Raw genomic sequence first — 72,089 nt, forward strand, 5'->3', positions numbered from 1 at the left:
ATTAGATTATAGGTGAGATTGGGTTATAGGTGAGATTAGATTATAGGTGCTGAGAAGCACAACTATGAAGGAAAAGAAAGAGCAACACACCCACCTCTCAGAGGTCCTCTTGAAGTTCTAATGGAAAAGATGACGTCTTACTTGAAAGGCAAACAATAATATCCTTATATTACAACCCCTTTTCATATCGTGATCTTGTTCTCTGATGAGTCCGTACCTTGAGGAAGGATATGTCATCACCTGTGTCCATGGCCTCCACCGTCACCTCAATGGCCTCAGCTAGAGAGTTGATCTGGTCTGTTGTTCTGTCTATCCTGTCCCTCATCCTCTGGGTCTTCTCCTGCTCCTCTTCCTTCAGAGCAGAGATCACAGCAGCTTCCTCGTCCCGGAGGAACTGGTGCAGCTTCTCAAACTGCTGCTGCACCAGGCGCTCAGTCTGCTGTGCCTGGCTCTGCAGGGGTAAACGGGAATAGGGGACGACAGGATAAAGAAGGAATGAAAGAAGGAGATACAGGAGATGGAGGGAGTATCAGAATCCGAGTGACCTCATCTCTACCAATACTTTAGCAGTTTATCAAGCGGGATTAGGAGTAGCTCAGGAAATGATATTAATGATAATGTATTCTACTGGATCTACTGTCTGATATCAATGATAATGTACTTCTACTGGATATATAGTCTGATATCAATGATAATGTACTTCTACTGGATCTACTGTCTGATATTAATGATAATGTACTTCTACTGGATCTACTGCATGATATTAATAATGTACTTCTACTGGATCTACTGTATGATATTAATAATGTACTTCTACTGGATCTACTGTCTGATATCAGTGATAATGTACTACTACTAGATATATAGTCTGATATCAATGATAATGTACTTCTTCTGGATCTACTGTCTGATATCAATGATAATGTACTACTACTAGATATATAGTCTGATATGAATGATAATGTACTTCTACTGGATATATTGTCTGATATCAATGATAATGTACTTTGACTGGATCTACTGTTTCAACATCAATCCCAGTTATTGTGCTATTACCATTTCACAGTGCTGATGAAAGTATATTTGATCAATGGAGTGACACACAACTAGTCCCATTCAAAGCCAGAAATGATCCATCGTTCTGTCTATCGGATGGATCTGACGCCTTTTGACCCCTCCTAACCTTGATGTGTTCAGCTGACTCCTCACAGGTCTGTTTGACAGTGTTCAGAGCCTCCAGCTTCTCCTGTAGAGGTCTCAGGGCAGACGTCAGCTCCCTCTGGGGTCAGAGGTCAGTTGTTAGAGAGAGGTCAGGGGTAAGTCAACATACACATATGTTTGTCTCCATCCTACTTGGTTAGGGTTTCTAACAACCACGTCAGATCAGTTGTACTGTAGGGGAGAGTGGGGTAAGTTGAGCCAAAGGGGTAAGTTGAGCCAACCTTGTTTCTAGGAAATGATACAAAAATGCTTGGTTTCATGATGTTTGTATCTAAACCAAAGTAGATAATAATAAGATTGTTCTATACATCAGTTGGTGTCTCTATTAGCTTCAATATGAGGTCTTAAACCTAGCCTGAAAGTGCATCCTTCTAGCTGTGTGGGCTAATATAGTCAAAATGTTTTCCTTGTGGTGAATTGAACCAATGGTTGAGCCAATGGCAAGTTGAGCAAATTGAAGTGTTTTCTTCCCAGGCAAAATCCAAGGCATTATATCTGGTATATGAGGTAACAACAGGGCCTGGTCTGTGTTAAAGTGTTTTCAAAAGTTCAAAGTGTTTGTTAGGCGTTAAGCCTGAGTTCAAAGATGCTTAAAAATATATAGTTTTAAAGTGCTTGTGATTTGGGAAATAAAAATTGACATGTTTTTAACAAGGTAGTGGTAATATTTAATTCATTTCAGAAATGTGTAGGCGGCTTAACTTACCCTGTCCCGGGTTCAAACTTACCTCATACGTGGGATAAGGTGTGCCAAGAGACCACTTTTTTTTGGACAAGCTATATTTTCAAAACTGTAGTGTTTACATGAATTCTGATATTGTACGTGGAGCCATGTTGGTTGGGAGTGTTGGGATGGTGTGCGGCTGGGCTGTACTTCCCCCGAGGAGCAGTTGTAGCTACGTCACAACTGGCCACTGAACTATTGCAGCTCTGCGTTTGTGGACTCTGAATTCCGCTTTCGTCTCTGAGTATCTGCGTAGATAGTCAGTCACAACAGTCTCACCTTGCAGTCGTGCACAGCCTCCTCCGTGGGACAACACTCGTGGTCGTCGTGCTCCTCGCTCTGACACTCCACACACACCATCTCCTTGTCCTCCACACAATACAATGTCAGCCTCTCCCCATGCAGAGGACACAGCTCCCTGCCCCCGTCCTCTACCCCTCCATCCCTGGCCCGCCGCGGCTGCCCTTGGAACAGGGAATCCAGCAGTCTCTTCAGGACGCAGTCCAGCAGGTCTCTGCCGTAGCAGACCGTACAGCCCCCCTGGCCCAGCTCGCCCTCACACAGCCCCAGGCAGGCCTCACACAGGCTGTGGCCACACGGCAGGACCAGGGGCCCTGGTCCCTGACAGCCCGGGCACACAGCCTCTTCCCTGGGGAGAGAGGGCTCATCACCCCTTTGCTGCTCAGACGCCATGGAAACAGATTGATCTCTCCTTGATCACTCTTGATCACTGGATCTTTGATAGGTGCCTCTTGCTACAGTATTATGGTCTGTTGCTCTGCTACTCTCTGCAGCAGCTTGGTTAATGTTTAATGCGTAGCAATGATTACACAATCAGTGGTGCTGTTTGGTCACAACAGGAAACCCCCCTGGTGGCTATTTATAGTCAGGTGTTACTGATTTTAGATAGACGGACAGACAGCTCTCAGTGGCTAGTCTCTGAAACCCGACCCTTAAACAGAAATGTCAAAATGTTTCAACTACGTATTCATCATTTCCAGCAACACCCCAACATCAACATCTGGGTTAACGGTGTGTTTCTATGTTTTCTAGTAAACAAGATAGAGGAAGATACTGTGCATTCGGAAAGTTTTCAGACTTTTTTCCACATTTTGTTACGTTACAGTTTTATTCCAAAATGGATTAAATAACAAAATATCTTCATAAATCTACACACAATACCCCCATAATGACAAAGTGAAAATAGGTTTTTAGAAATGTATTAAAAACATAAATACAGTGGGGCAAAAAAGTATTTAGTCAGCCACCAATTGTGCAAGTTCGCCCACTTAAAAAGATGAGAGAGGCCTGTAATTTTCATCATAGGTACACTTCAACTATGACAGACAAAATGAGAAAAAAAATCCAGAGATCACATTGTAGAATTTTTAATGAATTTATTTGCAAATTATGGTGGAAAATAAGTATTTGGTCAATAACAAAAGATTCTCAATACTTTGTTATATACCCTTTGTTGGCAATGACACAGGTCAAACGTTTTCTGTAAGTCTTCACAAGGTTTTCACACACTGTTGCTGGTATTTTGGCCCATTCCTCCATGCAGATCTCCTCTAGAGCAGTGATGTTTTGGGGCTGTCACTGGGCAACACGGGCTTTCAACTCCCTCCAAAGATTTTCTATGGGGTTGAGATCTGGAGACTGGCTAGGCCACTCCAGGACCTTGAAATGCTTCTTACGAAACCACTCCTTCGTTGCCCGGGTGGTGTGTTTGGGATCATTGTCATGCTGAAAGACCCAGCCACGTTTCATCTTCAATGCCCTTGCTGATGGAAGGAGGTTTTCACTCAAAATCTCACGATACATGGCCCCATTCATTCTTTCCTTTACACGGATCAGTCGCCCTGGTCCCTTTGCAGAAAAGCAGCCCCTAAGCATGATGTTTCCACCCCCATGCTTCACAGTAGGTATGGTGTTCTTTGGATGCAACTCGGCATTCTTTGTTCTCCAAACACGACGAGTTGAGTTTTTACCAAAAAGTTCTATTTTGGTTTCATCTGACCATATGACATTCTCCCAATCCTCTTCTGGATCATCCAAATGCTCTCTAGCAAACTTCAGACGGGCCTGGACATGTACTGGCTTAAGCAGGGGGACACGTCTGGCACTGTAGGATTTGAGTCCCTGGCGGCGTAGTGTGTTACTGATGGTAGGCTTTGTTACTTTGGTCCCAGCTCTCTGCAGGTCATTCACTAGGTCCCCCCGTGTGGTTCTGGGATTTTTGCTCACCGTTCTTGTGATCATTTTGACCCCACGGGGTGAGATCTTGCGTGGAGACCCAGATTGAGGGAGATTATCAGTGGTCTTGTATGTCTTCCATTTCCTAATAATTGCTCCCACAGTTGATTTCTTCAAACCAAGCTGCTTACCGATTGCAGATTCAGTCTTCCCAGCCTGGTGCAGGTCTACAATTTTGTTTCTGGTGTCCTTTGACAGATCTTTGGTCTTGGCCATAGTGGAGTTTGGAGTGTGACTGTTTGAGGTTGTGGACAGGTGTCTTTTATACTGATAACAAGTTCAAACAGGTGCCATTAATACAGGTAACGAGTGGAGGACAGAGGAGCCTCTTAAAGAAGAAGTTACAGGTCTGTGAGAGCCAGAAATCTTGCTTGTTTGTAGGTGACCAAATACTTATTTTCCACCATAATTTGCAAATAAATTCATTAAAAATCCTACAATGTGATTTTCTGGAGAAAAAAAATCTAATTTTGTCTGTCATAGTTGACGTGTACCTATGATGAAAATTACAGGCCTCTCATCTTTTTAAGTGGGAGAACTTGCACAATTGGTGGCTGACTAAATACTTTTTTGCCCCACTGTACCTTATTTACATAAGTATTCAGACCCTTTGCTATGAGAATCGAATTTGAGCTCAGGTGCCTCCTGTTTCCATTGATTGGAGTCCACATGCAGTAAATTCAATTGATTGGACATGATTTGGAAAGGTACACACCTGTCTATATAAGGTCCCATAGTTGACAGTGCATGTCAGAGCAAACACCAAGCCATGAGGTTGAAGGAATTGTCCATATAGCTCCGAGACAGGATTGTGTCATGGCACAGATCTGGGGAAGGGTACCAAAACATTTCTGCAGCATTGAAGGTCCCCAAGAACACAGTGGCTTCCATCATTCTCAAATGGAAGAAGTTTGGAACCACCAAGACTCTTCCTAGAGCTGGCTGGCCGGCCAAACTGACCAATCGGGAGAAGAGCCTTGGTCAGGGAGGTAACCAAGAACCTGATGGTCACTCTGACAAAGCTCCAGACTTCCCCTGTGGAGATGGAAGAACCTACCAGAAGGACAACCATCTCTGCAGCACAACACCAATCAGGCCTTTATGGAAGAGTGGCCATACGGAAGCCACTGCTCAGTAAAAGGAACATGAAAGCCCACTTGGAGTTTGCCAAAAGGCACCTAAAGGACTCTCAGACTATGAGAAACAAGATTCTTTGGCCTGATGAAACCAAGATTGAACTCTTTGGCCTGAATGCCAAGCTTCACATCTGGAGGAAACCTGGCACCATCCCTATGGTGAAGCATGGTGGTGGCAGCATCATGCTGTGGGGATGTTTTTCAGTGGCAGGGACTGGGAGACTAGTCAGGCTCGAGGGAAAGACGAACGGAGAAAAGTACAGAGAGATCCTTGATGAAAACTGCAACAAACTGCAGCAAACACTCAAACTGGACAGTTTTATCTCAATCTCTTCATTCAAAGACTCAATCATGGACACTCTTAATGACAGTTGTGGCTGCTTTGCGTGATATATTGTTGTCTCTACCTTCTTGCCCTTTGTGCTGTTGTCTGTGCCCAATAATGTTTGTACCATGTTTTGTGCTGCTACCATGCTGTGCTGCTGCCATGTTGGTTTCTACCATGTTGTGTTGTCATGTGTTGCTGCCATGCTGTGTTGTCGTCTTAGGTCTCTCTTTATGTAGTGTTGTGTTGTCTCTCTTGTCGTGATGTGTGTTTTGTCCTATATTTCTATTGAATTTATTTTTATTTTTAATCCTACTCCCCACAGGAGGCCTTTTGCCTTTTGGTAGGCCGTCACTGTAAATAATAATTTTTTCTTAACTGACTTGCCTAGTTAAATAAAGGTTACATTTTAAGAAGATATTAACTTAGAGATGTCTCTCTAGACATCCAGGTTGCCTTCCACAATGTTCCAATGTTCTGACATAAAGGGAACTTTCTAAAATGTTCAACAGCACCATCTCAACATCTGGGTAAACGGTGTGTTTCTATGTTTTGTAGTATAGAAGATAGAGGAAGATAAGTTTCCAATGACATCATCAGTGTGCATGATGTGATTTTAAGCAGTTTCCTGCTAAATCGCCTACCTATCCTACCTGTCTACCAATTGGTTGATGATGCCATTGGAAACACTTACAGTGGATTTGGAAAGTATTCAGACCCCTTGACTTTTCGCACACTTTTATTACATTACAGCCTTATTTTAAATAGTTTTTTTTCCTAATCAAAATACACACAATATCCCATAATGACGAAGCACAAACAGGGTTTTGTTTTGAAATATCACATTTACATAAGCATTCAGACCCTTTACTCAGTACTTTGTTGAAGCACCTTTGGCAGAGATTACAGCCTCGAGTCTCCTTGGGTATGACGCTATAAGCTTGGCACACCTGTTTTCGGGGAGTTTCTCCCATTCTTCTCTGCAGATCTTCAACAGCTCTGTCAGGTTGGATGGGGAGTGTTGCTGCAAAGCTATTTTCAGGTTTCTCCAGAGATGTTCAATCAGATTCAAGTCCGGGCTCTGGCTGGGCCACTCAAGGACATTCAGAGACTTGTCCCGAAGCCACTCCTGCGTTGTCTTGTCTGTGTGCTCAGGGCCATTGTTTTGTTGGAAGGTGAACCTTCACCCCAGTCTGAGGTGCTGAGTGCTCTGGAGCAGGTTTTAATTTATTATATTTTTTATTTAACCTTTATTTAACTAGGCAAGTCAGTTAAGTATAAATTCTTATTTACAATGACAGCCTAGGAACAGTGGGTTAACTGCCTTGTTCAGGAGCAGAGCGATAGTTTTTTACCTTGTCAGATTTGGGTTTCAATCCAGCAATCTTTCAGTAACTGGCCCAACACTCTAACCACTAGGCTATCTGTCTCCCCAGTATCCACCACTGTGTTGATGAGAGTGTTTGGGTTTAGATATGTGCTCTGCAACAAATCTCTACCCAAGCTTTCCCTTGTAAACTGCCAATGACACTGTAACTGAATCATGTAACACTGGCAAATACCTGATACATTCGACAATTTATTGGAGGGAAATCTCTTATTAAAAAAGAGTAAAAAGACAGATCAGAGCAGAGGCTTCTGGTTCACATGCTAGCACAGTACTCATCAGGGCTATGTTTATTCAATCTCAAAATAACAATGCACTCACACTGCTAAAAAAATAGCTTAAAAAAGAAAATCACATGAACAATTCAGATGAAAAGTACTTAATTTATGTTCTAATACATTCAGTAGGCCGACCTACATTCACTGTTCATTGAAATGTTTCTGTATTTATTTATGTTCCAGTACATGTTTCAGCTGACGTACACTGAGTGGACAAAACATTAGGAACACCTTCCTGATATTGAGTTGTACCCCCCCTTTTGCCCTCAGAACAGCATCAAATTGTCAGGGCATGGACTCTACAAAGTGTCGAAAGCGTTCCACAGGGATGCTGGCCCATTTTACACTTTAGCAGAAGCTCTTATCCAGAGCGACTTGAGTTAAGTGCCTCGACAGATTTGTTCCCCTAGTCTCCTAGGGGATTCAAACCAGTGACCTTTCAGTTACTGGCCCAACGCTCTTAAGCACTAGGCTACCTACAGTACCACCCTATGCTTCCCCCAGTTGTTCTCAAGTTGGCTGGATGTCCTTTGGGTGGTGGACCATTCTTGATATACACAGGAAACTGTTGAGCATGAGAACCCCAGCAGCGTTGCAGTTCTTGACACAAACCGGTGCACCTGGAACAGGGTAGGCATTATGGGCAGGACCTAGGGCGGCTGGCCCGCCCTACCTACCTCCTTGCCCGTCCAAATAAATATAGAAATATTTAACATTTATTTGACCAAGACGCGCGCCGACAAAAAGACGCATCAATCTCAGATAAAGCATTCGAGCGAGCGAAAAAGCGTCCATCTGTCTCGGTACGTGATGCTGTCTAGACAAAAGGAGTATGGCATGTAGTACTTTTTCCTGCCAGATAGCATCAGATAGATGGTCTCCCCCTAAGGAAACAGAGGGGCGCTGTTTCTCTCGCTAGTTTCAGCATAGAGGATTAGGCGAAGCGAGAGCTCTCACTCTCGCCAAAATATATCCTGAATTAACCCAATGCGTTTCTATGGGTATGATATGTAGACCTAAGCTTGTAGCCTGCATTCCCACCTTTGGGACAACTCACATTGTTAGGACGAAGACATCAGCATCTCGTCATTATATATATTTATTCTCTGGTTTCAGCCACTTGCGAATTAGAAAGGAAAGTTAGCTGGTGCACAGTGCACTGTTCAGATGCTGGCTTCCGCTAAAGTAACTGATGTTTTGCCAACATTATAGAATTACTCCTGTCTAAATAAAATAATTCAAAATACTTTACCAGAGAGCTTAACTTAGCATCATAAGCGGCAGGTAGCCTAGTGGTTAGAGCGTTGGGCCAGTAACCAGCAGGTAGCCTAGTGGTTAGAGCGTTGGACCAGTAACCAGCAGGTAGCCTAGTGGTTAGAGTGTTGGGCCAGTAACCAGCAGGTAGCCTAGTGGTTAGAGCGTTGGGCCAGTAACCAGCAGGTAGCCTAGTGGTTAGAGCGTTGGGCCAGTAACCAGCAGGTAGCCTAGTGGTTAGAGCGTTGGGCCAGTAACCAGCAGGTAGCCTAGTGGTTAGAGTGTTGGGCCAGTAACCAGCAGGTAGCCTAGTGGTTAGAGCGTTGGGCCAGTAACCAGCAGGTAGCCTAGTGGTTAGAGCGTTGGGCCAGTAACCAGCAGGTAGCCTAGTGGTTAGAGTGTTGGGCCAGTAACCAGCAGGTAGCCTAGTGGTTAGAGCGTTGGGCCAGTAACCAGCAGGTAGCCTAGTGGTTAGAGCGTTGGGCCAGTAACCAGCAGGTAGCCTAGTGGTTAGAGCGTTGGACTAGTAACCAGCAGGTAGCCTAGTGGTTAGAGCGTTGGACCCGTAACCAGCAGGTAGCCTAGTGGTTAGAGCGTTGGGCCAGTAACCAGCAGGTAGCCTAGTGGTTAGAGCATTGGACCCGTAACCAGCAGGTAGCCTAGTGGTTAGAGCGTTGGGCCAGTAACCAGCAGGTAGCCTAGTGGTTAGAGCGTTGGGCCAGTAACCAGCAGGTAGCCTAGTGGTTAGAGCGTTGGGCCAGTAACCAGCAGGTAGCCTAGTGGTTAGAGCGTTTGGCCAGTAACTGAAAAGTTGCTAGATCGAATCCCTGAGCTGACAAGGTAAAAATCTGTCATTCTGCCCCTGAACAAGGCAGTTAAATAATGTGTCTCGACACTAATTTAAAACGTTGCAACAAGAAGGGGAGGGGTGTGTGGCGAAGATATGGGCGTCTCTCTCCAGAATGTTCTCCTTGCTGTCTCCTGACAATTCTTGCACTTTCATTGTTGTGAATTGTTTGCTCTTCGATTGTTTGTTTTGTTCAATTCTCCATTATATATGTAACCAGTAGGCATAGTAGATGTACCGTTCATCCCGTCATTTGGTTACATTCATTTCTGTTAACTTCTTACATCTACACGTTCCGCTAGCGGAACGTCTGCTCCAATATCCAATGATGGGCGGGGCGCGAAATTCAAACTCCTCTAAATCCGAAAACTTACACTTTTCAAACATATGACTATGTTACAGCTATTTAAAGACAAGACTCTCCTTTATCTAACCAAACTGTCCGATTTCAAAAAGGCTTTACAGCGAAAGCAAAACATTAGATTATGTCAGCAGAGTACCCAGCCAGGAATAATCACACAGCCATTTTTCAAGCTAGCATATCATGTCACATAAACCCAAACCATATCTAAATGCAGCACTAACCTTTGATGATCTTCATCAGATGACACACCTAGGACATTGTGTTATACAATACATGCATGTCTGTTCAATCAAGTTCATATTTATATCAAAAACCAGCTTTTTACATTAGCATGTGACGTTCAGAACTAGCATTCCCACCGAACACTTCCGGTGATTTTACTAAATTACTCACGATAAACGTTCACAAAAAGCATAACAATTATTTTAAGAATTATAGATACAGAACTCCTCTATGCACTCGATATGTCCGATTTTAAAATAGCTTTTCGGATGAAGCACATTTTGCAATAATGTAAGTACATAGCCCGGCGTTACAGGGCTAGCTATTTAGACACCCACCCAGTGTAGCCTTCACCAAAATCACATTTCCTATAAGAAAAATGTTCTTACCTTGCTTGTTCTTCATCAGAATACACTGCCAGGACTTCTACTTCAATAACAAATGTAGGTTTGGTCCCAAATAATCCATCGTTATATCCAAACAGCGACGTTTTGTTCGTGCGTTCTAGACACTATCCCAACGCTAAATCTCGGCCACGAGCATGACGCAAAATATGACAAAAAATTTCGAAATATTCCATTACCGTACTTCGAAGCATGTCAACCGCTGTTTAAAACCAATATTTATGCAATTTATCTCGTAGAGAAGCGATAATATTCCGACCGGGAATCTGCCTGTCTGTAAACTGAGGAAAAAACCAAAAGCCGGGGGCGGGGCGTGTCACGCGCCTAAGGCTTAGTCCATTGACTGACCACTCAGCATTTGCTCTCGTGTGCTTCAGCCAGGGCTTTGAATGACATCATTCCTGTTTTTCCCGGGCTGTGAGACTCCATTGTTGACGTGAGAAGTGTCACGTAAGAGCAGAGATCCTTTGTAAACGACAGAGATAATAAAGAAGGGCAAGAAATGTTCAGACAGGGTACTTCCTGAACAGAAGCATCTCAGGTTTTTGCCTGCCATAGGAGTTCTGTTATACTCACAGACACCATTCAAACAGTTTCAGAAACTTTGGAGTGTTTTCTCTCCAAAGCTAATAATTATATGCATATTCCAGTTTCTGGGCAGGACTAATAATCAGATTAAATCGGGTACGTTTTTTATCCAGCCGTGAAATTACTGCCCCCTAGATGTAACAGGTTAATGCATGTATTACAATCATTTACCGTTCTCCTTCCCGGAGTGGAAACGTTGTTTTCAGAGTTCACAACCTGATACACGTGTGAGAAACAACAAGTACCGGTCCATCTGAGAGAGCAGTGAGCATGTATGTGGTTTTTCTGTCCTGATAACGTTGAGTCATGGCTCAAGTCTAGACAGATAGAAAGGGAGGCTGAGTAGAGAGATTCATGAGAACCTGCATTTTCATCAGGATATTTCACTGTATTATTTGTCGGTTTTAGGCCTATGTATTTTACAGTTTTAAGGTGTTCTTAACGTTTCATATACTCAGTGTATGTTTATACAGTAAAATCCTAAACAGTTTCTCTATGTCTGATCCATAGAGAAGACATGGAGGTCAGGGGTTAGTCCTGGGGGGTGTCCAGGGTCTCCAGCGTCAGCCACAGCCCCCCCTCGGCCCTGAGCACCAGCTGGGGTAGCCTCCTCACCTCCACCCCCCCAGGGGTCAAACGGAACCTCCTCAAGGTCAACGCCACCACCACACGCAGCTCCGCCATGGCAAACTTCTGACCTATACAGTTCCTATAGCACAGAATGATCGATGACTGTTAATACTGTATCATCATAGCCTGGTCTCCGGATCTGTTTGTACTGTCATGTCAGCACAAACGGATCAGGGAACAGGTTCTAAACATTAGGCTATGTTATGCCTGGGCTGTGATGATAATGTGTATAAAGATAATGTAAAATAGAATCCATACCTAGGTCCTGAAGAGAAGGGTATGAAGGCATGGGATGAACGGTCCTTTGAGTTCTCAGGGTCAAAGCGCATGGGGTTGTAGACCTGGAGAGAAGAAGAGTGAAATGCCATCAGACTAAAGTGAGCCTGTCAGCGTCACTGTGACAGAATATTAGGAGCTAGTCAGAGCCCTGAGTGTAGATGTAGTAAACTGTACTAACGTCTGGGTCAGGCCAGATCTCAGGGTTGTGATGGGTCCCATAGATGCTCACCAGACAGATGCTTCCTGAGGTGGAAAGAGACATTAGACATTAGTATTAGCAAAGCACATGCTCCGCCTACCTGAGGATCTGTCTTCTTCAGCTATTTCCTGTGTTTACGTTGCCTTTCCGTTTAGTCTATAAGAACGCCAAAGCTTCGTCAGGGATTTAACGCACCGTCTCCACACATACAGTACCAGTCAAAAGTTTGGATACACCTACTCATTCCAGGGTTTTTCTCTTTGCTTATTTGAGCTGTTCTTGCCATAATATGGACTTGGTCTTTTACCAAATAGGGCTATCTTCTGTATACCACCCCTACCTTGTCACAACACAACTGATTGGCTCAAACGCATTAAGAAGGAAAGAAATTCCACAAATTCACTTTTAACAAGGCACACCTGTTAATTGAAATGCATTCCAGGTGACTACCTCATGAAGCTGGTTGAGAGAATGCCAAGCGTGTGCAAAACTGTCATCAAGGCAAAGGGTGGCAACTTTGAAGAAACTCATAAAATATATTTGGATTTGTTTAACACTTTTTTGGTTACTACATGATTCCATATGTGTTATTTCATCGTTTTGATGTCTTCACTATTATTCTACAATGTAGAAAATTGTAAAAATAAAGAAAAACCCTTGAATGAGTAGGTGTGTCCAAACTTTTGAAATGTGACCTATTTGTATGTCACAAGAAAGAGAATAGATTTTGTGGAATTTTAAAAAGTTACAATTTAATATAGTTGAAATGTTTACAAATTAGATCCGCTGAAATGAAAGCAACTTCTGAAAATGAACACTCGTATTGTTAAAGTAAAGCATGTTTAGATAGGTGTAATCTAGACCCACGAGTGTTGATTTCTAATCAGAGTGTATACTGCTTTTGACACATTTGTTGAATTATGCAACAGAACTTGACAACAACAGTAATTCATGAGGCAGTCTAGACGGAGCAGGTAGGGTGGACGGAGCAGGTAGGGTAGACGGAGCAGCTAGGGTAGACGGAGCAGCTAGGGTAGACGGAGCAGGTGGGGTAGCCGGAGCAGCTAGGGTAGACGGAGCAGGTGGGGTAGACGGAGCAGGTAGGGTAAACGGAGCAGGTAGTGTGGACGGAGCAGGTAGGATCGACGGAGCAGCTAGGGTAGACGGAGCAGGTAGGGTAGACGGAGCAGCTAGGGTAGACGGAGCAGCTAGGGTAGACGGAGCAGGTGGGGTAGCCGGAGCAGCTAGGGTAGACGGAGCAGGTGGGGTAGACGGAGCAGGTAGGGTAAACGGAGCAGGTAGGATAGACGGAGCAGGTAGGATAGACGGAGCAGCTAGGGTAGACGGAGCAGGTAGGATCGACGGAGCAGCTAGGGTAGACGGAGCAGGTAGGGTAACAGAGCAGGTAGGGTGGATGGAGCAGGTAGGGTAGACGGAGCAGGTAGGGTGGACGGAGCAGGTAGGGTAGACGGAGCAGGTAGGATCGACGGAGCAGCTAGGGTAGACGGAGCAGGTAGGGTGGACGGAGCAGGTAGGATCGACGGAGCAGGTAGGATCGACAGAGCAGCTAGGGTGGACGGAGCAGGTAGGGTAGACGGAGCAGCTAGGGTAGACGGAGCAGCTAGGGTAGACGGAGCAGGTGGGGTAGCCGGAGCAGGTAGGATAGACGGAGCAGGTGGGGTAGACGGAGCATGTAGGATAGACGGAGCAGCTGGGGTGGACGGAGCAGGTGGGGTAGACGGAGCAGGTGGGGTAGACGGAGCAGGTAGAGTAGACAGAGCAGGTGGGGTAGACGGAGCAGGTAGGGTAGACGCAGCAGGTAGAGTAGACGGAGCAGGTAGAGTAGACGGAGCAGGTAGGGTGGACGGAGCAGCTAGGGTGGACGGAGCAGGTAGGGTAGAAGGAGCAGGTGGGGTAGCCGGAGCAGCTAGGGTAGACGGAGCAGGTGGGGTAGCCGGAGCAGCTAGGGTAGACGGAGCAGGTGGGGTAGCCGGAGCAGCTAGGGTAGACGGAGCAGGTGGGGTAGCCGGAGCAGCTAGGGTAGACGGAGCAGGTGGGGTAGACGGAGCAGGTAGGATAGACGGAGCAGCTAGGGTGGACGGAGCAGGTGGGGTAGACGGAGCAGCTAGGGTGGACGGAGCAGGTGGGGTAGACGGAGCAGCTAGGGTAGACGGAGCAGCTAGGGTAGACGGAGCAGCTAGGGTAGACGGAGCAGATAGGGTAGACGGTGCAGGTAGGGTGGACGGAGCAGGTAGGGTAGACAGAACAGGTAGGGTGGACAGAACAGGTAGGGTAGACGGAGCAGGTGGGGTAGACGGAGCAGGTAGGATAGACGGAGCAGCTAGGGTAGACGGAGCAGGTGGGGTAGACGGAGCAGGTGGGGTAAACGGAGCAGGTAGTGTGGACAGAGCAGGTAGGATCGACGGAGCAGCTAGGGTAGTCGGAGCAGGTAGGGTAGACGGAGCAGCTAGGGTAGACGGAGCAGCTAAGGTAGACGGAGCAGCTAGGGTAGACGGAGCAGGTGGGGTAGCCGGAGCAGCTAGGGTAGACGGAGCAGGTGGGGTAGACGGAGCAGGTAGGGTGGACGGAGCAGGTAGGGTAGACGGAGCAGGTAGGGTGGACGGAGCAGGTAGGATAGACGGAGCAGGTAGGATCGACGGAGCAGCTAGGGTAGACGGAGCAGGTAGGGTAGACGGAGCAGGTAGGGTGGACGGAGCAGGTAGGATCAACGGAGCAGGTAGGATCGACGGAGCAGCTAGGGTGGACGGAGCAGGTAGGGTAGACGGAGCAGCTAGGGTAGACGGAGCAGCTAGGGTAGACGGAGCAGGTGGGGTAGCCGGAGCAGGTGGGATAGACGGAGCAGGTGGGGTAGACGGAGCATGTAGGATAGACGGAGCAGCTGGGGTGGACGAAGCAGGTGGGGTAGACAGAGCAGGTGGGGTAGACGGAGCAGGTAGAGTAGACGGAGCAGGTGGGGTAGACGGAGCAGGTAGGGTAGACGCAGCAGGTAGAGTAGACGGAGCAGGTAGAGTAGACGGAGCAGGTAGGGTGGACGGAGCAGCTAGGGTGGACGGAGCAGGTAGGGTAGACGGAGCAGGTGGGGTAGCCGGAGCAGGTAGGGTGGACGGAGCAGGTAGGGTAGACGGAGCAGCTAGGGTAGAAGGAGCAGCTAGGGTAGAAGGAGCAGCTAGGGTAGAAGGAGCAGGTGGGGTAGCCGGAGCAGCTAGGGTAGACGGAGCAGGTGGGGTAGACGGAGCAGGTAGGGTAGACGCAGCAGGTAGAGTAGACGGAGCAGGTAGAGTAGACGGAGCAGGTAGGGTGGACGGAGCAGGTAGGGTAGACAGAGCAGCTAGGGTAGACGGAGCAGGTGGGGTAGCCGGAGCAGCTAGGGTAGACGGAGCAGGTGGGGTACACGGAGCAGGTAGGATAGACGGAGCAGCTAGGGTGGACGGAGCAGGTGGGGTAGACGGAGCAGCTAGGGTAGACGGAGCAGGTAGAGTAGACGGAGCAGGTAGGGTAGACGGAGCAGATAGGGTAGACGGTGCAGGTAGGGTGGACGGAGCAGGTAGGGCAGACAGAACAGGTAGGGTGGACAGAACAGGTAGGGTAGACGGAGCAGGTGGGGTAGACGGAGCAGGTAGGATAGACGGAGCAGGTGGGGTAGACGGAGCAGGTGGGGTAGACGGAGCAGGTGGGGTAGACGGAGCAGGTGGGGTAGACGGAGCAGCTAGGGTAGACGGAGCAGGTGGGGTAGACGGAGCAGGTAGGATAGACGGAGCAGCTAGGGTAGACGGAGCAGGTGGGGTAGACGGAGCAGGTGGGGTAGACGGAGCAGGTAGGATAGACGGAGCAGCTAGGGTAGACGGAGCAGGTGGGGTAGACGGAGCAGGTAGGATAGACGGAGCAGCTAGGGTAGACGGAGCAGGTGGGGTAGACGGAGCAGGTGGGGTCCCCCTCCCCTCACCCTGTGGTATGACCCGTCCACCTCCCCTCACCCTGTGGTATGACCCGTCCACCTCCCCTCACCCTGTGGTATGACCCGTCCACCTCCCCTCACCCTGTGGTATGACCCGCCCCCCTCCCCTCACCCTGTGGTATGACCCGTCCCCCTCCCCTCACCCTGTGGTATGACCCGCCCCCCTCCACTCACCCTGTGGTATGACCCGTCCCCCTGACCTCACCCTGTGGTATGACCCGCCCCTCCCCTCACCCTGTGGTATGACCCCTCCCCTCACCCTGTGGTATGACCCGTCCACCTGGCACCGTGATGTCCTTAGTGTATCGTCTGGTGACAGCAGACACGGGGGAGTGTAGTCTCAGAGACTCTTTGATACACATGGTGGTGAAGGGGAGGCTGCTCAGGTCCTCCCTGCAGAAACACAACACACCAGTCACTCTTTTATGGATCATTCATACATACAGAAAGGACTGGTCTGTTTTGGGAGTCTTGGCCTACAGAGATCCCAGACTCCTCTTATTCAAGTGGTATCTTCTCCTTGTGTCATCTCCTGGAAAGAACTAGACCGATGAGAACACATTCCTGCCTTTTTGAGATGAAGAGAGGATGGAACTTTACATTATTACAAATGTGACCTATTTGAGAAAAGCCTGTGGTATGACCCGTCCCCCTCCCCTCACCCTGTGGTATGACCCGTTCCCCTCCCCTCACCCTGTGGTATGACCCGTCCCCCTCCCCTCACCCTGTGGTATGACCCGTCCCCCTCCCCTCACCCTGTGGTATGACCCGTCCCCCCTCCCCTCACCCTGTGGTATGACCCGTCCCCCCTCCCCTCACCCTGTGGTATGACCCGTCCCCCTCCCCTCACCCTGTGGTATGACCCGTCCCCCTCCCCTCACCCTGTGGTATGACCCGTCCCCCTCCCCTCACCCTGTGGTATGACCCGTCCCCCTCCCCTCACCCTGTGGTATGACCTGTCCCCCTCCCCTCACCCTGTGGTATGACCCGTCCCCCTGACAGAAACAAAGACAGACAGGCAAGCGGACAGACTGACAGACGGACGGACGGACGAAGGTGCTGACCAGTCTAAGTCCTCTGTCTCTCGGTCTTGTAGGAGGTCGTTGACCTCGGCTCTACAGCGGTCCTGGTAGTCCTGATGCTGAGACAGGTTATACAGAACCCAGCTGATCCCGCTGGCCGTGGTGTCATGACCTGAGAGAGAATAAAGTCTCAAATAAAGTAGTTTATGACAGGATATACTGCCAGGGTAAATACAGTAGTTTATGGTAGGATATACTGCCAGGGTAAATACAGTAGTTTATGGTAGGATATACTGCCAGGGTAAATACAGTAGTTTATGATAGGATATACTGCCAGGGTATATACAGTAGTTTATGATAGGATATACTGCCAGGGTAAATACAGTAGTTTATGACAGGATATACTGCCAGGGTAAATACAGTAGTTCTTGGTAGGATATACTGCCAGGGTAAATACAGTAGTTCTTGGTAGGATATACTGCCAGGGTAAATACAGTAGTTTATGATAGGATATACTGCCAGGGTAAATACAGTAGTTTATGATAGGATATACTGCCAGGGTATATACAGTAGTTTATGATGGGATATACTGCCAGGGTTTATACAGTAGTTTATGATAGGATATACTGCCAGGGTAAATACAGTAGTTTATGGTAGGATATACTGCCAGGGTAAATACAGTAGTTTATGCCTGGATATACTGCCAGGGTAAATACAGTAGTTTATGCCTGGATATACTGCCAGGGTAAATACAGTAGTTTATGCCAGGATATACTGCCAGGGTAAATACAGTAGTTTATGGTAGGATATACTGCCAGGGTAAATACAGTAGTTTATGCCTGGATATACTGCCAGGGTAAATACAGTAGTTTATGCCAGGATATACTGCCAGGGTAAATACAGTAGTTTATGGTAGGATATACTGCCAGGGTATATACAGTAGTTTATGCCTGGATATACTGCCAGGGTAAATACAGTAGTTTATGGTAGGATATACTGCCAGGGTATATACAGTAGTTTATGCCTGGATATACTGCCAGGGTATATACAGTAGTTTATGATAGGATATACTGCCAGGGTAAATACAGTAGTTTATGCCTGGATATACTGCCAGGGTAAATACAGTAGTTTATGCCTGGATATACTGCCAGGGTAAATACAGTAGTTTATGCCAGGATATACTGCCAGGGTATATACAGTAGTTTATGCCTGGATATACTGCCAGGGTAAATACAGTAGTTTATGGTAGGATATACTGCCAGGGTAAATACAGTAGTTTATGATAGGATATACTGCCAGGGTAAATACAGTAGTTTATGCCTGGATATACTGCCAGGGTAAATACAGTAGTTTATGATAGGATATACTGCCAGGGTAAATACAGTAGTTTATGCCTGGATATACTGCCAGGGTAAATACAGTAGTTTATGCCTGGATATACTGCCAGGGTAAATACAGTAGTTTATGATAGGATATACTGCCAGGGTAAATACAGTAGTTTATGCCTGGATATACTGCCAGGGTAAATACAGTAGTTTATGATAGGATATACTGCCAGGGTAAATACAGTAGTTTATGCCTGGATATACTGCCAGGGTAAATACAGTAGTTTATGGTAGGATATACTGCCAGGGTAAATACAGTAGTTTATGCCAGGATATACTGCCAGGGTAAATACAGTAGTTTATGCCTGGATATACTGCCAGGGTAAATACAGTAGTTTATGGTAGGATATACTGCCAGGGTAAATACAGTAGTTTATGCCTGGATATACTGCCAGGGTAAATACAGTAGTTTATGCCTGGATATACTGCCAGGGTAAATACAGTAGTTTATGCCTGGATATACTGCCAGGGTAAATACAGTAGTTTATGCCTGGATATACTGCCAGGGTAAATACAGTAGTTTATGGTAGGATATACTGCCAGGGTAAATACAGTAGTTTATGCCAGGATATACTGCCAGGGTAAATACAGTAGTTTATGCCTGGATATACTGCCAGGGTAAATACAGTAGTTTATGGTAGGATATACTGCCAGGGTAAATACAGTAGTTTATGATAGGATATACTGCCAGGATAAATGTAGTAAAGGATAGGGTGGATCTAAACACTCGAGGATCACCTCCAAACATGAAAGTGTCTGCCTCTGCTTTTATCTCCTCATCTGTGAGACCATGGCCCTCCTCATCCTTTGACAGCAGTAACAAATCAATGAAGTCTGCTACTCTTTTCCTCTTCTCCTCCCCTCCTGTGGTATCAGTGTGGCTCTCTGGCTCCCCCTGGTGGAGAAGCTGTGCTCTGCGCTCCTGGACAACAGTCCTGGTGAACCTGTGTATAGGGTTGTAGAATTTGAGTAACTTTCTGAAAATTCCCAAGTATTCCAGAAATCCTGTTTGGGGGAATCTTGGATTTACAGCTTCCAGGTATCTTTCAAAAGGAATTTCAGGAAAAACGTGGAATTTCAGGGAAATCTTCAGCCAATTCCTACCTGTGTACTATATTACAGGCCTGTTTGAAGCGCTGTCCCTCTGGGGACCTCCAGTACAGCCAGTCCCAGTGGTGCAGGATACGTCCTCTCCGCTCTATCACCAAGGTGCTCAGCTCAAAAATGGCTGCTATGTACTCACTGGAACTCCTGGACGAAAGGAAAGGAGCCATCAGACATTAGAGTTAGATAGAGGAGGAGGGTAGAGGAGAGTATGGAGACAGAGTTAGATAGAGGAGGAGGGTAGAGGAGAGTATGGAGACAGAGTTAGATAGAGTTAGATAGAGGAGGAGGGTAGAGGAGTATGGAGACAGAGTTAGATAGAGTTAGATAGAGGAGGAGGGTAGCGGAGTATGGAGACAGAGTTAGATAGAGTTAGATAGAGGAGGAGGGTAGAGGAGTATGGAGACAGAGTTAGATAGAGGAGGAGGGTAGAGGAGAGTATAGAGACAGAGTTAGATAGAGTTAGATAGAGGAGGAGGGTAGAGGAGAGTATGGAGACAGAGTTAGATAGAGTTAGATAGAGGAGGAGGGTAGAGGAGAGTATGGAGACAGAGTTAGATAGAGGAGGAGGGTAGAGGAGAGTATAGAGACAGAGTTAGATAGAGTTAGATAGAGGAGGAGGGTAGAGGCGAGTATGGAGACAGAGTTAGACAGAGTTAGATAGAGGAGGAGGGTAGAGGAGAGTATGGAGACAGAGTTAGATAGAGTTAGATAGAGGAGGAGGGTAGAGGAGAGTATGGAGACAGAGTTAGATAGAGTTAGATAGAGGAGGAGGGTAGAGGAGAGTATAGAGACAGAGTTAGATAGAGTTAGATAGAGGAGGAGGGTAGAGGAGAGTATGGAGACAGAGTTAGATAGAGTTAGATAGAGGAGGAGGGTAGAGGAGTATGGAGACAGAGTTAGATAGAGTTAGATAGAGGAGGAGGGTAGAGGAGAGTATGGAGACAGAGTTAGATAGAGGAGGAGGGTAGAGGAGAGTATAGAGACAGAGTTAGATAGAGTTAGATAGAGGAGGAGGGTAGAGGCGAGTATGGAGACAGAGTTAGACAGAGTTAGATAGAGGAGGAGGGTAGAGGAGAGTATGGAGACAGAGTTAGATAGAGTTAGATAGAGGAGGAGGGTAGAGGAGAGTATGGAGACAGAGTTAGATAGAGTTAGATAGAGGAGGAGGGTAGAGGAGAGTATAGAGACAGAGTTAGATAGAGTTAGATAGAGGAGGAGGGTAGAGGAGAGTATGGAGACAGAGTTAGATAGAGTTAGATAGAGGAGGAGGGTAGAGGAGTATGGAGACAGAGTTAGATAGAGTTAGATAGAGGAGGAGGGTAGAGGAGAGTATGGAGACAGAGTTAGATAGAGGAGGAGGGTAGAGGAGAGTATGGAGACAGAGTTAGATAGAGGAGGAGGGTAGAGGAGAGTATGGAGACAGAGTTAGATAGAGTTAGATAGAGGAGGAGGGTAGAGGAGAGTATGGAGACAGAGTTAGATAGAGTTAGATAGAGGAGGAGGGTAGAGGAGAGTATAGAGACAGAGTTAGACAGAGTTAGATAGAGGAGGAGGGTAGAGGAGAGTATGGAGACAGAGTTAGATAGAGGAGGAGGGTAGAGGAGAGTATGGAGACAGAGTTAGATAGAGTTAGATAGAGGAGGAGGGTAGAGGAGAGTATGGAGACAGAGTTAGATAGAGTTAGATAGAGGAGGAGGGTAGAGGAGTATGGAGACAGAGTTAGATAGAGGAGGAGGGTAGAGGAGAGTATGGAGACAGAGTTAGATAGAGTTAGATAGAGGAGGAGGGTAGAGGAGTATGGAGACAGAGTTAGATAGAGGAGGAGGGTAGAGGAGAGTATGGAGACAGAGTTAGATAGAGGAGGGAGGGTAGAGGAGAGTGAAAGAGGTGATCTGCTGTACTAAACAGTTGTATTTCAGGATGAGCTGTATAAACCAACAGATGAAACACATTAACGTGCCCTGCTAAGAGAGACTGGCCAAAATGCTGCAACACACAACACACAACACATGGAATAATGTGTCCTTGAGGTCACTTGAGGTCGCCCTTCCACAGTATAGTAAATATCACATATATGATAGCCTTATATTACAGCCTGTATGGCAACTCTGATCTTATAGAATAGAAGTGGAGTGACATTGTCTCAGTCAGTAACAGAGGTAGAAGGTTACTGGGATCTTGTCTCAGTCAGTATCAGAGGTAGAAGGTTACTGGGATCTTGTCTCAGTCAGTAACAGAGGTAGAAGGTTACTGGACTCTTGTCTCAGTCAGTAACAGAGGTAGAAGGTTACTGGACTCTTGTCTCAGTCAGTAACAGAGGTAGAAGGTTACTGGACTCTTGTCTCAGTCAGTAACAGAGGTAGAAGGTTACTGGACTCTTGTCTCAGTCAGTAACAGAGGTAGAAGGTTACTGGACTCTTGTCTCAGTCAGTAACAGAGGTAGAAGGTTACTGGACTCTTGTCTCAGTCAGTAACAGAGGTAGCAAGTTACTGGGATCTTGTCTCAGTCAGTAACAGAGGTAGCAGGTTACTGGGATCTTGTCTCAGTCAGTAACAGAGGTAGAAGGTTACTGGACTCTTGTCTCAGTCAGTAACAGAGGTAGCAGGTTACTGGACTCTTGTCTCAGTCAGTAACAGAGGTAGAAAGTTACTGGGATCTTGTCTCAGTCAGTAACAGAGGTAGAAGGTTACTGGACTCTTGTCTCAGTCAGTAACAGAGGTAGAAGGTTACTGGACTCTTGTCTCAGTCAGTAACAGAGGTAGAAGGTTACTGGGATCTTGTCTCAGTCAGTAACAGAGGTAGAAGGTTACTGGGATCTTGTCTCAGTCAGTAACAGAGGTAGAAGGTTACTGGACTCTTGTGTCAGTCAGTAACAGAGGTAGAAGGTTACTGGACTCTTGTCTCAGTCAGTAACAGAGGTAGAAGGTTACTGGGCTCTTGTCTCAGTCAGTAACAGAGGTAGAAGGTTACTGGACTCTTGTCTCAGTCAGTATCAGAGGTAGCAGGTTACTGGACTCTTGTCTCAGTCAGTAACAGAGGTGGAAGGTTACTGGGCTCTTGTCTCAGTCAGTAACAGAGGTAGAAGGTTACTCACTGCTTCTGGATCAGTCATATTAAACATAGACTACTCACTGCTTCTGGATCAGTCATATTAAACAGACTACTCACTGCTTCTGGATCAGTCATATTAAACAGACTACTCACTGCTTCTGTATCAGTCATATTAAACATAGACTACTCACTGCTTCTGGATCAGTCATATTAAACATAGACTACTCACTGCTTCTGGATCAGTCATATTAAACAGACTACTCACTGCTTCTGTATCAGTCATATTAAACATAGACTACTCACTGCTTCTGTATCAGTCATATTAAACAGACTACTCACTCCTGGCAGTTGCTGTTGTAGCTGAAGGTACATCTGAGCAGACTGTCCAGAGTCATCAGGCTGATGTGACTGAACATGTCCTGGCGGCTCTCTCCCTCGGCCACCAGGCGGCGCCACTTAGACTGACGCCAACCAACAGGGGAGAGATCATAGAGTTAGTTAGAGGAGTAATCTTTGTATCTGTCCCATTAAGGTGTCAGTGACAGCCTCAGTGACGCTGCCCGTGCTATCTCCATTTTGAAGTAGTCTATTTTCTTTTTTCTTAGTGTTTTTAAAAAGCATAAAGCTAATATTGGTGATTTACAGCAACCTGCAGTGTTGGAGTCCTGAATCATATCTTTTGTCATTCATTTATTGTGGCCACTAGATGGCAGTGATATAGCTTAAAGCCATTTACAAACAATGCAACCAGGCGACAATGCTCTGATATTTGGCTGATCACTTAGAACCTATAGGAATCCCCACCAAGTTCACTTCTTTAAAATGGTGGAATCCCTTGGTTGTGTTTCAGATCATTTTGTGTCCAATAGAAATGAATGGTAAATAATGTATTGTCATTTTGGAGTCACTTTTATTGTAAATAAGAATAGAACATGTTTCTAAACACTTCTACATGAATGTGGATGCTACCATGATGATGGATAATTAAGCAATAAGGCCTGAGGAGGTGTTGTATACGGTCAATATACCACAGCTAAGAGCTGTTCTTAACTACGACGCAACGCGGAGTGCCTGGACACAGCCCTTAGCCGTGGTATATTGGCCATATATCACAAACCACCGAGGTGCCTTATTGCTTAATAAATAATCATCATGGTAGCATCCACATTCATGTAGAAGTGTTTAGAAACATGGTATATTCTTATAAACTGGTTACCAACGTAATTAGAGCAGTAATGGTAAATGTTTTGACATACCCGTGGTGTACGGTCTGACATACCATGGCTTTTAGCCAATCAGAATTCAGGGATCAAACCACCCATTATGTCGGAGGAGTGGTTGAACCCACGTAATGGCTGCTGTTGCTCCATAGACTCACATGCATGATGTCGGAGGAGGAGGAGTGGTTGAACCCACATAATGGCTGCTGTTGCTCCATAGACTCACATGCATGATGTCGGAGGAGTGGTTGAACCCACGTAATGGCTGCTGTTGCTCCATAGACTCACATGCATGATGTCGGAGGAGTGGTTGAACCCACGTAATGGCTGCTGTTGCTCCATAGACTCACATGCATGATGTCGGAGGAGTGGTTGAACCCACGTAATGGCTGCTGTTGCTCCATAGACTCACATGCATGATGTCAGAGGAGTGGTTGAACCCATGTAATGGCTGCTGTTGCTCCATAGACTCACATGCATGATGTTGGAGGAGTGGTTGAACCCACGTAATGGCTGCTGTTGCTCCATAGACTCACATGCATGATGTCGGAGGAGTGGTTGAACCCACGTAATGGCTGCTGTTGCTCCATAGACTCACATGCATGATGTTGGAGGAGTGGTTGAACCCACGTAATGGCTGCTGTTGCTCCATAGACTCACATGCATGATGTTGGAGGAGTGGTTGAAGATCTTCACATAGTTCTTGAGGATGTCGAAGTGGAATGCAGGAGTGAGTAGACGTCTACGACGAGACCAGTCCTCTCCGTTACTCAGGAGAAGACTCTGTCCTGTATGAGAATATTACTGTAACTGTGACCAGGATAGAGGATCTGAAAGTACTGTATATGGTATAGGAAATATTACTGTAACTGTCACTAGGACAGAGGATCCTAAAGTACTGTATATGGTATAGGAAATATTACTGTGACTGTCACTAGGACAAAGGATCTGAAAGTACTGTATATGGTATAGGAAATATTACTGTGACTGTCACTAGGACAGAGGATCTGAAAGTACTGTATATGGTATAGGAAATATTACTGTAACTGTCACTAGGACAGAGGATCTGAAAGTACTGTATATGGTATAGGAAATATTACTGTAACTGTCACTAGGACAGAGGATCCTAAAGTACTGTATATGGTATAGGAAATATTACTGTGACTGTCACTAGGACAGAGGATATGAAAGTACTGTATATGGTATAGGAAATATTACTGTGACTGTCACTAGGACAGAGGATCTGAAAGTACTGTATATGGTATAGGAAATATTACTGTGACTGTCACTAGGACAGAGGATATGAAAGTACTGTATATGGTATAGGAAATATTACTGTGACTGTCACTAGGACAGAGGATATGAAAGTACTGTATATGGTATAGGAAATATTACTGTAACTGTCACTAGGACAGAGGATCTGAAAGTACTGTATATGGTATAGGAAATATTACTGTGACTGTCACTAGGACAGAGGATCTGAAAGTACTGTATATGGTATAGGACATATTACTGTGACTGTGAGAGAGGATTTGATTTCAGAGTGTATTGTATATGGTATAGGACATATTACTGTGACTGTGAGAGAGGATTTGATTTCAGAGTGTATTGTATATGGTATAGGACATATTACTGTGACTGTGAGAGAGGATTTGATTTCAGAGTGTATTGTATATGGTATAGGACATATTACTGTGACTGTGAGAGAGGATTTGATTTCAGAGTGTATTGTATATGGTATAGGACATATTACTGTGACTGTGAGAGAGGATTTGATTTCAGAGTGTATTGTATATGGTATAGGACATATTACTGTGACTGTGAGAGAGGATTTGATTTCAGAGTGTAGTGTATATGGTATAGGACATATTACTGTGACTGTGAGAGAGGATTTGATTTCAGAGTGTATTGTATATGGTATAGGACATATTACTGTGACTGTGAGAGAGGATTTGATTTCAGAGTGTAGTGTATATGGTATAGGACATATTACTGTGACTGTGAGAGAGGATTTGATTTCAGAGTGTAGTGTATATGGTATAGGACATATTACTGTGACTGTGAGAGAGGATTTGATTTCAGAGTGTAGTGTATAGTCCTGGGGAAAGTAACTGAAAGGTGTTCATGTTTTGTACTTACCCAGCCATGGTCTCAGGAACCCATAGAACAGCTCATCTTTGACTGTGATGGAAGCTGCAAGGATGGACAAATGGTGAAAGAGATTCAGAAAAAGAGTCAGTGTAGGTCTACCGGCTAAGGAGAAAAGCAGACAGCATGGCAACAGGAAATATGGGTGCAGAGGGTGTGAGTGAGACCTGTTCTAAATGACACGCTAGCAGTTAGGGGGGTTATAACCTGTTCTAAATGACATACCAGCAGTTAGGGGAGTTATAACCTTTTCTAAATGACACATTGGCCATTAGGGTGGTTATAACCTATTCTAAATGACATACCAGCAGTTAGGGGGGTTATAACCTGTTCTAAATGACACGCTAGCAGTTAGGGGGTTATAACCTGTTCTAAATGACACGCTAGCAGTTAGGGGGGTTATAACCTGTTCTAAATGACACGCTAGCAGTTAGGGGGGTTATAACCTGTTCTAAATGACATACCAGCAGTTAGGGGAGTTATAACCTTTTCTAAATGACACATTGGCCATTAGGGTGGTTATAACCTATTCTAAATGACACACTAGCAGTTAGGGGGGTTATAACCTGATCTAAATGACACACTAGCAGTTAGGGGGGTTATAACCTATTCTAAATGACACACTAGCAGTTAGGGGGGTTATAACCTGTTCTAAATGACACACTAGCAGTTAGGGGGGGTTATAACCTATTCTAAATGACACACTAGCAGTTAGGGGGGTTATAACCTATTCTAAATGACACACTAGCAGTTAGGGGGGTTATAACCTGTTCTAAATGACACACTAGCAGTTAGGGGGGGTTATAACCTATTCTAAATGACACACTAGCAGTTAGGGGGGTTATAACCTATTCTAAATGACACACTAGCAGTTAGGGGGGTTATAACCTGTTCTAAATGACACACTAGCAGTTAGGGGGGTTATAACCTATTCTAAATGACACACTAGCAGTTAGGGGGGTTATAACCTATTCTAAATGACACACTAGCAGTTAGGTGGGTTATAACCTATTCTAAATGACACACTAGCAGTTAGGGGGGTTATAACCTATTCTAAATGACACACGAGCAGTTTGGGGGGTTATAACCTATTCTAAATGACACACTACCAGTTCATAAAAAAGCCTAAAATAGACGAGATGCATCTGTTATTCCAAAACTTGAGCTCGTGATTAGAACACATATTTCCCTCCTATAATCAAATCAGTACATTTTGAATTTGTGATAAGGCTGTCATGATTTGGCAAGGAATGTAGCTTGTCCTGTTTGTGTATTCCATCAGTGTGTTTTTGTAGGCAGTCATGTCTGAAGACCTAATGGGAGCTTGGGTGAGCAGGACGTGTGTGTGTGTATGGGAGCGATCAGCACCCCACTACTCAAAACATCTTGCCGCGGCTACGACAGACAGTCTATTAGTCTATGGGCCAGTGTGAAAAAAAGCTTTGATGGTATTCAATTGTTCTCCACAATTCCCTGATCAAATTAAAATATAACCTCTCCAAAAAAGATATGTTTTTCACACATTTATATATCTTGTTGAATGTGAGTCTAAAATGTTTGAAGGCTGATGAAAGAATGTTGAAGAGAAGTTGGAATGTTCACATGCTCGTTGAAAATGACTGTATCAAACAGCAACGGATACTCCTATTGGATGGACGTTATGTTAAAAACCATGGGATTGGTCAATGTTTGGCTGTTGTATCTAATGATTTACATCGACTGATTCACCATTGAAATAACAGTGTTTCAAATAGCAGAACAACATATTTGTTTTAGGGAAGTTGGTCATGGAAATAAGTTGAAGAGATCCAGATCTGGTACCATGTTGTTTTTATAGTTGCCACAATACTCTGTTGTATATTAATACCCAGCATGCTAACATGAAAGGTGTGATCTGTAAGATACCACTTAAGTAGTACTTGAAAGTATTTTTACTTAAGTACTTTACACCTTTGTCACGTGGTAGCAGAACACACCCCTACACTGCCCGTTCTGTCTCCATGCACCACCAAATGAATGCGTGTATGACATTTGAAGCCCCAAGGTGGCCCCATAGACATGTCATTACCAATCCCAACTGTTTCATACCTTAAATAGTGTTGTATCATGAAGTTAATAATATATCACCCGAGTTAGTATGAGAAGATTGTTCCCTGACAATACAAAACTAGATTCCCTCAGTCTATGAACCCTAACTAACTGCATAAGGGCTCATAACATATAATGTAGTGATAGCTACATTTAGCTACCTCTGATCAGTGTTATTCATATCGAAATATTACCCACAGACATGGACCTTACTGAAAATCCGTTGTTAGACTTTGCCACCCCAAAGTGGACAAATATGTGAAATGTGGCCCTCTGGTTCATGGACTAAATGAAGGGGTATTCTCTATACAGGGCACACTGTTCATTAGGGCACACAACTAAAAACGTTTTGAAACATGTAGCAATGGGAAATGAAAATGAGCACTTCTTATTGGACATTTCCAGTTAGTCCCTCCTGGTTTCAGTTGGTTTTCTTCAGTTTGGTGCCCTAATGAACAGGACCCAGGAGTGAAAGATTGATGTACCTGGTGCCAGCAGCAGAGGCTTGATGTAGTCAGGGTGGAAGAGTCGGACCAGGGAGTAGAAGGGGCCCAGGAACCAGGAGCAGGAGTGGCTGTAGGTTCTTACCAGCTGATCCACCGCCTGCAGACCCTCCTCCGTGCTCCGCATCTACACACACATACACACACCACACCACACACACCCCACACACCACACACACCACACACCACGCCACACACCACACACACACCACACACACACACACACACACACACACACACACACACACACACACACACACACACACACGCACACAGACACACACACCACACACACACACACGTAGGTAGAAAAACGCACGCATGTGCACACGCAGACACACACACACATTTTGTTTATAATATATGAAAGATAAAGATAAACAAATCTATTTGATGAGGGAAACAAAGAAAGGCCTACAGTGAAGGCAACATTAGTGAGGCTGGGGGGGAGGTTCCTCCAGCATTGGGACATTTGGAGGTAATGTTTCATGCTGTACTGTTGCTGAAACCAAACTTCCATGTGCAATATCCAGTCACGGGTATCACAAAAAACACTGTTGAAACAACTGCAGGACTGATACAAAGCTACTCCTTTATAACCACAGGCTGGGGGATAGTGGTGTGGAATGAGTTGCCAATAAAGACTTTACAAGGAGATGTATTGTACTGTAAAGGGCAGGACGACTAGAGTTGTAAAGACAGACTTTAGTTTTTAGTGTTGACAACTAGAGTTGTAAAGACAGACTTTAGTTTTCAGTGTTGACAACTGGAGTTGTAAAAGACAGACTTTAGTTTTCAGTGTTGACAACTAGAGTTGTAAAAGACAGACTTTAGTTGAGTGTTTGTGGTGGAAGGCACACTTACTGTAGCTTACCCTTCTGAACCACAGGAAGAACCTTTTCCTGTGAACAAAGCACTGTTGCCTTCACTAGCCTAATACAAAATGGTGGTCACTGAGACTTAAAACATCCACTGAATTCACAAAAAAAAAACATTTCCTTTCCATGGAGCAACATACATTTAAATTAATATTGGATCAGATTTATTAACCAATGTCCATTTATTTCAGCTCAACATGTAGGTTGTAGTGTAGGGGTTAATGTCCTATCAATTCCCTCCATTAATTCAGTCTGTACACACACACACACACACACACACACACACACACACACACACACACACACACACAGAGAGAGAGAGTATGTTTTCTCACCTCTCCCAGGTGTCCCATTAGCCAGTTTTGTGTGGGGGGCTTACTGAAGCACCGGAGACGTCTGGTGAACTGAGCATGGCTCCACAGCAGACAGACGACACGAAGGGACAGGAGGAGGACGACAACCAGAGCAGAGAGCTGGAGGAGAACAAAGAGGGAGCAGAGAGGAGACAGGAGACGACCCAGAGCCAGGAGTCCATCTAGCAGACGATCCAGCACTGCATCAATAACAGCCATCCTGTATAGAAACAATACCATCAACCTTAAATCAAATAAAGCTATTCTATTCTATTCTACTCTACTGTTTTCTATTCTACTCTACTCTACTGTTTTCTATTCTATTCTACTCTACTGTTTTCTATTCTATTCTACTGTTTTCTATTCTACTCTATTCTACTGTTTCTATTCTATTCTACTCTACTGTTTTCTATTCTACTCTATTCTACTGTTTCTATTCTATTCTACTGTTTCTATTCTATTCTACTGTTTCTATTCTACTCTATTCTACTGTTTTCTATTCTACTGTTTTCTATTCTACTCTATTCTACTGTTTTCTATTCTACTGTTTTCTATTCTACTGTTTTCTATTCTACTCTATTCTACTGTTTCTATTCTATTCTACTCTACTGTTTTCTATTCTACTCTATTCTACTGTTTCTATTCTATTCTACTCTACTGTTTTCTATTCTACTCTATTCTACTGTTTCTATTCTATTCTACTGTTTCTATTCTATTCTACTGTTTTCTATTCTACTCTATTCTACTGTTTTCTATTCTACTGTTTTCTATTCTACTCTATTCTACTGTTTTCTATTCTACTGTTTTCTATTCTACTCTACTGTTTTCTATTCTACTCTATTCTACTGTTTTCTATTCTACTCTATTCTACTGTTTTCTATTCTACTCTACTGTTTTCTATTCTACTCTATTCTACTCTATTCTACTCTATTCTACTGTTTCTATTCTACTCTACTGTTTTCTACTCTACTCTATTCTACTGTTTTCTATTCTACTCTATTCTACTGTTTCTATTCTACTCTACTGTTTTCTACTCTACTCTATTCTACTGTTTTCTATTCTACTCTATTCTACTGTTTTCTATTCTACTCTACTGTTTTCTATTCTACTCTACTCTACTGTTTTCTATTCTACTCTATTCTACTCTATTCTACTCTATTCTACTGTTTCTATTCTACTCTACTGTTTTCTACTCTACTCTATTCTACTGTTTTCTATTCTACTCTACTCTACTGTTTCTATTCTATTCTACTGTTTTCTATTCTACTCTATTCTACTGTTTTCTATTCTACTCTATTCTACTCTATTCTACTCTATTCTACTGTTTCTATTCTACTCTACTGTTTTCTACTCTACTCTATTCTACTGTTTTCTATTCTACTCTACTCTACTGTTTCTATTCTACTCTACTGTTTTCTATTCTACTCTATTCTACTCTATTCTACTGTCTTCTATTCTACTCTACTGTTTTCTATTCTACTCTATTCTACTGTTTTCTATTCTACTCTATTCTACTCTATTCTACTGTCTTCTATTCTACTCTACTGTTTTCTATTCTACTCTATTCTACTGTTTTCTATTCTACTCTACTGTTTTCTATTCTACTCTACTCTATTCTACTCTATTCTACTGTTTTCTATTCTACTCTATTCTACTCTATTCTACTCTATTCTATTCTACTCTACTGTTTTCTATTCTACTCTATTCTACTCTATTCTACTGTTTTCTATTCTACTCTATTCTACTCTATTCTACTCTATTCTACTGTTTTCTATTCTACTCTATTCTATTCTACTCTACTGTTTTCTATTCTACTCTACTGTTTTCTATTCTACTCTATTCTACTCTATTCTACTCTATTCTACTGTTTTCTATTCTACTCTATTCTATTCTACTCTACTGTTTTCTATTCTACTCTATTCTACTCTATTCTATTCTACTCTACTGTTTTCTATTCTACTCTATTCTACTCTATTCTACTGTCTTCTATTCTACTCTACTCTATTCTACTCTACTCTACTGTTTTCTATTCTACTCTACTGTTTTCTATTCTACTCTATTCTACTCTACTCTATTCTACTGTTTTCTATTCTACTCTATTCTACTCTATTCTACTGTCTTCTATTCTACTCTACTGTTTTCTATTCTACTCTATTCTACTGTTTTCTATTCTACTCTATTCTACTCTATTCTACTGTCTTCTATTCTACTCTACTGTTTTCTATTCTACTCTATTCTACTGTTTTCTATTCTACTCTACTGTTTTCTATTCTACTCTACTCTATTCTACTCTATTCTACTGTTTTCTATTCTACTCTATTCTACTCTATTCTACTCTATTCTATTCTACTCTACTGTTTTCTATTCTACTCTATTCTACTCTATTCTACTGTTTTCTATTCTACTCTATTCTACTCTATTCTACTCTATTCTACTGTTTTCTATTCTACTCTATTCTATTCTACTCTACTGTTTTCTATTCTACTCTACTGTTTTCTATTCTACTCTATTCTACTCTATTCTACTCTATTCTACTGTTTTCTATTCTACTCTATTCTATTCTACTCTACTGTTTTCTATTCTACTCTATTCTACTCTATTCTATTCTACTCTACTGTTTTCTATTCTACTCTATTCTACTCTATTCTACTGTCTTCTATTCTACTCTACTCTATTCTACTCTACTCTACTGTTTTCTATTCTACTCTACTGTTTTCTATTCTACTCTATTCTACTCTACTCTATTCTACTGTTTTCTATTCTACTCTATTCTACTGTTTCTATTCTATTCTACTCTACTGTTTTCTATTCTACTCTATTCTACTCTATTCTACTGTTTTCTATTCTACTCTACTCTATTCTACTCTATTCTACTGTTTTCTATTCTACTCTACTCTATTCTACTGTTTTCTATTCTACTCTATTCTACTCTATTCTACTGTTTTCTATTCTACTCTATTCTATTCTACTCTACTGTTTTCTATTCTATTCTACTCTATTCTACTCTATTCTACTGTTTTCTATTCTACTCTACTCTACTGTTTTCTATTCTACTCTATTCTACTCTACTCTATTCTACTGTTTTCTATTCTACTCTACTCTACTGTTTTCTATTCTAGTCTAATCCATCCTGTATGATAGAGAGTAGAGACACAACAAGGGTTGAGAACACATAGAAAGACGTTCCGCTTGGCCGACAGAAACAGCAGCTCTTCAACACGGTGTATCTCAACTGGTGTAATACTGTGCTCATAGACTGTGAAGTAGGCCTATACAGTGCAAAGAGAATACAATTCTATATATCACTTGAATCGGTGAATAACAATATATCCTAAACCAACTTAGTACTCTCTGTATGATGGCTTTTCTCGCTTCAACACATAAAGACTGACATCTACAGAAGTCCTAATTATAGCTGGTAGTCTGCACACACAGATACTTGCCTTTCTTAGACGATCTGACTGGCCTGGTTTAGTTCCTCTCTATAGAAGTCCTAATTATAGCTGGTAGTCTGCACACACAGATACTTGCCTTTCTTAGACGATCTGACTGGCCTGGTTTAGTTCCTCTCATGCATTGAGTAATTTCATGAATATAAACTTTATTTCAATCTCGGTTTCTCTGGATGTCATGCCTGCTCCCGGTCTTCCCTCCATTCTCCCCAGCATTACGCACTCCAGCCACCATCATCACCGACACCTGCCTTCACCCGTCACGCGCATCACGATTACTGGACTCACCTGGACTCAATCACCTCTGTCATTCCCTCCCCTATGTCTGTCTGTTCCCCGCGTCAGCATTCATGTTCTTATGTCACTGTATACCCGTGCGCTGACGCCGTTCCTGTCCTGTTACCTGTCTGTTCCGATTAAACGTATCTGCTTCTCATCTCCAGCGTCGGTCCTTACAGAATGTTGAAGCCACCAAACAAAGCATCGGTGAGTGCTTGCTTTCCGGTTGGTGGTGACGTCGTGGGGCCCGCCACCGATGGAACCGGGGATGTAAGCCAGCGCGCCTGGCTGTCACGCCCTAGCTGGCTCGAGAGGTTTCTTACCACGGTTGGTTCGGAAGGCGTCCATCCCACGTCAGTCCTCAGCCGGCTCGTCAGGTTTTTACGCCCAGCCGGCTCGTCGGTACGCCTCCGCTGTTGTTGTGCTGAAAGTCTCCCGCCGCCGCCGCCAGAATTCGCCCCTTCACGTGGACGCGCACACACTTGTTGCGACTTGCTTGCTAGTTGAGATTTCTGCGCTTCACTCGGTTGTCAGCCCACATTTCACTGATCTTAGTAGCAGAAAGCATGTTTTATTTGTGTCCTTCAAGGCAGCTGTCAATGATCATGTTAGGCTGCATTTCCTATTATTTTTATTTTTTTTGTGTGGCGGTTTGATCGCGGGGGAGGCACAAGTAATGTCTGCAGTTTTCGGTTTGGATATTTGTTTTAAGTTTATTTGTCTATAAATCTCTTTGCCAAAATTCGTCATCTCGCCCATGTCTTATTTGACTAGTACTTCTGAAATGTTTTATTGCTTGTCTACATTTTACTCCCTCTGTTTAATATAACACATACTTCAATGAATTTCGGTTGCCTATCCTGACTGAAGTTTATTCTATAGAAAGCATTTTGTCTGTGCCACAGAAAGTATGACTCTGGTGACAAAATGTAAGGAAATTAGGGTTGGGGACTTCGCCAAGGCCATCTATATTCTTTGTAGCTGTTTACATACCACCACAGTCAGAGGCTGGCACTAAGACAGCATTGAATGAGCTGTATTCCGCCATAAGTAAACAAGAAAACGCTCACCCAGAGGCGGCACCCATAGTAGCCGGGGACTTTAATGCAGTGAAACTTAAGTCAGGTTTACCAAATTTCTATCAGCATGTTAAATGTGTAACCAGAGGGAAAATAACTGATCCTCATTGCCTCTGATTAGAGATTATATTTAAGTAGGGTTTTTTTCTCATTGTTGTTTGTGGGTTGTTGTCTTTTGAGTAGTGTGTTGTCCTCGCTGCGTCACGGTTTGTTTTCAAGTTATTAGTGTATTGCATTCAGTTTCACTTTTAATAAATATGCGGAACTACGAAAACGCTGCATCTTGGCCTGCTCCTTATAACAACCGTGACAGCATCGATGATGTCGTCCCCACAGTGACCGTATGTACATACCCCAACCAGAAGCCATGGATTACAGGCAGCATCCGCACTGAGCTAAGGGCTAGAGCTGCCGCTTTCATGGAGTGGAACTCTAACCCGGAAGCTTATAAGAAATCCCACTATGCCCTCCAATAAACCATCAAACAGACAAAGCGCCAATACAGGACTAAGATCGAGTTGTACTACACTGGCTGTGACGCTCACCAGATGTGGCAGGGCCTGCAAACCATTACAGACTACAAAGGGAAGCACAGCTGAGAGCTGCCCAGTGACACGAGCCTACCGGATGAGATAAACTACTTCTATGCTCGCTTCGAGGCAAATAACACTGAAACATGCATGAGAGCACCAGCTGTACCGGAAGACTGATCACGCTGTCCGCAGCCAATGTGAGTAAGACCTTTAGACAGGTCAACATTCGCAAGGCCGCAGGGCCAGACGGATTACCAGGATGTGTACAGCGAGCATGAGCTGACCAACTAGCAAGTGTCTTCACTGACATTTTCAACCTCTCCCTGTCCGAGTCTGTAATACCAACATGTTTTAAGCAGACCACCATACTGCCTGTGCCCAAGAACACTAAGGTAACCTGCCTAAATGACTACCAACCCGTAGCACTCACGTCTGTAGCCATGAAGTGCTTTGAAAGGCTGGTCATGGCTCACATCAACACCATCATCCCAGAAACCCTAGACCCACTCCAATTTGCATACCGCCCCAACAGATCCACAGATGATGCAGTCTCTATTGCACTCCACACTGCCCTTTCCCACCTGGACAAAAGGAACACCTATGTGAGAATGCTATTCATTGACTACAGCTCAGTGTTCAACACCATAGTGCCCTCAAAGCTCATCACTAAGCTATGGACCCTGGGACTAAACACATCCCTCTGCAACTGGATACTGGACTTCCTGACGGGCCGCTCCAGGTGGAAAGGGTAGGGCCACACTGATCCTCAACACAGCGGCCCCTCAGGGGTGCGTGCTCAGCCCCCTCCTGTACTCCCTGTTCACTCATGACTGCACGGCCAGGCACGACTCCAACACCATCATTAAATTTGCCAATGACACAACAGTAGTAGGCCTGATTACCGACAACGACGAGACAGCCTATAGGGAGGAGGTCAGAGACCTGGCCGTGTGATGCCAGGACAATAACCTCTCCCTCAACGTGATCAAGACAAAGGTGATGATTGTGGACTACAGGAAAAGCAGGGCCGATCAGGCCACTATTCACATCGACGGGGCTATAGTAGAGCAGGTTGAGAGCTGTTCCTTGGTGTCCACATCACCAACAAACGATCATGGTCCAAACACACCAAGACAACCATGAAGAGGGCACAACAAAGCCTATTCCCCCCCAGGAGACTGAAAAGATTTGGCGTGGATCCTCAAAGTTCTACAGCTGCACCATTGAGAGCATCCTGACAGGTTGCATCACTGCCTGGTATGGCAACTGCTCAGCCTCCGACCGCAAGGCACTACAGAGGGTTGTCAAAGACTCCAGCCCTAGTCATAGACCGTTCTCTCTTCTACCGCACGGCAAGCGGTACTGGAGTGCCAACTCTAGGTCCAAAAGGCCTCTTAAGGGCTTGTAAGTAAGCATTTCACTGTAAGGTCTACACTCGTTGTTTTCGGTGCATGTGACAAATCAAATTTAATGTGACCCTAGATCAGCTAAATGCACGCAAGAGTATGCAAGGCTTTATTGCATGTGTCACTTTGATTACTTTGATTATTATTATGTCAGTTAATAACAAATACGTATTTATTTGTAGGCTGTCATTGGACAGCCTACCCCGGCAAACCCAGACGACACTGGACCAATTGTGCGCCACCCTATGGGACAACCAATCACAGCCTTATGTGATACAGTCTGGATTCGAGCCAGGGACTGTAGTGATGCTTCTTGCACTGAGATGCAGTGTCTTAGACCACTGCTGCGCCACTCATGGAGGCCTCTTGACCTGTGCACCTACTTTGTAAACTTTCATTCATAGGCTAGGTTGTAGCAACCTCATGATGGCTCCAGGGGAAAATTAGAGTATCATGTAGTAGCCTAAACCTATCGATGTTACATAGAGCTGGGTGAATGGAATATGAATGACAGTCATCCAATACGCTGTAAGAGAAATAAGGCCACTCTAAAAAAATATATCATTCTTCCACATGTTAACGACCGCCGCTGATGTACAGTGTTCTTCAATCAAATACATTTTGAATAATTATCTTCAATTAAGATTTATAAATATTAATCTAGCTAATTATTTCGTTTTTACAGTGTATTGTGTTCGTCAATCAAATACATTTTGAATAATTAGAATCTTCAATTAAGATTATAAATATTAATCTAGCTACTATTTTAGTTTTTCATGACTTCGTGGGCACTAATAAGAGTTTTATTTTCCTCATGAAAGGTGAATTCATCCATCTGAATTTGCAAAAGCCTGTTGTGTATTTATGTGTATCACTGTGTTTATAATGTGTATTACCATAATTTCACCACTAGAGGGCTGGAAGGAAAAACTAATCATTATGGAACTTTTGTATTTCTGCCAAAAATCGTGAATTCAAATTTGCTAATGATAAATCAGTATCACAATTGTCAGTGTTTATCCATTTATGTGCATCTGGGTTTTACTTAACCCAGAAGTAAAATCTTGTGTAATTGGGTCAGATGCTCGATTACCATTTATATATGTTTACGTTGTCTGTCCACACCAGGTTATTGTATGCATAATCTGTGACAAAATTTAAATGCAGTTACATTTTTACATTTTAGTCATTTAGCAGACGCTCTTATCCAGAGCGACTTACAGTAGAGAATTTCATACATTTCATACAGTTTATTTTCCATACTGGTCCCCCGTGGGAATCGAACCCACAACCCTGGCATTGCAAACACCATACTCTACCAACTGAGCCACACGGGACTTGTTGTCCAGTTGTCTCTGGAGAACTTGTTCTAAGAATTTCCGCTCAATGTTTTCGCTCAATAGTTACCATGGTTACGCATATACCTATTTCATTTTTTCAAAACATTCCGATTTGGGTGCGTCCATATAGGTAAATTCCCCCGAGTGTAAAAGGTTATAACTATAACTATCATTTTTTATGTAATCTATTATCAGTCCTTGCATCCATAGCTCTGTTCAGGAATTTGAAAGTGGTTACATTTCTCTAGCCTCAACCCTCAGCTCTTAAAAACCTGTTGAGGATCTTATCCCGATCTTATCCCGGTATTGGGATTCATTGTCATGTGACCATGGCGAGGAATTCAAAACTGCAAGAGTAATCATTTCAAAAAATCAAATAATCAACTATTTTCCTCCATTTGAAAGATATATCTCCTAAATCTAACCACGCTGTCCGATTTTCAGAGGCATTACGGAGAATGCATAAAGTTAGGTTATGTGAGGAGAGTACATTGACAATAGCTGCGTGTAATGTTTAGCCAATTCAAAGAAGGGCATCAACAGACAGAAAACTAGCTAGAATTATGCACTTACCTTTGACAATCTGCATCAGATGACACTCATAGGACATTATGTTATACAATACATGCATTTTTAGTTCCATCAAGTTCATATTTATATCCAAAAACAGCATTTACAGTCGCGGTGAAATTCAGAATTTTTTTCGGCTCGAATGCACCCAGTGAATCCAGCATTACAAATCACGGAATTACTATTCGAAAACATTGGTAAATTATAATATTGTCATTCAAAGAATAATATATTATCATCTCGTAATTGCTACCGAAGGGCCAGATCTCAAAATAACTTTACTGGGAAATCACATTTTGTATAAACTGGGTACTATGCTAACAACAATAAGCTATATGCTAAGCTAAGCTAAGCTATACCGTTAGCATTAGCATCATCTAATATCGATAATAACATTCTAAATATCCCCTTACCTTTGATTATCTCCATCAGAAGGCGCTGCCAGAGATCCCAGGTCCAGAACAAATGTGGTTTCTTTTGACAAAGTTCATAATTTATGTCCAAATAGTTAGCGTTCAGTAGGCTCCCACAAAATGAGGTGGGCAGTGTAAAGTCACGTCGAAAAACTAAAGAAAACCTAGTAAATAATCTATTTACGTTTGTTTAAACATGTCAAACGTTGTTTAGCACTAATCTTTTGTTCCATTTTTAACGTGAAACATCAGTAAACATCAGTAATATTTTCACACAACCTATCAAGTGTCTAGAATAAACGATAATGACAAAGGCACTCTTCTCAGATTCATGCGCAGGCGCAAAAAATGAAGTGATGACGTGTCAACTTGTAAGCTTTCTAATTCGGTGTGTATTTATCACAGATGCTTCAAACAACTTTCTAAAGATCGTTGACATCTAGTGGAAGCAGTAGGAGTTGCGAACTGAATCCTTTCTCACTGTGGTATCTTTAAAACAATGACACTAAATAGTACAGCCACAAAATTCTCATTTTTTTTTATCTATTTTTCTCAGGTTTCTGCCTGCAATATGAGTTTTGTTATACTTACAGACACCATTCAAACTGTTTTAGAAAATTCAGAGTGTTTTCTATCCGAATGTGTTAATAATATGCATATCCTAGCTTCTGAGTTGGTGTAGGAGGCAGTTAAAAATGGGCACATATTTTTTTCAAAATTCTCAATACTGCCCCCGTGGCCCGTAGAGGCCAAAACAAGTGACCGCTTTGTTAGATTGACCATTTTGTTGTGGTTTGAATCCCAGATTGCTCCTTTAGTTAAAGTACAATATTTTTATGGTAAGAAAAGCTGTTTTCTGAGTAAAAAGCCCACAGTCACAAAGGAATTGTATGTTGGCCAACATGTTTTTAATCAATGATCAACATTTCACCATGAAAATCATATTTTATGAAACACAGGAAATTGATAAGACTTTGGTCTTGTTTATTCAGCAGATTCTTTTCCCTGTAAGAAGAAAGACATAACAGAATGTATCAGTATTAATAATGAACATTGTAAATATATCGACACTTGGAAATAACAGAATGGATCAAGCATTTAAGACCAACTAAATTTGTATAAGTTATTTATTTTATTTACCCTGTCCTGAAATGTGTTTCTCAGAAATCTTAAATACATTTGAGTGAGTGTAAAATGTCAGTATTGTCTACTGTGAAGTCAGGTGTAGGTTTAGCAGCAGTTCTGTACCTTTCCGCTGTCGCGGCTCTTGGCTCTGAGCTTGTTGACCTGAGTCTCAGCGATGTCAGCACGCTCCTCAGCCTCCTCCAGCTCATTCTGAACCTTCCGGAACTTAGACATGTGCTGGTTGGATGCTTCCTCCTGGGTGAGGAAAAGAGAGGAGAGCATAACATCAGTATTCAAAGTTTTAAGCTTCATATCATTTTTTTTTAATTCATATTATTATTATTTTAAAGGTATTTTAAAAAGATTTAGGATAGCATTGTACAGTGTATATATAGGGAGATAGATGATATATCAGAGAACTTGAGTAGTGGAACAGAGGATCGACCTGCTGCTTCCAGGACCATGTGATCCAGGAGAGTCAGCACTACCACTAGACGAGCCCCCGGCACAAAGCTACATAATATTCAACACTCTCTACTTTAAATTGTTACACATAGGAAGAGGAGTCACTGTGTTTCTTCAGAAATGACTTGCACTATCAACTGAGTTAATGTTGATTGTTGTGCAGTAGCAACACTTAAATAAACTGTCTAGAAGTTTTGTAATGTCTACTAGGGAATGTAAGATTTCAGAGGTTTTGACTAAGTCTGTGACTCACCGCTTCCTCAGCCTGCCTCTTGTAGGCCTTCACTTTCATCTGCAGCTTATCTACCAGGTCCTGAAGTCTGCCAACGTTCTTCTTATCCTCCTCAGTCTGTGGGAGAAGTTAAAAGAATCAATAGTCCATAGTTTAACACACAAACCAGTGTGCTTTAGTGTGTGAAGAATGCACTTTTTCTTACCTGGTAAGTGAGCTCCTTGACTCTGCGCTCATACTTGCGGACTCCCTTGACCGCGTCTACACCTCTTCTCTGCTCGGCCTCCACCTCAGTCTCGAGCTCACGCACCTTTGTGGAAGAAATAAACGTAGGCATTTATGTGTTGTGATGAAATCAGACGTAACAAATCTTTGTAATACAGAAATATATTATTCTACTAGTCAAGAAGTTTTGTCTGCTCCTATGTACTTTTACGATTTTAATTAAAGGGGTCTATAATGAAAACAACTACTTTTCATTATGTAGGTGGGTTATTGAGAGAACTCATCATTACACAATAGCCCTGTGTAGGGTATATAACTCCCCCTGGGTAAAAAGCCCTCTGCCAATAACAGAAACCACTTGTCACGGTTGTCGTTGGTAAAGGAGGACCAAAATGCAGCAGGTATGTGTATGCTCATCTTGACGTTTAATAAATTCAAAATTAACACCAAAAGAACGAACGATCAACAAAACAGTCTGGCAAGGCACAAGGCTAAACACAGAACAATCTCCCACCAATGACAAACACACCCTAATATATGGGACTCTCAATCAAAGGCAAATAGAAAACACCTGCCTTCAACTGAGAGTCCCAACCCCAATTAACCAAACATAGAAACAGACTCACTAGACTAAACATAGAATACATGAATATCAAACAGTGCCCAACAAACCACGGAATTCTTAAATCAAATGCCCCTTCAACAAACACACCACCCCGAACCACATAAAACGAATACCCTCTGCCACGTCCTGACCAAACTACAATAACAATTAACCCTTATACTGGCCAGGACGTGACACCACTTTATGTCACGGTTTTGCTTTTCAGCACTTTCCCTGGCTGCCACTACCTTGACTTCACCTCGGGCCTAAGAACATCTCTTAGTCAGGAGTTATCACACGATAATCCCCTGGTTCTTGTTGGGGTTCATTTCCTTGTTCCTTGTCAATCATTGGCTCATTGGTGAAATTAGCATTATGACAATATCTTCAATTAAATCATCCTAAAACCTTTATTAATGCAATTGCAGACAGAAGTTGACAACAGGAACATAGCATGCATGTTTCCGAGTAAGTTCTGCAAAATAGTCAAGGGTCCAAGTTATTTTATAAAACCCGAAGTCCAGCCTTAGTGATGTCACTGCCTATGTCATTACCTTCTACTCATGAGACCAAGCCCATGCATTCACAGCTACACAAACATAGAGTTTCAGTGTTATCTAAAAGCTTAGCAGTAAATGTCCACACCCCATTTCGATTTATAGTGGAATGTTTGACAAGTCTCTTATCTCTTACACTCCCTGGGGAGTTCTGTGTCTCTGCATCTCTTTTATCTTTTAGGCACTTCTCACAGACACCCTGAACTCACACATTTCTCAGACAGCTTCTTTATAAGAGGCAAAGACTAGAAAAGTACTGTGGAACAATTTGAAACCTCAATGTATATATATTGTTAATCTGTAGTCTAGGACCCTATAAATGTAAGGAGGGAGGGGTCTTATAACCCCTCCACTTCTATTAGTACAACATATGCATAATCAATTATTATAATACATCAAACATTTGGGACAGCCCCTATCATGACCCCTAGGTGAACCTCTGACATTCTCATACCTTTCTGCTGAAATACCTAGACTTTAGCTTTTAAGAGTTAATTACTCAAAAATGTAATAATAAAACTTTTAAAATGTATTTAAACACAATAATCTTCAGGGGGCACTTATTAAACATGTATTTTCCTACAAAATACACAGTATGACAATTTCAAATCTTACCAAAAGTAGCTTTTTTTGTGTGAGAAAATATAAATTTTCCTCAAGTGAGGTATTTTCCCCCAACATACCTTATTTTTATATGATCAAATACATTTCCAGCAATCTGATTTTCAATCCACCCTACTGTTAACTCACCCTGGACTCCAGTTTCTGGAGCTGCTTCTTGCCTCCCTTCATGGCCAGATTCTCAGCCTCATCCAGGCGGTGCTGCAGGTCCTTGACTGTGACCTCCAGGTTCTTCTTCATCCTCTCCAGGTGAGAGCTGGTGTCCTGCTCCTTCTTCAGCTCCTCAGCCATCATGGCCGCCTGGAATGGTAGTTAGTTTAATTTATGCACCAACTGGCACCAATCATAAAGCTCCGTTGAGATCTTTGGTGTGATTAAAACAGCCCAGCTTCCACTGGCCCTTGGGGACAAATCTAGTTTATGTAATTCAAGGACTCACGTCAGTGATGGCTTTCTTGGCCTTCTCCTCTGCGTTCCTGGCCTCCTGGACAATGTCGTCCACCTCTCCCTGCACCTGAACCAGGTCAGTCTCCAGCTTCTTCTTGGTGTTCGCAAGGCTGGTGTTCTGAAGGAGGAAACGAGGTGATTTGTTTGACTCTCAAGAGAACTTACAAGGCTAAAATTTTGAAAATCTAAAAGCAAGCACTGTTGAATTCTATATGTGTATAAACGGTTTGCTTGGTTGAGTTTCATTAGAAATGGCTTTTGACCCATACCTGGGAGTGCAGCAGTCCGACGCGCTCGCTGGCGTCCACCAGCTCAGTCTCAGCAACTTTGCGGCCTCTCTCTGTCTGCTCCAGAGCAACTCTCAGCTCCTCGATTTCAGCCACCATCAGACCGTTTCTGCGCTCCACCATGGCTGCCTGCTCCTTCATATCGTCTGCGGCGCGGACGGCATCATCAAGGTGCAATTGGGCATCCTGGGGTTCACAATGAATTAGGAATTGTGGAAGTAGGGCGATGCGATCGGTGAGAGAAATGTTAATGGATAAAAATGTTCCTAATATCCCTACCTTTCTACACTCTTAGAATTAGTGGTGATTCAAGGAACCCCTAGAGTTCCTCAAGGAACCATTGCTAGTCAATGGTTCATATTTTCACATTTGGTTAGTTGAGGGGTTCTTGGAAAAACCTTTAATTGTTAAATGTAGCAAGGGTTCATGGAGGATCCCTGGAGTGGAGGCATGGCTTAGTAGGGGCATGGCTTTAAGATAGATTTTTTTGGGCCGACCGTTAGAGTAAATTTAATTCCTGTTCATCTGTTCTGTTGTATTGTCATCACATGTTAAGGTTGAGCACTGATAGTTCTGTTGCGTCAATGAGGCCAGTGGAGGTGTATAAATTCCTATAAAAGCAAATCCAAAAGTTGGAATATATGTTCTTATTGTATGTAATCAGCAATTAAAAAATTATTATATTAGAAAACTTAATATGCATAAATATTGAAGGAACATTTCAATTTGCAGTAGACAAACTTAACATGATGAACAGGAATGACATTTATGCTAATGCATGACAAAAAATAACCCTCCAATAAGCAGACTCGACTTTGACTTTAACACCAATGACTCATGACTTAACTTGGACTTGAGCCTTATGACTCGACCTGACTGGATACCATCCCCAAGCCCAAATATGAAAAATTATGCTATTAGGAAAAAGTGTGCAGCGCATCAACTCTTCATTTAACGGATTACAGTTTGAATCGGACAGCAGTCAATCAAATTGTGCCAGCTGAGGAAAAAGTTCTCATGGCTACCCATGTATTTCCATGGAAATATAAAGTTTATTTGGAAAGTAATAAATATATATATTTTGAAAAACATTCATTAAAAATATGAAATGTTATTACATTTGGTGAAGAGCACATTATGACTTGTTTAGGACTCGAAACTCAAAGTTTAGGACTTGAGACTTGACTTGAGACTTGCCTGTCTTGACTTGGGACTTGAGTGCTAAGATTTGAGACTTACATGTGACTTGTAAAACAATGACTTGGTCCCACCTCTGCCAATAAGCCACGTCTCCAATCTGATAGAATGACACCTCTACAATATATTATTGAAAAGGTTCAACATTTAACCCCCCCATCACAAAAAAGATAACAGTTTGAAGCTTTACACAGAGGTTTCTCAAAAATCCGTTTCAGAGGGGTTCCTCTTAGAACCTTTTTCAACTGGAAAGGTTCTGTCGATGCAGCAACCCAAAAGGTTCTTCCAGGCACCTTTACTTCTAAGAGTGTACAGTATATTAGTCCACTCTATTACATTCCACTGTTCTATTCTTTTCTACTGATTCACAAACCAATCCCTCCCCGTGTTCAGGTTTTTGAGCCTGATGTCCCAGTCCCTTTACCTTGAGCTGTCCCTGGACGTTCCTCAGCTGTTTCTGGGCCTCAGCGGCCTGCCTGTTGGCATGGCTCAGCTGGATCTCCATCTCATTCAGGTCTCCCTCCATCTTCTTCTTCACCCTCAGGGCATCATTCCTGCTCCTGACCTCAGAGTCCAGGGTGCTCTGCATGGAGTCAACCACCCTCTGGCTGTTCCTCTTGATCTGCTCCATCTCCTCGTCCTTCTCAGCGATCTTCCTGTCCACCTCACCCTTGATCTGGTTCAGCTCCAGCTGCACACGCAGAATCTTGGATTCCTCGTGCTCCAGTGTGCCCTGAACGAAGAGAAGCAGTCAATCGAATTGTGCTCAATATATTTGGATGTGTATTCCACAAGGAATAATATACTGTGTAAATGACGACAATATACACCAATACAGGAAGCATTGGTTTGTAGTTGGTATTGGCAAGTGTAACACTGCTTTTCCTATCAAACAGCTGTAGTTTGTACCTCAGCCTCCTCCAGAGCGGTCTGGATCTCAGACTTCTCTGTCTCCACGGTCTTCTTGGCCTTCTCCAGCTCATGGATGCTCTTGCCAGTCTCTCCGATCTGCTCAGTCAGGTCAGCGATCTCCTCTGCACACACAAACACAGGAGCTGTTTAGACTTGGGAGATTTTCAGTGGATATCACCAATTCACTAAAGTTTATAATGAATCATAATAACAGTTAATTAATGAACAGCACTTCATACTGTCTTGCAAATCTAATTGTCCCCCCCCCACATCATTGGTTTGTTCAAAGGAATACCAATTACAAGTTCCAAAACAATATATTTTAAACTTTACAGGAACATTCTGAGATTGTGTAATAGTAATTTTGATATAATGTTGATGATTATAGTTGATTCCATTTTCAAACACTGGTCAAACATCAGGCAAAAATAACTGCTGTCAAATGCTCACGTTGCAGGTTCTTGTTCTCTCTCTTCAGAGTCTCCAGATGATCCAGAGCCTCCTCGTAGGAGTTCTTCATCTTGAAGAGTTCAGTGCTCATTGAGCGAGCCTCCTTCTGAGCTCCTTCCAGCTCAGCCTGGCCCTCCTCATACTTCTGCTTCCACTCTGCCAGAACCTGGGGAAATCCATGGGATTTTCATTACAACTCATTGAAAGAGAGTTTTGAATCAGAAATATGCTACAATTATACTACATCTGATCAAATAGCAGACAGGAAATATCACCCTAGAGTGAGGTTTATAAATGTTCACCTTGTCAAAGTTCCTCTGCTTCTTGTCAAGGTTGGCGGCCATGGCGTTGGCTCTCTCAACGTCAATCATGAGGTCCTCCACCTCTCCCTGCAGTCTCTGCTTGGTCTTCTCCAGGGAGGCACACTTTGAGTTGGTCGCCTCAATGGTCTCCTCAGCCTCCTGCAGACGCTGGGCCAGCTTCTTCCTGTTGAAAATCAGAGGGTGGTGTTATGGTGCATCATTTGTTGTGAAACAAATGTTGCACTACATATTGAAGTAACATTTTCTCAGATCCCACTACCACCCTCACCATCCACACCGTTTATTTGAGTTTTTGCTGTTGTGTGCAACTCACTTGGCCTCCTCCAGCTCCTCTGTGCGTTGGATGGCATCAGTTTCATACTTAGTCCTCCACTGAGCCACCTCACTGTTGGCCTTGGACATACCGCGTTGCAGCTCTGCCTTGGCCTCCTGTTCCTCTTCAAACTGCTCTCTCAGGAGGTCACAGTCATGGCGGGCAGACTGGACACCATGGGCCAGTGCATTTTTAGCCTTTGAGAGAGAAAGAAAGAAAGACAAAGAAAGATTAGAGACGGAGAGTAAAACAAATGACAGTAGAAGTCTCTGAGGGTGGCGTAGAAACAGTCTATGTGAAGATAAAGCTCTAAACTGTAGTAGGTGGTTTCCTTTTTGGGTCCCTTACCTTGACCTCTTCCTCAATCTGTCTCTTCAGCTCCTCCACCTGCTGGGTGAAGGCCTGTTTGCCTCTGGTCAGCTGAGACACCAGGCCTTCCTTCTCCTCCAGCTGACGGCCAAACTCACCTGCAGGGAAAGAGTGACCTCTTGTTAATGAGTCATTCTTTCTAGATTGAAATTGTATTTTGAGGAATCATAGGGCATAAACTATGTAGACTGAATTTACAGCCCTCAACATGTTATTGTGTACTACTGAGGTGAACTATATTGGTTTGTTGTTCATTGTTGATGGTACCATTTTCTGTCAGGAGTCTGGCCCTCTGTCCGCTGATGTCGTTGACCTGGCGAGCATTCTCATCATTCTTAACCTTGATCTCGCTCAGCTGATCCTCAAGAGTACGGCACATCTTCTCCAGATTGCCCTGTTAGTGAAACATATGGGACTGTCAACTTCAATTTATTGAATGGTAATGTAGTTGACCCTCCTCATCACTGCTTGACCAAAACATCACTGCTCACCTTAGCCTTGGCGACAGCCTCCATGTTGCTGGAGAGGTCATCAATCTCCATCTTGTACTCACTCTTCTCCTTCTCCAGCTTCTGTTTGACGCGCTGCAGGTTGTCGATCTGCTCCCCGAGCTCAGCCACACTGTCGGCCTGCTTCTTGCGCAGAGCAGCGGCTGTGGCCTCATGCTGCAGGGTGGACTCTTCAAGATCACGACGCAGCTTCTGGAACTCAGCCTCACGCTTTTTGTTCATCTCAATCTGAGCAGCAGTGGCGCCTCCAGCCTCCTCCAGTCTCTCGCTGATCTCCTCAAGTTCCCTGGAGAGATCGGCCCTCTGCTTCTCAACCTTAGCCCTGGCAGCACGCTCAGCCTCAATTTCCTCCTCCAGCTCCTCAATACGGGCCTAGAACAGGGGGTAAGAGCAGGGGGAATGAACACTACAATACAGTTGAAACATTTGAACATCACTACATAATAATAGTATGTATTGTATGTTCAGCATAAATGTGTTAATACATAGCCAGTTACACTAACATATTTACTATATTAATTTGACAGTGTAACATTAGACATTGTCCCATTAAACAGTGTCCCATTAGACAGTGTCCCATGCAGGAACCAAACTAACAACGATAAGAAGCAACATCTTTACGTAGAAAGAAGCACCAGGAAGTAGCACCATCTTCCATCTTACTGAGCCATCAGAATCCACCAGGAAGAATATGTGCTACCAGAAGAATGTGTCAGTTATTTTCCTGTACTGGAGCTTAGATCCTGTACTGTACCTGCAGTTCCTTGATCTTCTTCTGCAGCTGAGCTCCCAGAGACTGCTCATCCTCTATCTTGCTGAGGAGCTGGGTGGTCTCAAACTCCTTCCTAACAAACACAAACACGTTGATTGCAAAGTTTGTTTTGGTTAGACAGTGTAAAGGGAGCCTATATTACCATTCACTTTGCTTGTAAGAATCACATACAGTCTAATTCATAATTACAAGAATGAGCCACGAAGAACCATTATGTTGATCAAGATGGCAGGAAATACTGTAGTAATTTATTTGTGCTTACTTCTTGATTTTCTCATCAGATTGCTGCTTGTCATTCTCCAGGTCCATTATGGACTCCTGGGCCAGTTTCAGATCTCCTTCCAGCTTTCTCTTGGCTCTCTCAAGGTCCATACGGAGCTTCTTCTCTTGCTCCAGAGAACCCTCAAGCTACAAGATAAAAACACACATATATTGGTCAAATCTCAACAACTGTAGATAATATCATCTTACATAATATCATGTCCAAAATGTCAAACTCCACTCACGTCGTCCACTTGCTGTTCCAGCTTGGTCTTGGCCTTGGTCAGAGTGTTGACTTTGTCCTCCTCTGCCTGCAGGTCGTCCAGTGTCTGCTGGTGGGCCTCTTGGAGGGCTTTCTTCTCCTTGGTCAGCTTGGCAACACTCTCATCCATAGACGCCATCTCCTCTGTAAGGTTTTTAACCTGAAAACGGCCCCAACAAAATTTGTTTCTGGTCACTTCACCATGAATGGGAGAATTAGTTTAATTTATAATAGAAATTTGCCAACAAGTTCTGTATTATAGATTCAACACTAGATGGCACTGTACTCCATGCCAGTGTACTGAATGGAAATCATAAACGAGTTGGTAGCAGAACATGCAATGAATGTGGGGAGTACACCACAACTGAAATTCCACTATTTTGTGCCTTAATTTTTTTCCTGCAGCCACAAAAAGCCTTGAATTACATTTATGTTGAGCCATGTTTTGAGTTGATTATTCTTTGGATTATTGTTTGGTTAGACTGTCTACCAGACCTTGTTTTCAGTGGCGTGCTTCTCCTTCTCCACTTTGGCCAAGGTGAGCTCCAGGTCATCAATGTCCTTCTTCAGCTCAGAGCACTCATCCTCCAGCTTCCTCTTTTTGGCAGTCAACTCAGCATTCATCTCCTCCTCATCCTCCAGCCTCTCAGTCGTCTCTTTGAGTTTGGCCTCCAGCTGGATCTTGCTCTTGATGAGCCCCTCACACCTTTCCTCAGCATCGTTCAGATTCTCTGAATCCTGGTTTCAGAACAGGAGAAAAAATCTGTAGCCTCACTTTGTGTATCAAAATATAGACTTCATTTAGTCAAATAAGTCAGAGCAAATCAATTTAAATGCATGACATATGTTAATATATATCACAGGCCAAAAAGCTCATCAAGGTCTTCAACCGCCTGTTCACCCTGCTCATCCAGAAGGCGAGGTCAGTACAGGTGTGTCAAATCTGGGACCGAGAGACTGAAAATACAGCTTCTATCTCAAAGCCATCAGACTGTTAAATATCCATCACTAGCCGGTTACTCAACCCTGCACCTTAGAGGCTGCTGCCCTATATATACAGAAACTTGGAATCAGTGGCCACTTTATAAATTGAACACTGGTCCATCCTTGAAGAGGAGTGCATGTTCCCCAAGTCTTGGTGGGGAACATATAGTTTTACCTACTTCATATGTATATACTGTATTCTAGTCAAGGCCATCCTATTCAATTATTGTTCATACGTGCAGATGTGTATGTGATTGTGTCTGTGTACTTGTGTGTCTTAATGTGCTCTGATGAGGGCTGTTGCTCACTCACAGATGCGACTTGAAGCGCCAGGTCATTCTTCTCCTGCACCATGGCCACCATCTTCTCCTCCAACTCCTTCTTCTTGGCCAGAGCCTTGGCCAGGTCCGACGTCATCTTCTCATAGTTCTCCTTCATGTTGGCCAGCTCCTTCTCAGTCTCAGCGCTCTGCAGCAGGGGCTTGATCTTGAAGTACAACTTCATCCATGGCCAGGTTTTCACATTCATGAATGAACGGATGTTGTACTGGATGGAGAAGATGGAATCTCTGGTCCACAGAAAGGAGTGACATGGTGAGTGACATGGTGAGTGACATGGTGAGTGACATGCTTAAAGATCTCCTCCAGTGTTTTCTTTTTACTTTTCCAGTTTAAAACGATATCCAAGTATAAATACAGTAAAGTACACACACTAAAGGGTAAAAATATGTGTTTTGAAGAAAATTGTTATTTTTGTTTATACAACTGCAAACTTCAAGGAGTAGGGCATTCCCAGTATTCCTTAACTGGAAAAGTGTTTTTTTTAAATAACTGGATGACTTCTTTAAAGCTACATACTGCGCTTCGAAGAATAACAAAACGGGGGCCCCACCACTTTTTGAATACAGCTGAGGAATGGGGCTAGGGAAATGTAATCCCTCTTAAACTTATATACAGCGCTCTAGATGAAAGGACTGACAGGTAATGTTAAGATCATGAGGCATTTCATATTATTCCAGAATGAATGGGTTAATATTACTTATTTAAATAACAATTGAACCGCATGCTAAATCCCAAACTGCTTCTTTAATAGAATAGTATAACATGTACTTTCTCATCCTGAACAACTCACAGCATATTCACTATGAAATCATCATACATTACATACAGGTGGTTGAGAGAATTGTTTCCCAAGATGTCTACTCTTCCTCACCTCCTCTCCATCATCTTGGTGAACTCTCTCCTCATGAGGAATCCACGGCTGAGAGCCTGGACCATGCCGACCAGAGAGGCCAGCTTCTCATCTCTCATCTCCTCCAGGACACCCAGCAGACCGGCTTTGAAGAACACCTGACACAGGTTGACATGGTCAATTATGGAACCAGTCAGGTGGTAACAGATAGAAAGGGTGAATCAAAAGAGAGGAACCAAACCACTAGATTGATTTGAACAACATAAGCATTGTAATCCTTACAAACAAACCATGGGATAGGTTGTTTATGAGTTGTAAGTTATTGTATAGTTGTAGATTAATAATGTACACTGACATAGATAACTTCAGAGATACCATTCTGACATAAAGCACAAGATAATTCATTGAGTACAATGTTTTTTTTAAACATTTTTAAGAAATAAAAAAAAGATGGATAGATCAACTGGAGAGACATTGAATGGTTAGAGTTTACATTATCATTGAAGTTGTGTTTTATTGTTAGCTTTTGCTGGGGGGTATTTGACTGACCTTGGTGTGTCCAAACTTGTAGTCCTCGTGATTCACATCAATGGACCCAAGCAGCTTCTCAGAAGCCTTCTTGTTGTCCATGAACTGGCCCTCAGGGATGACACTGGCATTCAGTACTTTGTACCTGAATCAGGAGAAATGTCAAGTTGTAATAGGTTGGTTATATTACGTAAAATAATAAGGCTATTCTGATGTTGGGATAACCCTTAGAGAAGATATTTCTGTGTGTGTGTGTGTGTGTGTGTGTGTGTGTGTGTGTGTGTGTGTACCTCTGCTTGAAGTCAGCATAGATGATTCTGCTGGGGAAGCCCTTTCTGCAGATCCTGATACCTTCCAGAACACCATTACACCTGAGCTGGTGGATAACCAGGAAGTTCTCCATCAGACCTGGAAACACAAACCAAGTCTCTTTAAATACTCATAAACAGGTTAAAGATTGGTTTGTTAATGTTACTGGTACGGTACTGACAAGATATCATATTTAACTCAATGTTTATTGTACCTGGAGTCTTTGACTCGTTGGGGATCAGGCAGCGCACAAAGTGAGGATGAGTGCTCCTCAAGTTGGTCATCAGCTTGCCCAAGTTCTCCTGTAAGAGGGTTACAAACCATGTTCTCAGAAATCATTTCTGATAATCAGTACACCTTTTGAAGGACTGAATATCCACATTTTAAAAGCTCACCCTGAACTGGGAGGACACAGTCTGCATGGAGCCCCCCTTCTTCTTGCCTCCTTTCTTGGTTGTATCTGTTGTAATGGAGAAAAGTTCAATATAAATGAGAGAATCTCAGGTTAACTTCACACGTATCTTAATGCAAATGCTGCCAATGAGATTGTGTAAAATAACACCTATTGTATGAGTAAATGATCCAGTAAATCACCCAGAGAAATCATGATACATTTAAAGACTCTAAAGCAGCAATCAGCAGTTGAAACAATAACAAAGCATTCTCCCTGCCCCTGTTTCAATAAAAACTGGGAGATGGTCTGGAGAAATGTAACCACTCAAATTCATTGACGGAGCTATGAATTAAAGTACTGACCATCTTGTTTCCCTTTATTTTGTTTACAAACATTGGAGTAAAACAAGCTCATATTTTGGGTTCTAATGGGGTACAATGGCTGAACCAAGCTGATGTTCTTGAAGACAGTGATTTCCTTCAAGAATGAATGAGTACATATCTTTATAAGTCCACAAATGGATGTTGCAACTGCAGATTGACCCTTTAAAGAAAATGGGACTGAGTTGTAACTAGTTCTTCATGAAATCTTTTGATGTGCTGCTAGTCTTACCCTCAGGTGGGGCAGCGACATACAGGGTAGCCATCAGTTTGACTGAGGACTTCCCGTACAGCTGAAGAACTGAGTCGTTCAGAGGGTCCTTGTTCTTGTCCAGCCAGCCAGTGATGTTGTAGTCCACAGTGCCGGCGTAGTGAACCAGGGAGAAGTGGGCCTCTGCCTTGCCTTTGGCAGGCTTGGGCTTCTCAAACGCCTTGTTTTTGCCAAGATGCTGGTCATACAGCTTGTTCTTGAAGGAAGTGTCTGAAGCCTTAGGGAACATGCACTCCTCTTCAAGGATGGAGAAGATGCCCAATGGCTTTACGAAAAGAGATGTACATCAAATTAGTGATATTTACATTAAGAATCACATGTATTCTTTTAGCAAACATGCTATTATCAGAGTATCTTCATTTAGGGGCCCATAATAGGAAACATTTTGAGTTCTCAACAGTCAGATACATTGTACCATGTGATAATATCTCACACCACTCCATTTGAGCTTTGCTGTTGAGGTCCATTATAATCCTGACAGACAGCTTACCTTCTCAATAAGCTCAATGCAGGCAGCCAAGTCCATGCCGAAGTCAATGAAGGCCCAGACAATTCCCTCCTTCTTGTACTCCTCTTGTTCCAGGACGAACATGGTGTGGTTGAAAAACTGTTGCAGTTTCTCATTGGTGAAGTTGATGCACAGCTGCTCCATGCTGTTGTACTGTTGATGGAATTTCAGAAGGGATCATTTTATCATCATACAAGGCTGTAATCCCTCTCAATCACAACTAATTGTCTTGTTCTGGTCTCAGACTCACATCAAAGATCTCAAACCCGGCAATGTCGAGCACACCGATATAGAACTGCCTTGGATTCTTGGTGTCCAACATCTCGTTGATACGGATGACCATCCACAAGAACATCCTCTCATAGATGGACTTGGCCAGAGCCGAGACTGAGTTATTAACCTGCAATGATAATACCTCAAATGAATACATGAGATATTGACCATGTCTAGTGATAAGGTGAAAAGAGCTTGGGGAAAACAACATCATTATTCTAAACAAGCAATGCACTCATCTATCACCAAAAGATTTATGGTGCTCAGGAAATGGTAGAAGCTGTGTTTGGTCGCCTTACCTGAGGCACAGTCTGTCCCTTGGTCACATACTCATTGCCGACCTTCACTCTGGGGTAGCACAGACCCTTCAGCATCTCAGCTGAGTTCAGGCCCAGCAGGTAGCCAATTTTATCAGCCACTGGAGAGAGAACCAACATCAACAGACTCAGAAACACAATATCACTTGATTCTGAGGTCACACTGAAAAAAGGGTTTGGCCAAGTTTTTGGGGGTTAGGTTTTGATTTGAACCCACATCCATCATTTTAAATCCTTTCTGGAGGTTGGAATTTGGTCTCAATAAATGATCTCCTGCCGGACTTTGATGAGGCTCTGTCTGTCTTACGTGTCGTATATCTATGAGTGGGATTGGGAATGGTTATAACACTCTACATATTGTATATCTATGAGTGGGACTGGGAATGGGACTAATTCTCTACATATTGTATATCTATGAGCGGGACTGGTAATGGTTATAATGCTCTACATATTGTATATCTATGAGTGGGACTGGGAATGGGACTAATGCTCTACATATTGTATATCTATGTTTGGGACTCACCCTCTGTGCCGTCTGGCTCAGCCTGCTCCTCACGCTGCTTCTGCTTGAATTTCAGGTTGCCATGGTGCAGTACAGCTCCTGTCAGCTTGTAGATGCTAACCTTCTCATCATTAGTGAAGCCCAGGATTGTGATGGCATCCTGGCATTAGACAGGAAGTAGAATGGTGATGAACTGAACGGTAGTTTGCTCACATACAGTATACCATAGTTCTGTGTTCTCGCCAGAACACATTGGATGGATACATTTGACTGGCTTCTCAGATCCACATGATGGCACTTCGCCAACACTAGTTCACGACAGCACAAAATACATTTTACACAGTTCCACAGGGATTTAGTGACACTCTCTTGTGGATGTCTTACATGTACAGTATGTGCCTCAAGGTGTAGTGTGAAGGTATGAAGAGTTCCTTGAGGCACATGTCTAACTATCACAAGGCATTGAGAATCAAACAAAACAAAATACATGATAATTCCCTGCTGCCACCAAGTTGGGATTGCACAGTGCATTCAGTGTGAATGGTGGTCCTACCCATTCCATATATAAAATATCATTAACCCTTTGTTTGACTCACATCTGTGGCATCCAGCTCTTCCTTGTCGTTGATGCTGGCCACAGTGATCTGACCCTGGCTGCACATGGGGAAGTCGTAGGGGTTGGTGGTGATGAGTGACATTTCTATGGACAACAGAGAATGTCTTGTCAGATAAATCTCTTAGATTTCTTCTGTCCTACCTTTACAGTATCTCTCTCTCCTTTACTCAATAGATAAATGATATTTCATGCTGAAACCCTCATATTAAACACCAATGGTATTCATTAAGTTGATGGTTTATATCTAGGATAATGTTTTACAGCTTCGTCATTGTATTTCCTATTTTAAATCATAGTATTATGTTATTTAATATATTTGAAATGTAATAATGTCACACAGAGGGTCAGAGATAATTACAGACCCCTGGGATCATCTGAAATACCCCAAAGGGCCACTGGATGTCGTATGATAGATTACATCAAATCCTTGAAAGATACATTCACAACACTTATCACAGTGCATTACTTGATAAATCTTTCCCAAAGACCTGACCCATGTCTAGATGCCTTGTTACGTTGGATGTACTCATTGTAATAGTATTAATAGTGTGGACAATGAATTCCACAGATGGGGGTGGGAATAACTGATCCTGTAACTCTACTTTGCCTTACCAACAATCTCAGGTTTGTGATTGGTCATCATCTGGAAGAAGATGTGGTAGCCTCTCTCATCGGGAAGCTGGAAGGACACTCTGGACTTCTCTAGCAGGTCTGATAGAGAAAGAGAGAGATATTGACAGAGAGAGAGAGAGAGAGAGACAGAAAGAACATGAGATAAATATTATCTCCCCAAAAAATCTGTGTGAATTTAGTAAAGAATTGAGAAACAATCAAAATCAACTCACAGGTCTCAATGTCAGCTTTAGCCAGTTTGCTACCTTGGAAGTGAATCCTGATGAATTTACCCTAAAATAAAGCATGGGGGTTAGAAAGAGGTTCACTAAATACATCTAACATTTTACTTTGATTGACCCCTTTAAATGTTAGTTTGTTGGACATCTATTGATATAACAAAAGGGAAATACTGAAGTACATTTGTCCAATATAAGGTAACTTTCCCAGTATGCCCTTCATACTTACAAAGCGAGACGAGTTGTCGTTCCTCACTGTCTTGGCATTACCGTAAGCCTCCAGCAGAGGGTTAGCAGCAATGATCTGATCCTCAAGAGACCCCTGATTGAGACAAACATAAGTTGCTCAGAAACTGGTAAAGTAGTAAAGTTAGTTATTCTCAATTGCTTGATCACAGCCCACCAAACTGAAATGTGTTAGAAAGGTACAACCTACCTGCATTTTGCCTGGCTCTGCTTCCTTCTTGGCACCAGACACTGCAATGGTGGCAAAGTACTGGATGACACGCTTTGTGTTGACAGTCTTTCCTGCACCGGATTCTCCACTGGTTAATATGACAGATAAACAGGGGTTTTAGTAACATGTTTGAATGTTAGATTGACTTTCACTAAGAAATAACATTGAAAAATACACTGTTGACCTGTTTTCTTTCATAAGTAAATCATTAACAAATAGCCAACTCATCGACTCATTCTTATGCATAGCCTAATCCATTCATAATGTCATGTATTTTCATCACTCCCAAGTGACACAACATATTACAGTAGAAACATTTTATCAAGTGAGATTTTAGTAAACAACTTACGTAATCAGGACGGACTGGTTCTCCTGGTCTGTAACAAAACAACATATTGATTATCATACTCAAGCAACATTATGGGGACATCATTGAATTCATAGCATCATCATGGATTTCATTTGGAACATTTTCCATTCAAGGCCAGTGAAATCAGATTTACCAGCAAACTGTTATAACATAGACTAGAAAACAGTAGATACCTCTCTAAAGCATATTTTAACTTCCATCCATCCACCCACCCATCCACCCACCCATCCATCCACCCACCCACCCATCCATCCATCCATCCATCCATCCATCCATCCATCCATCCATCCATCCATCCATCCATCCATCCATCCATCCATCCATCCATCCATCCATCCATCCATCCATTAGAGCTCATACCAATCTGCATGAACTGAAAGGCGTTGTCAGAGACGGAGAAGATATGGGGTGGAGCCTCCATCCTCTTCTTCCCTCTGTAGGCGTTAACAACCTCCATGTCGTACACAGGAAGCCACTTGTAGGGGTTCACCGTGGCACAGAACAGCCCAGAGTAGGTCTGGATGAAAGAGAATAAATTAAATTAGGCGATTAGACAAATCAGATTGACGTTTACCAGGATTTATGTGAGGATGTGGGTGTACTATGGTATAGTAATGTAGGTCTACTGTATTGGTATGTTTTGGTTTCTACCATTACTTTATGTGTAGTACTGTATGTGTGTATCTCATGTTCATGTACGTGTGTGTATGTTTATACAGTTATCTTACATAGATCATCCATGCTGCATAACGCTCTTTGAGGTTATACAACACAGATGCTTCATTCAGGTAGGTCATCATGGCCATGTCCTCAATCTTATCGTACTTAGGGGGGTTCATCTGGTAGACATCTGCTTCTTTGAACTCTTTTCCTTCCTGAAACAGTCAGAAATATACATTATACACAGATCAAACTGGACAGGACTGAATTCTCTTTGCTCATTAAATACAAGTTCAATCTTTAAAAAATAACTGTTTTAACTGCATACCCCATCTTACCCAACTACTTTGTTATCAACCACCGACACACATGGTGATTCTTAACAAGTCAGTATAGAAAATGCCATGCTATTTTTAAACAGCAGCGATAAAATGTATGTGTTTGAAGGTTATATTTTGCTGTTATATTCTGCTGCTGTTCATTTTGTCTATTGGCATGTTTTGATCATTTTGATGTTCATTTCAAGACATAGAGTAATTTGAATACATTTCAAATCAGACTTACCTCCTTAGTGCCGTTAGGATTCGTGACTGTCACAGTACACTTTCCTTCAGTCCTGGCAGTGACCAAACCCTTAAGGTAAAGCTCCTTGGTGTCTGCGACATAGCAGGCGTTCTTTGAATCAAAGGGTGCGGTTTGTGCCTCCATCCTCTCCTTCTCAGGCTTACGGAGGTATATGGCAGCCTTGCCGTAGATTTGCATCTCCGCGTCCGTACTCATGGTGACGGATCACTAGGAAAGAGATGAAACAAGAAACATGATTGACTCTGTGGTGCTTCCTCCACAGTCAACAGAGTTGTGAGGGGTTTCTCTCACAGAAGATTTGTCACTTTTCTTATGAATACTCAAACTATGTCTCACCTTATTTTTCCCCTCCTACAGATGAATTTGTACTTCTTGGAGGATCCTGGGAAACATTAGGGTGTTGTGAATACGCACAAGTCTAAAGCCATATAATTTAACCCCAGAAGAGGTAGAAAACATTTAGAATGGTATAATTCAACACAATCATTACAGCCTTGTCCAATTCAACTACAGGTGCAACTGGTAACTTTCATTTTCCTGGTGACAACTCACTTAACTACACATTCTGTCAAGAATTCAAATAAATACCCCTGAAAACACAGTTACATTATAGACCAACCCCTCAATTTGCAAACAACAGGAGCACCACTTTGGCCTGTAAATAAATGCTACATGTTTCAAGTAAAACACATTTAAAGTAAAAACATTTTAAATGAAAGTCAGTTGATTGCATATTGTAAAATCGGACAATGCAGAAATAATGTAAATAACTAACTGCAGAAGTCAACTGAAACAGTGCAGTTAGCTACTGCCTCACATGCTGAGCGCTAAGATGACACAAATGTAAACATGTGAAGAGGTGGAGAGTCTTACCACAGAGAAGGAAGGTATCTGACTTATGGATGCTGGGGTCTCTGCCTGCTTATATCTGGTTGAAACTGTCAACCAAGCAAAAGTTAATTATGGACCACTCTGGTAAAGGAAATGGATTGGATGAGAGACCTCTGTATTTCTCTGTCTCACTAGCGCCACCAACTTGCAGGAGAACCACCCTCCCATTAAATTACTTTTTTTAAATTGAATTGAGTTAACATCAATAAAAGATGTCATTGCTAATAATTATGACAGTATCAAAAGTTTGAGGTATCAGATTGACTCCAATGTTTCTACCCTAAAATACTGTAATTGAGTTCCTGTTAACCCATTACCACTAAAAACATTTCAGAATAATCTCACCTTATTTAATTCAATTTTAGTTACATTCATTTTTGTCATCAACTTAATATTTGTATTTTGACCAATTTTTTTTATACTTTGCTTGTAAACCAATCTGAACTGTCTCCTCAATCACCTCATACTTGTGATCTATCATATTAAATACATATTTAAAAGCTTCAACAGAAACATTTAGGCTTTCAATTACAGCTCATAAAAGTGTTAAATCAACTGTGTAGTTATTTATCTACAGTTTGATTTATTGAAGATGCTGCAGGAGCTTTTAATAATCTCACATTTCAGTTGTCTAAAACGGTCCAGGAGGATTCTTAAGGCTTACATAACATCAGTACAGTATTTCAATCATCTTATCCACTCATATTTCTGACAGCCATGCAGCTGGCTCAAACTTTTATTACACTCTGAGGTAAACCGTTTAGCAGCTGGCTTCTATAAAACTGCTTTAAAATGAATAGGGGATAGTTACAATAAAGTAACAGATTCCTTTCCATTTCCATTACATTTGAATTAATCAGATTTACCAGCAAACTGTTCTAACATAGACTAGAAAACAGTAGATACCTCTCTAAAGCATATTTTAACTTCCATCCATCCACCCACCCATCCACCCACCCATCCATCCATCCATCCATCCATCCGTCAATCCATCCATTAGAGCTCATACCAATCTGCGTGAACTGAAAGGCGTTGTCAGAGACAGAGAAGATATGGGGTGGAGCCTCCATCCTCTTCTTCCCTCTGTAGGCGTTAACAACCTCCATGTCGTACACAGGAAGCAACTTGTAGGGGTTCACCGTGGCACAGAACAGCCCAGAGTAGGTCTGGATGAAAGAGAATAAATTAAATTAGGGGATTAGACAAATCAGATTGACGTTTACCTGGATTTATGTGAATTAATCCTTTACAATACAGTTATAATATCTTTCTAACAGACAGCTCTAGCAACTTGTGAGGGAACCACCATCAGCAGAGACATTTCTTTAAACTATTTTTAATACATGGAATTCAGCAATGTAATGCACACACACTAGATGTTAATGTATTTTAATGTATGTAAATTGTAATGTCTTTCGTCTGTAATGTCTTTTTTGGTTATGTGTCGGACTCCAGTAAGACTAGCTGTCACCATTGGCGTCGGCCAATAGGGATCCTAATAAATCAAATCAGGAAGTTCTTCTTTCAAGTCAGGCATTTCACATTCTTCAATATCTATCTCATCTTTGCTGTTTTCAAACCTCTGCATTTAATAGTAATTTAAATGTTCTTTGTGACTAATATGGTGCAGCTAAATTAACGTTTAATAAGGTGACGTTCGGACAGAAATGTATTGTGAAGAACAGATATGACTGTCTGTCAGGTAGAATAGAGAATCATGTCAGCTCTATTCAATGCATTTCTATCAGCAATGTTCAGAACATTTCACCTGAATACCTCCTGTTTGTTCTGTGAGCAGTGTCCACCCAGCACATCAGTACAAGAAGCCCCATAGGGGGGAGCTGCTGGATGCACTAGTTGAGCAGGGAACTGACCATCTGGATTGACCATCAAGGCCTTTAATTCCTTGGACTGTGCTCTCGTCTTCACTTCACTCTGCCAACATTTCCTAAATCTGGCACCGATGCCACTGTTATTAGACAGAATATATTTACTTGGCGTGTTTGTGGGTGGAGAGAACATCAGCACCATGCAGACTAAGAGTTTATGACATTCAAGTTATTTTAATGTGCAAAGATCTGGCATGATATTGGACTTGTGTTTTTGTATCGAGGGACATAGTGCTGGTGTGGAATAAGAGCCTGCACACCATGTGGACGGGCTGTCCAGAACAGGAGTTTCTGGCTTCTGACACACTGTTAACTACCAGATGACATCAAACCGTTGAGTAAACTGTCTTTATAAAACTGTCATTGTACATATTTAACATATTTTGGCAGGACCTTGGGAGGATCAGACAGTAACTCTTGATCCAAGACATTTTAATGGTGCTTTCAACGACTTAGGCTATGCTCGCAAAGTAGTTTAATCACCACAGACAGGAAGGAGCCTGAGACAACAGAGACACCCAAGAGGCTTGGCACTTTTAACATGATTCAATCCATTAAAATGTCACAGCCAGTCAAAATCTATATCTGGATATGACATGTCACATGCCGTGGCATGGATCCACAAAACAACCAAGCTGGATTCGATTCCTTCAGCTCTTATTCAGATCTCAATTATCTCACTGTCGATCTATTATGGTGGCCAATGTCAGCAATGTGAGGACCTCGTGGTCGACCAATAAGGTCTAAATAATGTGCTGTTCTGTACCGGATCTCTCTGTGGTCCACATTACAGGTTATGAGGTCTTTTCAGCATGCAGTGTGAAGTCAATGGAGGGCTGAATGTAATATTCATCTCAGACATTTACAAGGAAAAACACATGGATCAAATAGCTGTTGTGTTTTTCTAGCAAGTTTTACAGACCTGTAGGTAAACATACAATATGTTACAAGAAGTAGTCCAAATGATTACCCCCCCTGTCAGTGAACTTCTCCAGCCAATGGCCATGTTCCTAAACTGGGTGTCAGAATTAGATGCAGCCTAAAGTCGTTTTGGAATGTGACCCTCTGACATAGAAATGCCAAAGTATCAAACCTCAACTGCTGAGCTGTGGTTGACACTCCAATTTCATCCCATACAGTCGATGGCAGAGTTACAGGAAGTATATCAAAGCAACAGATGAGTTAGGAGGCCAATATGGCCATGTTCAGCGTCAGAAATACATTCAGCTTCCACAGCAATCTCTAAGGTAAATTAACATTGCTTCATTGCTTTGTTGGCAGATCTGCTGCCATTTGAGCCGTGTTCCAGAGGATACGGCCTGCTTCTTTATGGACCGCTTTATTTTTAGACTCACCAACTTGTTCATGGAATTAGGATCAGGCCACACCGCCCCCACTCTCATCCTCCCAGAGCATGCCAACCTGTACACAGACACAGCGGAAATACTGGGCATTTAATGGTAAAACCCTGTCCTACTCTAACATCTAGCACCTGGAAATAATCCCAGTAGGTGAGACATGTCACACAGAGAACATACATAAAAGTGTGAATCCCACACACATAAGAGTCTGGGGGAGCAGGGGACTCGTCCTAGCCAAGCCTTTAGTCAGGACAAGTGACAGCCCAATCCACTAGATGGCCCGAGGCCAATGATCAACATTTACAAGTGAAACACTTCACATCCAGTCACACTATTGGAAGACTGATTTAAATAATGGGGGAAATGGAAAGTGTTCCTGTCTGCCTGTGAATGAGTTGAATAGAAGGAGTTGAATAGGAGGAGTTGAATAGAAGGAGTTGAATAGAAGGAGTTGAATAGAAGGAGTTGAATAGAAGGAGTTGAATAGAAGGAGTTGAATAGAAGGAGTTGAATGGAAGGAGTTGAATGGAAGGAGTTGAATAGAAGGAGTTGAATAGAAGGAGTTGAATGGAAGGAGTTGAATGGAAGGAGTTGAATAGAAGGAGTTGAATAGAAGGAGTTGAATAGAAGGAGTTGAATAGAAGGAGTTGAATAGAAGGAGTTGAATAGAAGGAGTTGAATAGAAGGAGTTGAATAGAAGGAGTTGAATAGAAGGAGTTGAATAGAAGGAGTTGAATAGAAGGAGTTGAATAGAAGGAGTTTAATAGAAGGAGTTGAATAGAAGGAGTTGAATAGTAGGTTGTCCAGTTTATCTGCTGTTGTGGTAATATCCTGGACCTCTATGACCTCTATGGCAGCTGTTATATCTGGGATTACTGATGATAGGAGCCTCTGCTTTATAGTCCTGCAACGTTTCCAACAGAAAGGGACATATTCTGAGGGAGTTATGTCAAACTGTCATAATAACAGTCAACTTTAACATCACAATCATCTCAATAATGATCGGAATCAGCGTTCTTGAGTAGGCATATTTTTTTGTAAGATTGTATATATGTATGTACAGTACCAGTCAAAGGTTTGGACACAACTACTCATTCAAGGGTTTTTCTTTATTTGTAATATTTTCTACATTGTAGAATAATAGTGAAGACATCAAAACTATGAAATAACACATATGGAATCATGTAGTAACCAAAAAAGTGTTAAACAAATCAAAATATATTTTCGATTTTAGATTCTTCAAAGTAACCACCCTTTGCCTTGATGACAGCTTTGCACACTCTTGGCATTTTCTCAACAGTCTTGAAGAAGTTCCCACATATGCTGAGCACTTGTTGGCTGCTTTTCCTTCCTTCTGCAGTCCAACTCATCCCAAACCATCTCAATTGGGTTGAGGTCGGTGATTGTGGAAGTCAGGTCATCTGATGTAGCACTTCATCACTCTCCTTATTGGTCAAATAGAGCTTACACAGCCTGGATGTGTGTTTTGGGTCATTGTCCTGTTGAAAAACAAATGATAGTCCCAATAAGCACAAACCAGATGGGATGGCATATCGCTGCAGAATGCTGTGGTAGCCATGCTGGTTAAGTGTGCCTTGAATTCTAAATCAATCACAGACCGTGTCACCAGCAAAGCACCCCTACACCATCACACCTCCTCCTCCGTGCTTCACAGTGGGAACCACACATGCGGAGATCATCCATTCACCTATTCTACATCTAACAAAGAAATGGCGGTTGGAACAAAAAATCTAATATTTGGACCAAAGTCTCTTCTCCTTCTTTTTGGTGTCCTTAAGTTGGGGTTTCTTTGCAGCAATTCGACCATGAAGGCCTGATTCACACAGTCTCCTCTGAACAGTCGATGTTGAAATGTATCTGTTACTTGAACTCTGTGAAACATTTATTTGGGCTGCAATTTCTGAGGATGGCAACTCTATTGAAGTTATCCTCTGCAGCAGAGGTAACTCTGGGTCTTCCTTCCTGTGGAGGTCCTCATGAGAGCCAGTTTCATCATAGCGCTTGATGATATTTTGCGACTGCACTTGAAGAAACTTTCAAAGTTCTTGAAATTTTCCGGATTGACTGACCTTCATGTCTTAAAGTATTAATGGGATGTCATTTCTCTTTGCTTATTTGAGCTGTTCTTGCCATAATATGGACTCGCTCATTTACCAAATAGGGCTATCTTCTGTATACCACTCCTACCTTGTCACAACACAACTGATTGCCTCAAATGCATTAAGAAGGAAAGAAATTCCACAAATTAACTTTTAACAAGGCACACCTGTTAATAATTGAAATGCATTCCAGGTGACTACCTCATGAATCTGGTTGAGAGAAATGCCAAGAGTGTGCAAAGCTGTCATCAAGGCAAAGGGTGTCTTTCATAGTTTTGATGTCTTCACTATTATTCTACAATGTTGAAAATAGTAAAAATAAAGAAAAACACCTTGAATGAGTGGGTGTGTCCAAACTTTTGACTGGTACTGTATATCTTAAATGAATTTGTCGATGTAATCATCAAGCCCATTCAAAGGATTTAGGGGACAGGACCCGGAAGTAGGACGTAGGACGACACAACTTGCACATCATATTAAGAGCAGCTGCAATGAGGCTTGGGGGCGGCATGACAGTGCTGAAGGGACGACATGAATACGTCTAGCATCACCATCAGCATGCCCAAGAAATAATGTGTTTTTCACACATGAACTCCATATACTGCAAACACCCCTACGCAACGACCAAGCCCTCAGTTACCCTGCTGCCGCCACTTCCTCACACACTCTCTGATCCTTTTAATACACCGATGGTAATGTCTCAAAAATATTATCTTACCAAATGTAAATATGCACCGCCTTGTAACCATCATCACATGTTCACAGAAGACGTTGTTTTCATATATTGCTGGTCTACTGGTGTGAAAACCTGACTGCAGGGTGTTGGCAACGACATTCACAAGGTTTCTCCTAGTCATCTGTGGCAAATGGTCTAGTCAAGAATCAATATCATGCAAATTAATTTAACACTGATTCATTCATTTAAACACTGAGTAATGCTATGCATTTCATGAAATATAGAGTTTCTCATGCTGGTACAAATAAGCACTGCTCAGGCTATTTAAGATACAAACATTTTGAAATATTTTTAATTGTGTTTCCTTCTACACACACCTGGGTCTACTGTGGAGATCCCCTGCCTCTTTCCTAGAGAACACACACACACACACACACACACACACACACACACACACACACACACACACACACACACACACACACACACACACACACACACACACACACACAAACCATAGTAGTCCAGCCAGCCCATGGAGAAGCCCTTGCTGAGTCCTGCATTGATCCCTGTATCCTAAAACACTAACACACGTTGTCTATAAATAAACTAGCCAACCATCTGTAAGGGGAAGCCTTCCCTACATGTTGACTCACAGAGGTCAGGGTGGAGAGGTTAACTGTGGTTATTTAACTGTTTGTTTTGGACATTCTTCAGGCTCCTCCCATTTCCCTCCAGAATCTCTTTCAAGGATTCTACTAAGCTGACATATGGAATTGTTTTAAGATGGTCATACCATGGATAATTTAGCTATTTAATTTTGAATTTTAGGAACTCTTTAGGTATACAAAATATATTTTAAATGTGGCCTCTACTACAGCACTATAGCCCGTAGATGCGGAAGTGCGACATAGTCGGATGCGGTGGATTGAGACACGTCCAATGCAAAAAAACAGATATTTCTAGATTAAATTGGGTAGTTTTTTATTATGCTAATTATATTGAATTGGGGGGCAGGGACATCGACCTCAGGGTGTAAACAATCTAGTTTGCTAGCACATTTTCTTGGCAAACTGTCAACTGAGTAGCTAGCGCCCAACACATAAGAGACAAAAAAAACTTGAGAGCAAATAGATCAAATTTAACCGTTCATGACCATGAATTTAATTTGTTTCTGATTTCAAACCACCTATGAATGTGATTCAAATCTGATTTGAAAATGGCCTGTGATATCCAGCATCCTTGGGACGTCCCTAATCCCATTGAAGTTTAAATTTAAAATGGTTTAAGTTAAGAGTTAGGGTTAGGAATAGGGTTAGGTTTAGGGTAAGGATAAGGATAGGGGTTAGGGTTAGGGTTAGAGTTTAGGGTAGGGACATCCCAAGGACCCCAGGTAGCACTGACCAATGAACATGTCAGATTCTATGTGCTTTTGGGCTTTTCAGACTACAAGAAAAAGATCAGATTCGTGTCAGATATGCAAACAAATTGGATTATGGAGTGCGAGGGCACTCCATGAGCAGATACATTGGACCCACATTGATGCCATTTCAATGTTGTGATTTTTTTGATAGTTTCAGATTTAGTGTGGATTATGGATTATGTGGATTAAGTGGATTATGAAAAGGTTCCGAAAGAGGAAACAACTACCTGAGAAAGGAAGGTTAGCTAGAAAGCCACAGTCTGTATGCCACATTATTGTAGCTATTACAAAGCTATACATACATACATACATACATACATACATACATACATACATACATACATACATACATACATACATACATACAGACATACATACATACATACATACATACATACATACATACATACATACATACATACATACATACATACATACATACATACATACATACATACATACATACATACATACAGACATACAGACATACATACATACATACATACAAACCCCCTGTTTGCAATACACCAGCAGCCTCCCCTTGTGAGGAAAACGACACTAAGCATTTTTCAAAAATATTTTATGAGGTTGAAGAACACATTGGAAGAGATCTTAGACTAGGTATTCCAAAACTGGGGTACGCGCAATGCCGTCGGGGGTATGCCAAATAAAAATGTGATTCACATTTATTTTATTTGTTTTACGAAATGGACTGTTTGAAAATTCTTCACAGTTTCAAACAATCCATTTATATTTTCCAATGGGGCTATGCATTTGGGTGAGGTTTTTTTCTCGCCTGAGTAGCCTCGTTTCACTGCCAAAAATACAATTACAATCTAGTGTTCAGCGAAATAGCAACACAATGTCAAATACAGGTAGACTGGTCAAATAATTAACATCCAATCACATTAACCGTTACTCTCTCGCAGGAATTCCACTACCGGTCCGTATGTAGCCAAACGTAGCTGCTGCTCATTCCGTTGTCTTGAAAATTGATTAATGGTTAAAAAAAGTAAGGCCCGCGTCCATAGAGACACATACCAGCTCTACTGGTAGTACTGCTACTACCAGCAGTACTACACCTGCTACTACCAGCAGTACTACACCTGCACCTGTCTACAACACAAGTTGTTCTGCTTCCACAAACACATCCAATGCTAGCATCAGTAATTCTACTTCTAGACAATGCCTTCATCAAACAACACCATTTCACGACGTATCAGTAATATGGCAGGAGATATTTTGAAACAATTACTGCTTCGCATGCAAGCCAGTGAATTCTATGCGTTACAGCTAGATGAATCAACAGACGTGGCGGGCCTGGCACATCTCCTGGTTTATGTCCGTTACGTTTATGGGGGTCAATTAAGGAAGACATCCTCTTCTGCAAACCACTGGAAATGAGGACAATAGGAGAGGACATTTTTAAAGTACTGGGCAGCTTTGTGAAATCAAATGGACTTTGTTGGTCAAGATGTGTTGGTATCTGTACGGATGGCGCAAAAGCCATGACAGGGAGACGCACCTTGGGTACACTGCAGCATCCACCAAGAGGCTCTTGCTGCCAAGGGAATGCCTGACAGCTTGAAAGACGTTTTGGGCACTACAGTGAAAATGGTTAACTTTGTTAAAGCAAGGACCCTGAACTCTCGTGTATTTTCTGCACTATGCAATGATATGGGCAGCGACCATGTAACGCTTTTACAACATACAGAAAGAAGTGTGCTGGTTATCAAGGGACAAGGTACTGACACATTTTTTTAAATTGAGAGACGAGCTTAAAGTTTTCTTTACTGACCATAATTTCACTTGTCTGACTGCTTGCATGATTACGAGTTTCTCACACGACTGGCCTATATGGGTGATGTTTTTTCTCGCCTGAATGATCTGAATCTAGTATTACAGGGACTCTCCGCACTTATATTTAATACGTGGGACAAAATTGAGGCTATGATTAAGAAGTTGGAGCTCTTCTCTGTCTGCATTAACAAGGACAACATACAGGTCTTTACATCATTGTATGATTTTTTGTGTGCAAATGAACTCAAGCCTACGGACAATGTCAAATGCTATATAGCGAAGCACCTGAGTGAGTTGGGTGCGCAATTACGCAGGTACTTTCCTGAAACGGATGACACAAATAACTGGATCCGTTATCCCTTTCATGCCTCCAGTCCACTTACCAATATCTGAACAAGAGAGCCTCATCAAAATTGCAACAATCGGTTCTGTGAAAATTGAATTTAATCAGAAGCTACTGCCAGATTTCTGGATTGGGCTGCGCTCAGAGTATCCTGCCTTGGCAAATCGTGCTGTTAAGACACTGATGCCCTTTGCAACAATGTACCTATGTGAGAGTGGATTCTCAACCCTGATTAGCATGAAAACTAAATACATGCACAGACTGTGTGTGGAAAATGATTTAAGACTGAGACTCTCTCCAATACAACCCAACACTGCAGAGTTATGTGCATAATTTCAAGCACACCCTTCTCATTAACCTGTGGTGAGTTATTCACAATTTTGATGAACAAATAAGGTTTCATATGTAAGATGGTTAAATAAAGAGCAAAATTATTGATTATTATTATATTATTATTTGTGCCCTGGTCCTATAAGAGCTCTTTGTCACTTCCCACAACCCGGGTTGTGACAAAAACTCACACTCATTCTTATGTTTAATAAATGTATCGTATAGTGTGTTTGTGGCAGGCTTACAATGATGGCAATAAACAGTATTTGAGAGTGCGCTGACCCTGGTGATAGAGGGGGTACGCAGCTAAAGGTTGAATGTTTGAAGGGGTACGGGACTATAAAAAGTTTGGGAACCACTGTCTTAGACCATTTCTCCATATAGAATCTTTCCAGATCCTTGATATCCTTCGTCTGCTCTCATGGACTGCCATCTTCAATTCAAACCACAGGTTTGCCCATTTATTTGTTGATTTTGAAGCGTGGTTGGGATTATTGTCTTGCTGGAAGATCCACTTGCGGCAAAGTGTCAGCCTCCTGGCAGAGGCAAGCATGTTTTGCTAAAATGTCCTAGTACTTGGCAAAGTTAATGATGCTGTTGGCCTTATCAAGGGCCTCGGGACCAGTGGAAACAAAATAGCCACATAACATCAAAGATCCAGCACCACGTTTTACAGTAGGGATGAGGTATTTTCTACATTGTTCTTTCGAAGGCCCAACCCATCTCTGGTGTGAATATCCAAAGAGCTTTATTTTCATGTTATCTAGCCATAGCAACACCTGGAGTTTGGTCAACCATATTGGCACTTGGACTGTAACCGGTGCTATGGTCATATGACACAAAAATAGAGGTCTTTTGCCACACAACCCAGGTGGTTTTGGCATTCGGAAGAACAATGCATATACAAAAAGTACCTTATACCTACTGTAAAATATGTTGTTGAGTCTTTGATGTTATCGGGCTATTTTGGTTCCACACAAAGTGTTTGGAGATATTATTTAATGTTATGGAACCAACTTAATATTTTCATTAACAAGAAATTGATTGAATTGCTTGTAACCTAGTTGAATGCATTTGTACAGGTAATTACAAAGTAAAAATTCTACTTAAAAAAATGGGTTGTATATATACACTGAGTATACCAGACATTAGGAACACCTTCCTAATATTGAGTTTCCATCTGGGCATGGACTCTACAAGGTGTTGAAAATGTTCCACAGGGATTACTCCAAAGCTTCCCACAGTTGTGTCAAGTTGGCTGGATGTCCTTTGGGTGGTGGACAATTCTTGATAAACATGGGAAACCCAGCAGCCATGCAGTTCTTGACACAAAATGGTGCTCCTGGCACCTACTACCATATCCTGTTCAAAGGCACTTAAATGTTTTGTCTTGCCCATTCACCCTCTGAATGGCACAAATACACAATCCATGTCTCAATTATCTCAAGGCTTAAAAATCCTTCCTTAACCTTTCTCCTCCCCTTCATCTACACTGATTGAAGTGGGTTTAACAAGTGACATCAATAAGGGATCATAGCTTTCACCTGGATTCACCTGGTCAGTCTATGTCATGGAAAGAGCAGGTGTTCTTAATGTTTTTTATACTCATCCTTGTATATATTTAAGTTATTTATTAGGTTTAACCAAAGGGGAAAAGTTATTTATTAGGTTTAACAAAAGGATAAAAGTTATTTATTAGGTTTAACCAAAGGGGAAAAGTAAGTTGAGTGTTGAAATAAATAGGTTGCAACTTGAAATATACCGTAGGTTGGCTAACATAATAAAATATGTTTTGTCACACACCAGATAGGTGCAGTGAAATGTGTTGTTTTACAGGTACAGCACCCCTGAAGCAGATGAATGCCTCGCTCAAGGTCACTTTGACAGTTTTCAACCTTGTCAGCTAGGGTATTAGAACCAGCGACCTTTCAGTTACTGGCCCAACACCCTAACTGCTAGGCTACCTGCCGCCCCAGATGGCATTGAATCATATATTTGGATTCAACAAACATCGTTTTTTCAACTGAGGAAACCCAATTCATTTACTTCTACCCAGTTGCCAGGTTGATTCAAAGAGTCATTTTTTACATATCCTATTATCCTATCATCAGGTCTTCAGTCTTCCCAAATACAACAGCTGCCATAGAGGTCCAGGATATTACCACAACAGCAGATAAACTGGACAACCTTCTATTCAACTCCTACTATTCAACTCCTACTATTCAACACCTTCTATTCAACTCCTACTATTCAACTCCTACTATTCAACTCCTACTATTCAACTCCTTCTATTCAACTCCTTCTATTCAACTCCTTCTATTCAACTCCTTCTATTCAACTCCTTCTATTCAACTCCTTCTATTCAACTCCTCCTATTCAACTCCTTCTATTCAACTCATTCACAGGCAGACAGGAACACTTTCCATTTCCCCCATTATTTAAATCAGTCTTCCAATAGTGTGACTGGATGTGAAGTGTTTCACTTGTAAATGTTGATCATTGGCCTCGGGCCATCTAGTGGATTGGGCTGTCACTTGTCCTGACTAAAGGCTTGACTAGGACGAGTCCCCTGCTCCCCCAGACTCTTATGTGTGTGGGATTCACACTTTTATGTATGTTCTCTGTGTGACATGTCTCACCTACTGGGATTATTTCCAGGTGCTAGATGTTAGAGTAGGACAGGGTTTTACCATTAAATGCCCAGTATTTCCCCTGTGTCTGTGTACAGGTTGGCATGCTCTGGGAGGATGAGAGTGGGGGCGGTGTGGCCTGATCCTAATTCCATGAACAAGTTGGTGAGTCTAAAAATAAAGCGGTCCATAAAGAAGCAGGCCGTATCCTCTGGAACACGGCTCAAATGGCAGCAGATCTGCCAACAAAGCAATGAAGCAATGTTAATTTACCTTAGAGATTGCTGTGGAAGCTGAATGTATTTCTGACGCTGAACATGGCCATATTGGGCTCCTAACTCATCTGTTGCTTTGATATACTTCCTGTAACTCTGCCATCGACTGTATGGGATGAAATTGGAGTGTCAACCACAGCTCAGCAGTTGGGGTTTGATACTTTGACATTTCTATGTCAGAGGGTCACATTCCAAAACGACTTTAGGCTGCATGTAATTCTGACACCCAGTTTAGGAACATGGCCATTGGCTGGAGAAGTTCACTGACAAGGGGGGTAATCATTTGGACTACTTCTTGTAACATAT

General features: G+C 42.6%; 3 protein-coding genes across 7 annotated transcripts in view; all 3 read right to left on the minus strand.

Moving 5' to 3' along the window:
* Nucleotides 1-2,792, minus strand: part of LOC115152722 (E3 ubiquitin-protein ligase TRIM39) — a 5,019-nt gene extending 2,227 nt beyond the window's left edge. The window contains exons 1-4 of the mRNA XM_029697479.1: nt 2,225-2,792; nt 1,184-1,279; nt 218-451; nt 95-117 (exon numbers count right to left, since the gene is read on the minus strand). Of these exons, the coding sequence (XP_029553339.1) occupies nt 95-117; nt 218-451; nt 1,184-1,279; nt 2,225-2,638 (767 nt within the window). The 5' untranslated portion in view covers nt 2,639-2,792. The remainder of the gene's footprint in view (nt 1-94; nt 118-217; nt 452-1,183; nt 1,280-2,224) is intronic.
* Nucleotides 2,793-11,351: 8,559 nt separating this feature from the next.
* LOC115152720 (docosahexaenoic acid omega-hydroxylase CYP4F3-like) lies at nt 11,352-34,371 on the minus strand. Of its 5 annotated transcripts, none has more exons than XM_029697475.1 (13): nt 33,901-34,371; nt 29,829-30,066; nt 28,598-28,742; nt 26,016-26,069; nt 24,537-24,664; nt 22,996-23,117; nt 19,602-19,748; nt 19,236-19,441; nt 17,155-17,284; nt 16,350-16,483; nt 12,094-12,158; nt 11,895-11,977; nt 11,352-11,715 (listed from the first exon to the last, which is right to left on the minus strand). In XM_029697475.1, the coding sequence occupies exons 2-13, from the start codon at nt 30,063-30,065 to the stop codon at nt 11,538-11,540; spliced, it is 1,629 nt and encodes a 542-aa protein (XP_029553335.1). In that variant the 5' UTR covers nt 30,066; nt 33,901-34,371; the 3' UTR covers nt 11,352-11,537. The 5 variants fall into 5 exon arrangements, with proteins under 5 accessions (XP_029553335.1, XP_029553336.1, XP_029553333.1 ...); XM_029697476.1 differs by lacking the exon at nt 33,901-34,371 and adding an exon at nt 33,702-33,890; XM_029697473.1 differs by lacking the exon at nt 33,901-34,371 and adding an exon at nt 33,587-33,673.
* A 5,433-nt stretch (nt 34,372-39,804) lies between these two features.
* LOC115152716 (myosin heavy chain, fast skeletal muscle-like) lies at nt 39,805-58,944 on the minus strand. Its single transcript, XM_029697460.1, has 41 exons — nt 58,919-58,944; nt 58,382-58,427; nt 58,025-58,252; nt 57,529-57,675; nt 57,161-57,317; nt 56,780-56,807; nt 56,410-56,518; nt 56,203-56,295; nt 55,968-56,028; nt 55,735-55,833; nt 55,103-55,206; nt 54,528-54,666; nt 53,987-54,105; nt 53,665-53,814; nt 53,397-53,567; nt 52,868-53,171; nt 52,257-52,321; nt 52,076-52,163; nt 51,843-51,960; nt 51,574-51,697; nt 51,046-51,182; nt 50,146-50,401; nt 49,345-49,587; nt 48,833-49,009; nt 48,589-48,734; nt 48,309-48,399; nt 47,537-47,926; nt 47,313-47,439; nt 47,025-47,143; nt 46,677-46,873; nt 46,343-46,526; nt 46,041-46,206; nt 45,588-45,712; nt 45,103-45,411; nt 43,464-43,667; nt 43,187-43,312; nt 42,877-43,047; nt 40,946-41,050; nt 40,762-40,857; nt 40,167-40,298; nt 39,805-39,923 (listed from the first exon to the last, which is right to left on the minus strand). The coding sequence occupies exons 3-41, from the start codon at nt 58,238-58,240 to the stop codon at nt 39,903-39,905; spliced, it is 5,814 nt and encodes a 1,937-aa protein (XP_029553320.1). The 5' UTR covers nt 58,241-58,252; nt 58,382-58,427; nt 58,919-58,944; the 3' UTR covers nt 39,805-39,902.
* Between the last annotated feature and the right edge of the window lie 13,145 nt (nt 58,945-72,089).

Source organism: Salmo trutta, chromosome 18 (assembly GCF_901001165.1).
Source record: "Salmo trutta chromosome 18, fSalTru1.1, whole genome shotgun sequence".
Classification (NCBI taxonomy): domain Eukaryota; kingdom Metazoa; phylum Chordata; class Actinopteri; order Salmoniformes; family Salmonidae; genus Salmo; species Salmo trutta.

Bases quoted from the DNA above. Each gene is read 5' to 3' on its own strand.
- LOC115152716 (XM_029697460.1), bottom strand. From the start codon at position 58,240: ATGAGTACGGACGCGGAGATGCAAATCTACGGCAAGGCTGCCATATAC. The intron at 56,519-56,779 runs GTAAGTTGTTTA...CATATTAACCAG, and splicing joins AACCAGTCCGTCCTGATTAC to TGGAGAATCCGGTGCAGGAA. The intron at 48,735-48,832 runs GTGAGTGGAGTT...TTTATCTTGTAG, and splicing joins TGGAACAGCAAGTGGACGAC to CTTGAGGGTTCTCTGGAGCA.
- LOC115152720 (XM_029697473.1), bottom strand. From the start codon at position 33,609: ATGACAGAGGTGATTGAGTCCAG. The intron at 19,749-22,995 runs GTGAGTAGTCTG...CCTTTCGTCCAG, and splicing joins TACAACAGCAACTGCCAGGA to GAGTTCCAGTGAGTACATAG. The intron at 12,159-16,349 runs GTGAGGGGAGGG...TTTCCACCTCAG, and splicing joins TGGACGGGTCATACCACAGG to GAAGCATCTGTCTGGTGAGC.